The sequence below is a fragment of the Ambystoma mexicanum genome, chromosome 6p (genome assembly GCF_040938575.1).
Source record: "Ambystoma mexicanum isolate Mex_15411 chromosome 6p, UKY_AmexF1_1, whole genome shotgun sequence".
NCBI classification, from domain to species: Eukaryota; Metazoa; Chordata; class Amphibia; order Caudata; family Ambystomatidae; genus Ambystoma; species Ambystoma mexicanum.
Genome location: NC_090935.1, coordinates 452,952,203 through 453,024,291, shown reverse-complemented (window position 1 = coordinate 453,024,291; position 72,089 = coordinate 452,952,203).

The window sequence follows — 72,089 nt, the reverse complement described above, 5'->3', positions numbered from 1 at the left end:
GGCCTAAGGTGCTTGGAAGGAGCAATCAGCAAATCTCCCAAATACACGTTTCCAAAGTTTTATTTCTCTCATTTGTTATTGATGAAAACGAGTTCCTATGGTTAAGAATGGCCGAATATTTTGAAATGAATGAGGATAAGCTGAATAAACTCTTAGGACTGGATTCACGAAGATGTTTCCAATGGTAGTGCACCATTATAAAATTATTTTGTGAATCAGGCCCATATTCTCTCAATGGTTACTCCAGTCTTAATCCATGATGCTGCCTGCTTGACCCTGTTAAATAAGTCGTTGTGAAAAAAACATGTGAAGAGTACTGGCTTTGGTGAATTGGGATATGGCTTTAGCCTGTTGCAAGTCAAGGGCATCTGAACACTGCTGTTTTTGGCTGCATCTTCCCAGCCGTTGAGCTACCTGAGACCAAATTGCCACTGTTGCCTTAAGGACATAGACACCGCCCAAGAAGCAGGAGCAAGAGCTAAATAGAACGCCGTCCGCCCCCGCGGCGTTAAGCCCCTTGTAAGCCAAGAGCATCTGAACACTGCTGTTTTTGGCTGTTTGGGCTGGACGCAGGCCGCGAGAAGTGCCTCCACGATTCCAGCTCGTTTAAGGCGGATAAAGAGACCTGGAATTTCACCTAACACTCCTTCTCTACCCAAAACTCCTGACAGTATTCTTTGACCTTTCTTCAATCCTGATTGTGACGACACAACTCAAGTAGTCACACACCACCTATCAGCATTGCAGATAATCTATATAACCTTTATAAAGTTTATTGTGATAATAACACGCTATCACCAGCCACTATACCACGAAATTGAACATTACTTACTCAGCCGCCTGGCGCTCCTAGACGGGCTACTCCTGCACCTTACTGTCCTCGCCTAGACTGGACGTGGCGGTTCTAGATCTGCCTCTTACCCCTTGAACAACATCGCAGCTGATAAAATGCACTCCTGCATTTCTTACCTGAATGCAATCGAAGAAAGCAAGCTCTTTGGATCTCATGGAGTGGTTCTTAAACCTGACAGCAACTTTCATAATCGGGGACTGCGGGCAACCTGCCTTTGATCCATATGCTGTCAAGATCATTAACCTATACCTTGGGATTCCGACAAAACACAAGAATATTTGCGACTATACAGATCCAAAAGTGGAGAAACTGTGAACTACCTGAGATACTACCTTTGAAATGCGCAATCATGGTCGCTTCAACTGGCCCACTCACAGGGTACCGGGCTAGACTCCACCCTACTGTTGAAACTGAAAAACGTTCTCCCGGTCATACTGATATCAATACATCTGTGTCTCCACACAAAACGAGACAGTTTGCATTGAAACCACTCTCTAATCAGTGTATGAATGCCAGTGACCATAAACCAGCCTCACCCACTCACAATCCAGCAAAAGTCGCAAGCCTAGTCCAAAGTCACCACACAGTGAACCCGCTCACAAGCAAGCATCAAACACCGAAAACTGATCCTCATATCTCTGCTATCAAAAATGAAAGCACAGAACATCGTGCTAATCTATCCGACCGACATGAATCTTTACCCAAGCCTGAAAAAACACCAGACAAGAGCCAGACCGCTGAATTAAATACAAGAATCAACTCCTTAGCAAATGACGCACTACATACAGCACCAGAGCAGAAATTCATTTGCGAGCCCACTTCAAACTTTCACGGCAATTTATCCAAAACAGAGAGAGCACACAAACATTTCTCACCTATGGCCGCTGATGCACTATTTTTAAACTGCCCTGACCAAAAAATCAAAGACAAAGAGAACCTAGTCCTCACTCGACAGAAAATTAAAGCTATCCATGCAAAAAGAACATGGCAACAGACCTATGCCCTTTCTCGCCTTGAATCTTTGAACCACAAGAACGCCGTGAACACCCCGGATAAGCGAAAACTGGAGAGACTCCCTCGATATCACTGAAATGAAATCAATCATGTTAAACCAAGAGAAACGTAATACGATCTTTGGGAACTTGCTACCATCTAGGTTGGACCTGAGAGACCTGGATGGAATGTGAACACCAACACAAGAAAAATGCTCTCCCCCATTTGCCGCAACAACTGCCTTCTCAACATGGCGACTACCCTGAAAAACCGCACCAGATGAAAAACACCAACTCCAGCTCTCTGAACACAAACAGGGCCAAGCCAAAGCCTCTCAATTCACAAGATGATCAAAAAAGCAAACGTGAACCAGCAAGACAAGGCAGCGACACACCAATACTCACAACAATGGCTGAACTCCAGAGTTCCTTTATTGCAGCCACCAGCCAAGCGCTGATTCCTTTCATAAAACTGTATGAAACCCTAAAAGAAACTATGCGTGACCAGGCCACCTTGATCACCTTAATCCACGCAAAACAAATACACATTGAAACATTTACTAAGAAAATCCAATCCCGTCTTGAGCAAGAAGCCGAAATCTCTGCCCAATGGCAATCCAGGTTGTTTGATGTTGCGAGATCAGATAGTGCAGAGAAATTACAAATGACCACAACTCTCCTCAAACTATTTGCTGCTAAGCAACAAGAGAAATTGAACAAACAAGAGACGGGGCAAGTGACAACTAAACAGCCACAGCAGAAGACTCTCCAACTCAACACAGGAAATAATCTGTGTAACAAAGAGCCCACAGATTATACACAATTTCGAAATGAAGGAAAACTGAAAAAGCACTCTTCCCCTGAACAACCTGCAAGAAACACTCTTCCAGACAAAAATAAAAAATAAACCAAAAAAAGATCATCATACCTAAAACTCCACTACCTCTGAAAAATGGTCCTACCATGAAAACATCAAAGATTAATGATCAAACCCACCTGCCATCAAAACTGCCCCCAACCAATGAAGTGAATCCTTCTCCATATTTCATACCTCTAGAAAAAGAAGATAACCAAAAAAAGAAACCTGTAGCAGCAACATAAAAAAGGAATCCCAAAAGAAACCCCAGAGGATCCTGAGATTTCCTGAGGGACCTGATTTTTCCTCCTAACACGGTTCTGCACTTGAAACAGAAAGAATACTATCAGGCTACAAAAAAAATTGATCCAGTGCTGAACCACAGGAACAAGACAGCAACACCTAAAACAAATGAAGAACAAGCCGCAGAGGACAAGTGTATCATGGACAACATGATGGACCTTACAACCCGTGATGATGAAATCTCTGACATGTCTGACAAAAGAAACATCAACTCACCGAAAGAAAGTTCATCTCTTTATATAATAGATGAGTACAAGGAAGGCCAGAATATTTGAAGTGAAAGCGACATTCTTTCTTGTGAGGAAATATATGAAAATGAACACAACTGGCCGGATGACTCTCCCACTCCTAATAACACTGAGGCCATATGAAATAGAAAAAGCAACTCACAAGACCTAGAGCCACCTGCACGAGAACCAACTGAGCACCTAAAACTCCTGACATTCCTAGGTCCAAGAAGCCATCTGCAAGACCCTTCAAATATCCTACAAAGACTAAAAGAATCAGAAGATATTTTAATACTGAACAGGTCAAATTTGTTGTGCCTCCTCCATGTAATTCCTACTCTTCAGTCCATCAGCTCTGAAGACATAAAAGTCATCATATTTGACTTCATCAAGATATGCTTTTATAAACAGTCAAATGTAGACAGAATAATGTTTTGCAAAGCTTCATTCAGACAACTAGGGTTTTCTTGCTCACCCGAAATCAAAACGAACCTGAAATCCTTCGTCAGTAATGAAGAGAGAACCACTGCATAAGAACGGGACAAAAAGTCAAGACCAATAAAGTATCACTACAAAATTCCAAAATCAATAAAAGACATGCAATACAATAATAGAGAATCACCTGGCCTTTCACCAAAGAATACGTGGTCTCATAGCTTTATACATCCTCTAAAACATGACAGAGCAATCTTTCATTCCTTTACATCAACCCACCAGCCAGTATGGAAAGCAGATGACCAAGCTCAAACAAAAACACAATTATAACTGACACATGAAGAAACCAAACTTGAGATCAACCTGTGCTCCTGGAGCACTAGAGGATTTTCGCATCTATACAAAACAGGAAATCAAGACCTACAGAATTATGAAATCATCTGTTTACAGGAAACCCGGTTAGTCAACAAACCGACTTGTGACAGCTATTTGAATTGCATTAACCCTGCATTTTTGGGGAAGAAAGGATGACCATACACTGGGCTCATGACCCTCTGCACAATGGATGCCAATTTACATCTGATAGAAACCTATAACCCCAACCACTGGTCCCAAATTACTATACTTGAACATGTCCACACCAACAAGTCGTGCAAACCATGTCCCACAGACACAAATCGAATTGCAATGGTGAATATCTATTGGAGCTCCAGAACAATGACTCACTCTACATTCATAGACAAGTTTACAACAAGCATAGATGATCTCCTATTTTTTTTTGTATTTTTTTTATTGACTTTAGTTTTGTAAAAGAAAACAAACTTTTTGTCATTCCCATTCCAAATTCCCCATGTATTTCATCATACTACAAGAGAAGCGGGAGGAAGAAGGTAAAAGCAGAAGAGAAGACGAGGAATGAGAGAGAAGAAAGAAAAAAAAAGTTTTTCACTTCTCTCTTCGGCCTCGTGCAGCATGCTAACAACGACAATTTAGTTTAGGAGAGCATGAGTCGTCTGTTCTTGTCAACAATTTGTCTGCATGCAAGGCTGTCCAGCGACTCTGATGATCGTGGTAGTAACATGTCCATAAAATTAATGACATTGCAGGTTAGCTGGACATTTGTCATATTTCCATTTTTTGGAGCATAGCCTTCTAGATGTAAGGAGCGCTGGACAGCAATCTTCGGGCACTCATTTATTAAATGTTTAATTGATTCTACCTCTATCTGACAGAAGCGGCAAGTATCATTCTTAGTTGTTAGATCTTTTATTTTCATCAGCCTCTCTTGCGTGTAGTATAGATTGTGGCGTAATCTTAAAAACTGATTCTGATGATAGTTCGAGGGAAATTTAGCAAGATACTTTGGCAATTCTCCTACTTCTTGCGATGTCAGACCTAAGTCTATCATTGTTGCCAGTGAGGCTCGTTTTTTCTGTGTTGACAATCCAATTCCATTGTCTGAATTTTTCTTTTTCCAGTTGTGGAATATTTAGGACCAAGGACATTTTTACATCAGCGGCGTCCAGGATAGCCATTCATTTCTCTTCCCAACTATTTAGTAGGGAGGCAGATGCATCGTGACTTTTGTTGTTTAAAATGAGATATGCTTTTGTAACAGGTGATAGTCTCATTTTTCGGAGAAGTGTTATCGATTTCCATAAAACAAGGGAATGTAAAGATTCAAGTCCCAGCTCGTACCTAATTGCCACCATTGAGACACACTGCGGGAGTTTGAGAGTTTTACGCCAAAAGATCCCTTCCAATTGTGACCAAAAATTTGCATCGATATTCCACCCTGTTTCGCAGCTAAAGCATATCACCAGGGTCACTTTTTGCTGGTAAAAAGTTACCAACGGTTGTAGTGTGAATTTTCCATATTTGGCGTGCAGTTTAAGACCTTGCAATGCAAACATTCTCATGCGAGATGAGAGCTTGTTTGACCAGCTCCATTCTCTAATCGAGGTGTTAAAGGAGACTCCCAAGTATCGAATTGCATCTGTTCTGGTCAATGATTCATGATATACTTTCCACCTAAAGATCTCTTTCTTCGTTTTAGTTTTATGGGCCAAAGCAACGACTAGTGAGTTTTTCACATTTATAGGCAGCTGATTTGCCGTTAGGTAGTCTTGCAGAGCTGACAGCAGTCTTTGTAAACCTATTTCAGTGCTGTCGAGCAGCACCAAATCATCTGCATAGATTACATGGCTTAAGTGATTTCCATTTGCTTTTGAGGGGAAAGACCGTGTTTGTGCAAGTGCTGCTGGAAGATCTGATATAAAAAGTTTGAACAGTAGGGCTGCCAAGGGGCAGCCCTGTTTTACACCTTTTGTGGGTTGTACTTCTTCTGATAGTTCACCTTCTGCATTTAGCCGCACGCAAATGCTGGTGTTTGCGTGTAATGCCATCAGTGGAGATATTAGCTGATTTGGACAGCCCCAGGACTTCAATTTCTTCCACAGGAGCTGACGATTGATACTATCGAAAGCTTGTTTTAGGATGATGAATGCTAAAAATAGTCTTTTCTTGTGTTTTATTGCATCTAGTTTAACCAGATTTAATAGCAGCAGATTAAGTTCCACTGCGACTCCTTTGGTGAACCCAGTTTGTCTTACATCATAAATCATGGCGTTCTCGGCCCATATGGAGATTATTCTTTGGAGGAAGGAGGTAAATATTTTCCCCATAGTGTCTAACAGAGCTATGGGACGATAATTTGCCGGATCATCTCGATTTCCTCTTTTAAACACTGGGACTACTACCACACAAGGAGTCAGGGATCGTTGCCGTTTGGGCTATGTGATCAAATAACACTTTGATGAATTGCGCCCAATTTTCTTTGTTTGCTTTTAGCATAACGTTTGAGATCCCGTCTGGTCCAGCGGCTCGCGAGGACTTCAGTTTTTTAATTGCATTTCCGATGTCTTCGACAGATTCGATAGCATCCCAAATACACACTTCTAGTGTTGGATTGGTAAGGTTGTCTGTGTCATCATTGTTGAAGACTGCTTCACCCAGCTAGCGGCGTTCACTCCATTCGCTAGAGTGCTTGTCAGGTTTAGATGGCCAGACTTTATGATTTTCCATATGTTGCAGCTATCTTTTTGGATCAGTAAGCGCAACATCAGTTCAGCTTTTTCTTGTCCCCGTATGATGTTAAAAGACTTTAGCCAATTTCGATAGCGTTGACGTCTCTTAGCCATCAGCAAAATTAGATTTTTTCCGCCGGTCTTTTTTTAGCATTTTCAGATCTTTTTGTAATGTTTTCTTAGCTTTGCGTAGTTCAGGGCTAAATGGATGTTTATAGATTCTTGGCATCGACTTGTGCATACAGGTGAACTGTTTCAGTAAGGACACATATTCTACATGTGAACTCTGGGTACAGGTGTGGATGTAATCCGTTGTCAAATTATCAATCTGCCTGCTGTTTATTCGCAGTCGATTTCAAGCACTGTTAATGTCTGGTGGTGTTGTATAGCTCAGTTGCCGTCTTTTGTATGAGTTCTCCCAGGATAGCACGAGTGCATCATGATCTCTTGATGCAGATTTCTTTATTGATAAATTTGAAATGTGAGAATGCAGATTTTCGGAGACCCAGATATAATCCAGAGTTTTCTTTGATTCTCCTCGATGCCAAGTGGGGGCTGCAGGGATGTCGCCTCTGGTGCATCCATTTAACATTACACAATTACGTGTCATGAGCTTGTAATCCCATTTAGTGCCACGATCTGAAAGTTCAGTTGGAATTCTTAGCATGTCACTGGAGTTGCGCACTTTAGTTCCGTCAAACCATGTGTAGTTTAGATCGCCACACACTAAGATGAATGGATCTATAAACGATGCATAGCAACTGTCTATTTGCAGTGTTACTGAGGCTAAATAGTCAGACACTGCAATCATTACAGGATTCCAGTAGGTGTTTATTAGCAATAGGTGTTGTTTTTGTACATTTCCTGACTGGTCGGGTAAAGACATTTGAAGGGTGAGCGCTTGAACAAATAAATTAGGGTTTTTAATTCCTATCACTTCCCAACCTGAGGAATTCTTTATCATAGACAATAGACCAGAGAAAGGACGTCCAAATTGATTTTTACCAGTCTCATTTAAAAATATCTTGTAGCCATCATATGAGGGGATTTCTCAGAGCCACGTTTCTTGCAAACAGATGAAAACACTTATTATATCTTGTGGATTTCCTTCTTTAAACAAGTGGGCAAATCCTCTCGTATTCCATGATGTTAATAGTTGGGTCATGCCTCTTGACCCTGCGTGGTCCTATACATTTCTCCTTTGTTTGTTTATTTCGGCTGGATGTGCGGACTGTTGTTTAAGTTGTTTCCACAACATTTCTCTTTTGGCATTGTTGGAAGAAGAATGCTGGCTTTTCTCATTTGTGGGGTTGTGGAGAGCCTGCTGCTCTTCAGATACTGATAGATCCAATCCGAAGAACAATACGTCATTTTTGGCATCCAATAGAGGTCTTGCTACGGTCTTTGACTTCATGTGTAGGATTACCCAGTCAGATCTTGACTCTGTTTTGTATTATACTATTGCAATGTCATCTGATCTTATGTTTCGTAATGTGGGTATATAATGAAGCAACCTCATCACATTTGCTCTGCTTAAATTTACTTCGTTTTTATCCTCCAGGATGTTTTCCAGTTCCAATTTGCACCAACCATCATTTGCTGGCGTTTGCTGTGCCGATCTGTCTCTACTGCTTTGGTGCTTCTGATTTTGTGATTGCGCATTTGTGTATTTCGGATTAAGCTTCAATACTGATTTTACTGGAGCCCCAAAAGATTTGCTTCGTGCCCCAAGACAATCATTGGGAATGACGAGCTGTTTCGTATCGCGCCCAGGTGGCCGTAATCCAGACGGCCCCAGTGGGTAACGTTCATTATGAACGATCTTGCCATCGATGGCTTTTTTCGGTCTCTCAGCGTACTTCATTTCAGGGCTCTCGCTTCCAATCGTAGTACTTTCTGTTTCCTCTTCTTCGTCTACTGTGTTTGTTGATAGATCACACAGATTTATAGAGTCATTTGCAGTAAGATCAACTGATGGACTAATGTCTTCTCACCCATGTTTAGTTGCCTTACCTAGGGTGGATGCATGTGCTTTTAGTTGAATTGTATTATTATTTTGCTTTTCTGGCTGGATGGACACCGAGATGGTGTTTACAGCTTCATGTCGTGGGGTTGTAGTCAGATTTCTTACACATTTTTTTGCATCATTTGTGCGTGGACGTTTTGAGGCTGGGCCCTTCTTCGTGGTTCTCTCAGTTTTTAATTGCTTAGACTTCAGCAACGCTGGAGCATCTGTAGGTTTTATTGATTTGGCCGAGCCAGAGAAGATTCCAAAAGAGGCTTTTTGGTCCAATACTGTTTTATTGAGCTTCTGAGGATATGGACTTTTCATCATTAAGTGACTTACTAAGTTGTACAGACGTTGCCACTTTACTAGTCAGATCATTAGTTTGTGAGTCAATGAGAATGTTCGAGCTCGTTGCCATTGTCACTGCATTAACCATCAATATGGTAGAGTTTGGGGCTACCACATTCTCTTTATTTTAGTTTTTCGTGTCAAGATTTTTCATGTCACCAAGAGACTTTTCTGCAGAGTTTAGCTCTGTTGCCTTGAACGGCATCACCGGTTGGTCTAGTTGGACACTGTGTGATTTATTTGTGTCTTGGTCATTATTGAGGTGCTTGCAAGTGCAAAACTCTCTTGTTGTGCTCCCTCGAGGCTGCACTGCGACATTATGCCTAATCCACTTTGTGCATTCGACTAAGGCCTCTGCAAGGTCAACTTTTTCATGTGCCTCTCGTTTGGTTATTTTGTTCAGGCGAGAAAACCACTGCCGTGAAGTTGCAGCTTCTAGGTCCAAACGACTGCTTAGGTGCTCATTGAATTTTCCCAGAGATGTCAATTTGTTGTTCACAGTAGCTAGTATAAGAGTTCTGTTCATGTACTGTGTCGTTTAACGACTCATACAGTTTCATAAAAGGCATTAAGGCAATGGAAGTTGCTGCTAAGACGTCATTGTGAATCTGGATACCAGCTGCAATGGAAATATTCCCTTTTGTGTTTATAGAGTCATCAGCTTGATTACTTGAGCACGTTTGAGATGATCTGCTAACTAACAGGTTGTTTGCAACTTGCCCTGTTTGAGCTTCATCAATGTGGACGTTATCAGTTTGTGGATTACGTGAGCCAGTTGGCTGGCAATCATCTGATAGGTCTAGATTGATCGAGCCCACTGTAATTGCTGGATCATGCATGGATGCAACTTTATTAGCAGAGTGATTAGGTTCTTTCAACATAATGCTCACTTTTCGGGGTATTACACATCCCTTATCATGCTTATTTATGAAGCTGTCATTTAGATGCTCACGCATGAGGATGAAGTCAGCCTTTAATCGTGCCATCAGCCGTGCTTCACGGGCAGCAACGTCATGAGTCGTGGGAGCTCTTGCATTAGGTGTTGGGAAGGGTACATGCTGCGACGCAGCTGTGTCCATTATTTTGGATTCATCAAGCGTCAGTATTCCTTTGTCACTGGCGCCCGAATTGAAATGCTTGCTGCCTTTGTTTCCTGGATGTTTAACTGTAAAATGTCATCATGTTCGCCTTGTCTCTTTTTGGCTGACTCAACGACTTTTGAGCTCTCTAGTCCGTTGATGGATCCTCGTTGCATCTCGTGCACTTGTGCCGATTCTTGCGGTTGTGTAGAGATTGCCTGCAGTACTGGCAAATTCAACGTTACAACTGACGGTGACCACATCGCCAGCAAATCAGCGTCAGTTATATCAAACAAAAATGTTGCATCCAATGCATCTAGATAGACTGTGGGTGGAGGCGGCGGCATACTGTTGCATGGTTTGTCTTCAGAAAGAGAGATGTATTTGTCTCTGTTCGTCGAGTGTTCAAGTTCAACTGTCAATGAACTTGGCGATCTGCCGTTATTCGACGGCTGTTCCAATATGGTAATCCGAGTTACGGGGGTCAAAGTATCCAAGTCTGACTGATGTGTAACATGTGTAACATCGATCGCAGCCGCGGCCGCCACAGCATTTCCTGCAACAATTTTTTCTGCCAGTTTAGCAGGAGTGTTTGCTGCAGTGATGCTAGGTGGCTTAGAGGTATCCGCCATCGGCAAGGTAGCTCTGTCAGGTGTTAAGGTTGCTAGCGACTTAACTTTCAACAAAGGCCCATCTGCTGCTATACATGACTCGCTTACCTTTGATTTTGTTGGTTTGGGAAGCTGCCTCCGCAACTGAAGCAGGCGGTTGCGAGTGTGCGGTCCAACACCCGTCAGAGTTGCTTCAAAGTCACTTGGAGGCACTTCCATCGATAGACACCCACGGAGTCTGAGGGTGGTCTGAGGCGGACTCGGCAGACTGGACTCACTGCCGGACTCCGCACCACGCGCTGCGCGGGAGATTCGTTTTTATAGAGGTGGAAAGAGGACTAGCACACTGTAGCTGTAGCTGCAGCTCCTCAGTGACGTTCGGAAAGAGCAGAGTAACGGGCAGACTGGACTCACTGCCGGACTCCGTGCCGCGTTCTGCACGGGATATTAGTTTTTATAGAGGTAGAAAGAGGACTAGTACACTGTAGCTTAGCTGCAGCTCCTCAGCGACGTTCGCAAAGAGCAGAGTAACAGGCAGACTGGACTCACTGCCGGACTCCTAATTAAGTACATTCATCTGGAGATGATTCTATGTGGAGATATGAACATACATTTCTTTGATGCTGCGGTACAGAAATATCCTTTTCCAAATTAGACCAAAAAGCCAAAACTTGGTCAAAAGAGATAGACATAAGGAATCTAACCCTACTAAATGGGAACATCAATGGAGACATTCCTCTGCATTATACTTGGTCCAGAGGAGAATCTACAGCGTACCTCGACTGTGTATATGCTTGACGTTAGATTGTAGAAGCCACCAAACATTTGGTAATTATTCCGATGAATCAAAGCAATCACTTCAAAATCTCCCTGACTTGGTCTTTGAACTACCAACATCTCTCTAGTGAAAACACCTGCAACATCTAAATAAATCCGGCATTAAATCGACTGTGAATTTCTGGCTCCCAGGTACAAACATTAAAAGTTTAATCATTTCATTAAACCAGGGAAATGCAAAATCAACTATGAGTGGCTGTTGATTCCCTTCCAAATGCACCAAAGAGTCAGCCAGAAAACCAAACCAGAACACACCCACTCATATTGCGAACTGATTGCCACCAAGAAAAACCTGCTGCGCAAACACCTTCTTACAGCTTACAAAATGGACCCAACAAGGGATACCAAGACAATTCATACTCTCAAACTATGATATCATATCTGGATGAAATCCATTCTTGCCCAGAATGATGCAGAACACATGCTCAAGAACCAGGGAAATAAGAACACCAGAGACCTCTGGAAACTTCTCAGTAGTAATGCCGTGAACCAAGACCGACTATTAGTTGAAGTCCCCAAAAGAGCGTGGGCGGAACACTTTGCCAAACTCTACCGTGATCCGATAAAAACAAAAGACAACACCGAGGATACACCAGAGCATCACAAGAAATGGCTCAACAAATGGGACCAGGAAGACATTTTACAACATATCAGGCATTTAAATTCTTCGAGAACTCCCAGACACGACGTGCTAAGCAACCATATCATCAAGCAGCAACCAGAAGACTGGACAGAGCTGTCTCTCAAAGTATTTGAACTAATCTCTGAGCACAAATACATCCCACAATCCTTGAAAACTGCTAGGCTAATTCCAGTATTCAAGCAAGGAGAAAGAAACCTGCCCATTAACTACAGACCACTGGCCATGCTCGATCCCCTTAGCAAGATATTGGCATCAATCTTACTAAAATGACTGAACGAATGGACAACCAAAAATAACATGTACGACCCCATCAGACCGGATTTATTAAGAAAACTGGAACTAACATACATCATACAACACACTTAAACAAGAAGCACACAGAACTGGAAATCATGTCTTTGCTGACTTCATCGACCTTCAAAAGGCCTTTGACAGTGTTAATAGATATAAACTCTGGAACAAGCTACATGTCTGGGAATGCCCTTCAGAAATATTAGAGCCTATTAAGGCTCTCTATAGTAACACATCTGTCAAAGTCTGTTTAACTTCAACTGGTACTTTTTCGATGCCCATTCAAACAGCAAGGGGACTCAAACAAGGATGTCCCTTGCAGTCACGCTCTTTAATTTCTACCATTTCAATAATGTCAAGCCAAACAGGAATCATAGCATATCTGCCAAAAATCCATGGAACTCACTTACCTCACATACTCTACACCGATGATCTTGTGCTCCTCGACAAGACCCAAAGGAGGCTTTGAGTACTCGAAAAATATGTTGAGGATAACAACATGTTAATCATTACCTCTAAAACACATATAATGTTGATATCCTTTGAGAAAAACAACAAAGCACAAAAAATCCACTTATTTCGAGATGGGAAGCAACTTGACATATTCAAAACCACAAAATATCTTGGTATCTGGCTGAGTCAGTCAGAAATTGAAGCTCAATGGATGGAGCACTTGAAAAACAAAAGTCACTTGCTTGCACGGCAAGGACAAATTGTTCATAAATAAATATGGTCAATACTCTTTAAGACAGAACCTTACTTTCTACAGGCAAAAAGTGGAGTGGTGCCTACACTTACATATGGAAGTGAGAGTCTACTCAATATCCCACATCAGATATGGAAGATCGTGGAAGGAATCTTTTGGCGCAAAATATTGTCTCTCCTGAAATCGAATCCAGCCATCAGAATCCGCTTCGAATTGGCAACCCGGTCGCTAGAATCCATTAATTCCTGGAAACACATAGATCGCTTTAGAAAGACCATCACATATGAAGACATTCCAGGAATCAGGATTAATAAAAACAGCAGTCCAGAGTTGAAAACCCCTACTATGGACAGATGGAAAGAGTTCTGCCATAAACTCCTCAAAAACTACAATATAACCAGTAAAACACTAACCAATAGGCCGATGGAAGCAAAGAAACGGATTTGCCAACTCTATTGGATACACACCATCAAAGAGTAAATACATTTTACCACACTACACAAGACATGAGACAAGAGCGCTAAACAATCCTCCTAAATATCTAAGTAAAATTCCATGTAGGCGAATAAGAGACATCTTTCTGAGATTCCGTCTCAATATCCTCCCGACCAGAGAATACCTAGCAACTACCAGACAAATTTCCAAGAAGGATATATTTTGCAGATTCTTCAAAGAAGCAGACACAATCGAATCACTCCAACACCTCTTTATAGAGTGTCCTTCTTTATCAGATCTAAGGAAAATCTTTGGACACATGCTTCCCCCAGAATCAATTCAATATGAGCATGCCGAAAGATGGGCTCAGATTATATGTGGAAATCACTATTCACTCATATTCATGACAATGCAATACTCGGAAAAACAAATGGAACTATAGAAACCATCCACAGACTTTCCTGACCGATGCATTGTCTGCATTGTGTAACTTCTTATGCTCTCTTTTTTGTTTTGGTTAGCAATTTTTATTAGGCTTTGTAATGGATAAATACAGGATATAATCATCAACAATTAACCATTATAATACTTGCTAACCAATAGTCCAAGATACAAATTTAAGTTGAGTTAACAATTAAAAGGCACAACATAGTGTATCAAGGTTACAATAAATGTAGAGATGCACTAAAAGTTCCTTGCAAAACTCTAACATCAGAATTTATTGAAATAATGTATCTTATGTTATGTTAAAAGTTCTTATATAGTGCACTGTCACCAACAGAATTCGTCCGCAGGCGCTCTGACGGATCTGTAAATGAGAAGGTGGGATGGGTTAGTAAGGAGAAGAGGGACTAGGATAGAGAGAGGAGTGGTGTACTGTTGGCAGATTCAACTCGGTAGACACCGGGTGCTGAGTGTTGGTGCTACTATTGGATCGTTATCAGTCCACGTGTGCTGTTGGTGTGGCTTATGTGTTGTTGCGGTGTGGCGGAGTGCATAGAGCTTGTTGTGTGAGAGATGTTTGTGTGAGTTTTTTGAGTGAGATAAGTATGCATAGAGGTTGAGCTTATATTGGTTAGTGGATTATATGACGTTTAACATGCTAACTTTCACAGTTCTGTTTGAGTGTAGTACTTGCTGATTTACATAATTCCGTGTGTGGCACTCGCTATCCTTCACAATAATTATCTAGATATGGGGCAGGATGTTCTCAATTCTAGGTGTGGCATATGCTAATATCCAAGTTCCATCCATGTTTGGCAGATGGTAACATTAGCAATCTTGTCTCGATACGGTGCAGGCTGATGTTCTCAATTCTAAGTGTAGCACATGCTAACATTTACAGTTTCATCTAAGAATGGCTCATGCTAACATTCATAATCCCATCTAGATGCGAGCCGGGCCAGGGCTAAGAATTCTAACTATTAACGTTTCTATCATTTCTATCAAGTGTGCTGTATGCTAACCTTCCTATTCCTTATAAGTGTGGCACATGTTCAGAAATATATATCTGAAAGGACTACAAAAACACAAAAGAAGAACAAAACAGACAAGACAATACAAGACACAAGAGGAGCAGGAAGAACAGACAAAACAAAATGAAGCAACAAATTAAAAGGACACTGCTGAGGAGGCATTAAGATATTCGATCAGTGGACTTTTGATTATATTTACATAAGTCAATTAGAGAAGTGGTGCAACCCTTTTCTATTCCGTGAATGTAGCATATATAATTCCACCTGTAGCATAAGATAAGCGATCAAAACATTTCCAGTTAGAAGATATTAGATGAAAACCAATGAAGACAAGTAGGTGAAATAACCTGGGAGAGGAAATATTAGTTAAATCAGAGTAACCATGCAATCCAATAATTAGATTGTCAAGATTGAGTTGTGCTGTAAAATGAAACATTTTTTGTAGAGTTATCCAAATTCTTTCCCAGAACGAAAAAAACAAATTTAAAGTAAAAAATAGTGTTTAAAATCAGCCATACATTCTTTACAAGACCAGCATAAGGTTGTCAAGTTGGAAGTGAATCTAGAAATACGTTTAGGAGTAAGGTAGGCTCTACTCAAAATAAAAAAGGCAGTCTGAGTTAGATTTGTGGCTTTAGATATTTTAAAGATTCGTAGGTGTACCTTTTCCCAAATGGCAGCAGTATATTGGCTAGAAAGATAGTTGATCCATCTGTTTTCGACGTGTTGATTGGTAGTTAACACGTTGAAATCAGAAATAAAGAATGTATAAATCGCTGCAGCTTTAGTGGAGACACATGCAAGAAGATTCTGAAATTGCATGCAAGGGGCCCATTGTGAAAGATTGTTAATGCCAAGGTAATTACTCTAGCAACTTCAGTACATGCAGCAAAGTCTGAATCATTCAGGTTGAAGATACAGGCTGGAGTATGAAAGGGGATTGGAGTACCGTAATAAAATAAAAGATGAATACAAGTGATGCCTTAATAATACCACCTGCAAATGAATTTAAAATCCACTTTGAAAGGTAGGCTCTTGTTAAGCCACAGACAAACTTTGCTATGGTCCAAAATGTCAGATGAAATGGAAAGTACACTTAACCAAGCAATCTTAAGAAAGAGCAAGATATGGAAAGTCTTAAAGCCGGGCCATACAGACCTTTTATGCTCTCTTTATTTATGATAGCGTGTAATGCTTTGAATAGAAAATGTGAAATGTTAAAAGTTTGTGTAGAAACTTATAAAACATAAAATAAAATTAAAGAAAAGTTTTGGCTAACACACGGAATGCCTTACATTTTCAAAAACACTGACCCACTTTACAAAGAACTGTATTTGTGGGTCTCAAATCCAGCAGGCTCCAATTACATCTCGTACGATGTTTTAATCTGGTGACAACTAGTTCTGGAGAATGTATCACCACCCAAATCAGGCACGGACAATTTTTATTTATGATTTATTTTGTTATGTTTAAGAACCTGGGACCTGCAATTGAACAATATTGATTCTCTACAGCTTTATTCCTCTTTTGGGACAAAAAATACAACTGTTTGAACAGAAGGTCTATTCATGATTGAAATCGAAATAATGTAATCAATTTAAATAGAAACACATTATTTGTCTATGAAATTCCAATGTCAATAGTGACTCCCATGAAAAATGATGAAAACTCTAGTCATCGCAATTTCCAATGCTACATTTACAGGAATAGAGACTTTTGTAACACACACATTATCATACGTACATTTGATTTACCCTGAGGGTTTTGGATAAAGTTGTCATTTTATAGAGAAGAAAAAAATAATGAGAACATCCCTGCAAATATAAGTCTCTCTACCTCGTTGGAATACACCTGCCATTTAACCAATAGACATGCGATCATCTCAAACAGCATTCTCGAAACTCAATTTAAAAGGTAGGCTACTTACATCTATTGAATGATATTTTCTTGCAAAAAAAACATGTAAATTAAACAGGTATGTTTGCTAGATTGTCTCCAGAGGTGCTGCTAGTGGTATACAAGTGTTCATCTGCCATTTTCCATGAACAACATAAAGCAGTTAATAACCCTTTCCCCGAATTCAATTCTTGAGTGGTTAATCACCAGTAACAGAACTCTGCTTGTTGATATAAAAAGGGTATTACTGCTATTATTTTATTTTCTAGGCTGTTACGCTTACCAGGTCTCTGCGGAGGTGTTTGGGGCACGTTTGCAGCCCTCCCTGAACTTGAATCAGCCCCTTCAGGCCTCTCCATCAGTAGAAAAGCTATGAGCAGTGGTACGTGGTGATGCTGCTCCTGCGTGGAGATAAGAGTGTGTGAGTGCGCCAATCTGTGATTGTTGGACCTCTCAACCCCTTCACCTCAAAGTATGGTTTCTGTGAGCATACGCCGGCCCATAAAGCTCACCTGTGAATTATGAAAGATAAGCTCTCCATCCTGCTACTTCTGGCTGGGGCGCTTCACTGATCCCTGATAAGGATTAGTTCAGTCCAGCTTTGACTATGCTTCTCCTTATGATTTGTCTTTCTTGAGCTCTGTTGATGCTGTTCGTTCTCTTTAATGTCTGTTTATTTTGCTCCTATTTATGCCCGCAATAATGTCTCTCTTCTGTTTTCGTCCCTTAGATGGAAATGCAGCCTCAATGCAGCTGTGAGACATGAGACGCAGCCGGATGGAAGATGGATGTAACCGCAATGCTCGACAGCAGGTAAATTATGGTTTAAGGGAAAGCGCGAAGTATGGCAAAGCGCAACCTTAAACTGACTGTTTTTTCAATGTCTAACCTTGTTTTCTGTTTTTCCTTGCAGGCGTTGCTGTCGATCATGGAGTGTGTTGTGCTGTGCTGCCAAGATGAAGATTTCGGCATTCCGGAAAGTGTAAAGATGAATACTTGGTTCGCCGAAGAGATGTACAGGTTGAACAGCTTCCCCCAGTTGGTAAGTGTGCTGGCAGGAAGCAGGATCTCCAGGAAGCAGGATCTTCAAAGGTAGGTCTGACTTCTGGTGACGGTGAGCGTTAGGCTGCTTGCAAGTGCAGAATAACGCGAACCATCTTTCTTGAGGATCGGGGCAGCTTATATAGCTGAGATCGTGGCCACACCCATTTGGGCCAGATTACCAGCCACACCCTGCCACTCCTAGAGAGTGAGCACGTGCAAAGGCAATCCATTAGCAGCAACACCCAAGAATACACTTGGGGCTGCTTAATGGATGGAATGTTCAAGGTTAATGCATCCTGCTTAATGGATGGAATGTTCAAGGTTAATGCATCTGAAGTGCTATGTCCATAATAAAAGTCTTTTGGTGTTAAATGGAGGTTCTTGTTTACTTTTGTTCATGAGCCTGGCGCCAAAGGCGCCATGACAGTGTCCATCCAGGTCTCCTGTGCATGCAACACCTGCATGCCTGTGCCCTGACTTCATGACCATGACAGCACTCCCCCTCAAGGCCCCTCTCAAGGGTGGTTCTCCTCACAGTCCTGGTTTGGTGGTATGATTGCAATGGAACTGTCTGATTAAATGCTGAGCATGGACGTGTTCACTGGGTTCCCAAGTTCGGTCTTGAGGTCTGTAACCTTTCCAGTCAATTAGGTAATACAATTTTGATGGAACCACCTTGGAGTCCAGGATGGATTTTACTTCATATTCTGGTTCTCAATCTATTACTTCAGGCTCTGGCAGAGAACTAAGATGTGTAGTGGATTTCATTGGTTTGAGGAGAGAGACATGAAATAAGGGGTTAATTTTCATGTGAGATGGTAACTCCAATTTCATGGCGATAGGATTGATCGTGAACTTTATAGTATAGAGACCCAGGTATCTTGGGCGGAAAGCTCTTGGCCCCTTCAGGGGAATATATTTGGATGCTAACCACACCTTTTCTCTAATCTGGTAGGCAGGAGCTTCCTTCCGATGTCGATCAGCAAACAGTTTTTATCTTTCCTTAGCCTTGGTCAGATGCTCTGTTGCCTCCTTAAGAACCAGAGTGATGGTCTTATGCAAGATTTTATGGCTGGCATTTCAAGGGTATTGGGTGGATCAAATACTGATGCCTAGAATGTCTTCCGTGCACAGTGTAGAATGTAGTTTGCCCTGTGCTTGTGTGAACTGAGTTGTTGTATGCATACTCAGCTATCCAGAGTATATGTTTCCAAGAATCCTCTGACTATTGCAACATACACCTGAGATATTGCTCTAAAGTTTGGTTGGTTCATTCAGTTTGCCCATCAGTTTGAGGGTGATGGCTTGTGGGCAACCGGAGATCGGTTTTGGCAGTCGTACAACACTTTCTCCAAAAGGCAGATACAAATTGAGTTCCGCTATCAGATACAAATATTGATGGAAATCCATGCAATCAAACAATTTGCTCTAGGAACATAGAAGCGAGAGTTGACAGAGTTGGGAGTCTCTTCAGAGTGATGAAATGGGCCATTTTGAGGAATAAATCCACAATGACTAATATGGTGTTGTATCCATTGCAGGGTGAAAGGTCCGTGATATAGTCCATCGACCGGTTATGCCAAGGTGCTGGCAGTACTGATAGGGGATGTAGTAAGCCAGCAGGGTTCTGTTTCTGAGACTTGTGTTGTTCACAGACACCGCAGGTTTCAATAAATTGGGCAATGTATTTTCTCCAAGTTGGTCACCAGTAGTTTTGTTTTATCTTAGCCTGAGTTTTGGCTATTCCTGGGTGTCCTTCACTAATGAATCGTGATCATTTGCGGTGATTTGCTTTTGCACTTCTTGGTCTTGGACATATAATTGTACTTGGAAATGCGGTACACATGTGGTGGCAGCTATTCTGGTTTGAATCCTTTCCTCAGGAATTATGGCCATGGGGTTGGATGCTGTAAAAGCCTCTTTTTTATCACTCATGCGTGAGAGAGTGTCTGCTTTCCCATTACGTACTCCACGTCTGTAAGTGATAATAAAATCGTATTCCACGAAAAAGAGAGCCCAACGAAGTTGACGAGAGGATTGTGCTTTGGCGGTGTTCATGCTTATATAGCTGAGATTGTGGGCACCCCCATTAGGGCCGGCTTACCAGCCACACCCTGCCACTCCTAGAGAGTGAGCATGTGCAAAGGCAATTCATTAGCAGCCACACCCAACTATACACTTGGGGCTGCTTAATGGATGGAATGTTCAAGGTTAATGCATCCTGCTTAATGGATGGAATATTCAAGGTTAATGCATCTGAAATGCTATGTCCATAATAAAAGTCTTTTAGTGTTAAATTGATGTTCTTGTTTAATTTTGTTCATGAGCCTGGCGCCAAAGGTGACAGGACAGTGTCCACCCAGGTCTCATGTGCATGCGACCCCTGCATGCCTGTGCCCCTGACTTCATGACCATGACATAGGCATGTACACAGTGAGATATCCTTTTAGTTCCAAGAATAATTTCTATGTGCTTTTACCTTGCACAAAAAAGGAGACAAGGTATCTCCCAATATGCACATTGTATGATGTACTTCATCAAATCTATAATTCAAGAAGCACATACACTTCTGAAATATGTACTTATTTTCCAGGATGTACAGTCAATGTATATATCCCCCAAGCCTCAGTATGTTCACAAATAAAAGGGCCTGGGATTTAATCTAATCCCCTTTAGAATATCACTTCCCTCAGAATTATTTCTCCTAATATTATACTTTCATAGGAATTCCTTTGTGCCTATATCACAGCCAGTGGTCACCCTATTAAGGACTGGTTCAATTCTCCCCCTCTAGGACCTGGTGGGCATCAGTCAGCAATGTGAACTCCCCTTCCCTAAAAGCAAGGTTTCTATCTTTCTGTGTTAGGCCCATCTGCTGTCTCTTCCACTCTAGAAGGCCTAGGGTATAATTTCCAGGTAGGCTTTACTTACAGAGTTTTTCTTATAATCCAAGAAGGGTCCAAATTAAATCAATCTATTCATTCTCTTTTCTTTTATAGTCAATTCTCCTTTCTCTCCTTATTTCCATCAGTCAGTTGGACAGCGGGTGTGCGAGTCCCAACATCTATGGGTTTGTACAGCAGAAAACACTCCCCTTAGAGGTAAGTATATTTTATCTAATCTTAGTGGTCAGTGTTTGTGAGTGGACAGTGGTCCAAAAGTGGCATCACATTAAACGATCCCTTTAATATTCAAAGGGCTTATAATGGGAGTAACTGCTAAACTGAGTTCCCCTCTCACTTGATGTGATGTCAACTTGGAAATGTCATCAATAAATCATTGTTATTTCCTGAAACATCATAATCCTTACAGGTGATCTTTTTACCAATCCACTCATCAGATCTCTTACACTCAGGTCAAACCAATCATATGATTCTGATCTCAGCACTACATGTAATGTATGTGTTACAGAATTTTATATTTTACACACTGATACTTTTATACAGACATAGGGCCTCATTACAAATCAGGCGGTCCGGAAATAACGGTGGCGGTAAACCCGCCGCCACCATTGTTTCCGGACCGCCTGATCCCGACTCCTGCAGGCGGGAGGTGATGTTCCCGCCAGGTCTGACCTGGCGGGTTTAACACCGCCCGCCTGCAGGCGGACGAGGAAACACCGGCAGCATTAGGAGATGCTGCCGGTGTTTCCATGTTCCCCATTCCCATTGAGTCTGATATGACTCAATGGGAATGGGGATTAACACCATTCCGCCTCCGTGATTCCCAGGAAACCGGGGTTGTAATGCCCCGGTAATTCTGGGAATCACGGAGGCGGAATGGTAATACGAGTCCGGTGGTAACCAGGCAGTTTTACCACCTCGGTTACCGCCGGACTCGTAATGAGGCCCATAATGTTTCCATCTCAGAATAAGAGGCTCGCCGGCACGAACAATACAATAATTGAATTGCTGCTGCCTAATTTTAATAGCTAAACACATCTCAATAAAATATTGTTTGAAATTCAGCCGATAGAGCATTTAATTGTGAACAATATATATTTTTAAATAACCCTTCCAATCAAATGTAATTTTTTTTTTTTTATTGGCTCAAAATGGTTTCCAATCTAGGAAACCTTTAGCCACAACTTTAACCACATATAACAACATATTAAAATCAACGGAAATTTGATGTTTCTTTCATCAGCCTTGTTTAGTATGTCTCTGCCATTTCTGATCAACTATTCTGGTTTTCTACTTAAATCCTCTTTGTCATTTCTCTTGAATATGGCCAACGTGAGTTTGATCAGAGCCAGAATGATATGAGTCTTTTCTCCTTCCATCAGTATCTTCCACCAGTCGTCTAGCCACCTGCTGCTGTACATTTTCATTGCCTCACCTAAGAAGACATTTCTCTCCTTTCTCGCTGCCAGGCAAATAAGCATCAGATGTTTCAAAGATTCAATTGAGTCCGTTCTCTTGCATAGTCTGCATACAATGCTTGCCTCCTCATTTTTTTTCTGACCTAAGACTTGTCTGGTTCGAACAATGTTTAATCGGAAGCGCATGTATTGTGATCTAACAAATCAATTTGTGAAGATACTAAGATAGAATGAGAGTGATTTCCACACTGCTATTTTTTTGAAGGATGTAAGCGCAAGCTCTCTTCTTATTATCTGTAGTAGTAGGCTCGTCAGTAGCCGAAGGACGGTCTTCCAGAAAGTAACTTCTATTAACAACCATGTGTCTTTCGTAGGTCAGAATGCGTTTTACTTTCATTCGATAGAATGTCACAAGCGGTCTTACCATAAATTGGCAGTATCTGTTTAACAGTTTATGTCCAGCCATATTCTTTGTCTTTTTCTTCGGTAAATCAACCCTGGGTGCTTCACATCTGCTGTTGTTTATGCAGACACCTCCAGAATTTTTTCACCGTACAAATACCAAGTTGGCTTCTTCTTAGTGCCTCTGAAGTGCGATATACCAAATTTCATAATCTGAAATTTTGCTGGATTTATTTTTAAGTTAGTTTCTGCGTAGACTTGGAGGGCCTCCCGTTGGTGTTGTAAACCTATGGGAGTCTGATCGATCAATACAATGTCGTCAGCATATAATAATCTCGCAATAGGTGTTCCTGCAAGCTTCGGCGAAAAGATTGAATCTGAAAAAAGGCATTCTCCACGTCTGACATGAATAGGTTAAAGAGCTCTGGTGCCAACGGGCAGCCTTGCTTTAGGCCTACATTCATTGGGATGGTCTCAGACAAAAGGTCTGATTTAGCTAGCCTTATTCTTAAGGATGTGTCTAGTATGTCCAGGATGTGTCCAGGTAAAGGTCTTTGATGTTGTTCAGTACCACGCTCAGACATCTCCAATCTGCCAGTTTTCTCCATAACATCGGTCTTTTAACAGTGTTGAATGCCATAGGCAGGTCAATAAACGCCAAGAATATGTTCTGGTCCTTCTGATGTACAGTCTTTGATTTCAGAACTGTGATTGCATATGTAATGTTTAACCAGTGCAAATTTTATTTCTTTACATGCACAGAATGAATCATAATATGAAATGGCATCTCCAGTTCATTGATGGGCAGCCAAAAGGTGTTGTTCCTCTTTGGAGCACAGAGCTGGTGTCATGATCAAACGCTGAAGTCTTTGGAGACGCCGGCAGAAAGGCTAGTGGTTCCACCACTTATTTGACTGATCCTGCACTAGCGGTCTGGTGTTCTCCAAAGATGGACACCGTCTGTTTTTTCTACGCTGCTGGTGCTCCACTCAGCATGTTGCAACCCTCGCTAATTTCGAGTAAGACGCTGCTGAGTTTTCACTCTGTGTCTCTTTGCAGAGTGCCCCCACTTGAATGCTTTTGTTTTCCTTTTTGCTCTCTCTATGTTTTGTGTCCTCACGACAGCCATACTTCCTTCTGCCAGCCCCAACCTCTCTCTCTACCTTCTAATCATATTTTCCCTCCTTTCTTCTTGCTCTCTCTCTCTAGACTGTCACCGCTGTTCTATCCCCGTTCTGGAGCAGGAGCCTATGAGTTATACCAGCAGGATTTTTGTTCAGAAGACTTGGGTCTGTCTTTAGATCTGTTGGACCTATTGTATCAGAACTTCGCCATGGTTTTTGTATGCCATAAGGCATTTTCCCTGTTTGGGGCTGGCTTCATGGAGTCCCTTCTGCGTGGCATGTTTCCCAACCAGACAAAGTGGCCTCTGGCGGAGCTCACTCTTACCTCTTCATGAAGAAGAAGAAGGACCACAGTCCTACAAGAAGAAGGAAGAAGGGCTGGCCTCAAGAGGAAACTCCCGAAGATAGAGGTGAGGAGTCTGAAGAGGAGCTTTTGCACGATTCTGAGAGATGGTCATTTATGACTGTTGACAATGCTGGTTTTTAAGCTGCAAGTTGTTTGAAGTACATAGGCCAGTTGTTGACCCAGTCCTGTTTCTTTGAGTTATTCAACCACTTTCTGTCACATTAGCCAGGCTCCAAGCGTGAATTGCATCCCCATGGAAGAGCCTCGTTGGAATGAGATGTGATGACATGGAGTGCAGACTAGTTCAGTCTCCTTGCCAGAGCATATCCTTTTTGTTTATAAGACCTTTGTGTTCCTCGGGAAGGCCTTTTTCTTTTAACAAATGCAGAGCCTTTGGGCCTGTTCATTCAAGCAGTGCCACACGATTTAATGGCCAACTTCAAAGGTTTATTTTTTAATGTTTTATTTTATAGAGCATTTGTTAGGTATTTATTCAACTGAATAGTGTGTCAAAGCACCACCGGGCTAGATGGGAAGGGAACAGGGGAAAAATAACAATAACAAAAACAGTAAAATACAGACTTTGTCCTATTAGGTCTTGTGGCATTAGGACATGCAAGTGCAGTGAGGGGAAGTACAGGAGATAAGGAGGGGGGAGAGGAGTGGTAAGTGCTGGTGTAGGGCACAGGAGGAAAGTTATAAGGGGAGCCAAGGGGATCACTGCAGTCTAAGTGCTAGTGCGGGTGACTCCCAGGAGTGGGATGCAGAGTTGTCAAGCAGGAGCCTGCAAGGGCAATGCAATGAGGGGGGGGCTGATATCAACTGGGAAGGTTGGCCCGGATTCTTGTGAGATGCATGAGGATCTGACCGCCAGTCACAGTGGCAGTGTGGTGATTAGCAGGGAAGGGAAAGAGGGAAAGAGGTAGCGAACAGAGTTTTGAGAAGTTTCCAGAACTTGAGGAGCTGCGGCTTAAGTCTCAGAGGGGCAGGGAGGCTGCTCCAAAGGGAGACGCAAGCTGAGGATGGAGACCTGCCCCCCACTCTCTGCTTGGAAAAGAGATTGACAGACAAAGAGTTGGAGTTAGAGGAGCATAGGGCTCTAGTAGGGGAGTATTTAAGCAGGGAAAGTTGGAGATAGCATGGTTACAGGCTCCAGAAGGCCTTGTTGGTGATTCATAGGGTCTTGAATTTGATCCTTGCAGCCACCAGAAGCCATTGGAGAAATGTTAGGGCTGGAGAGATATGGTCCCTGGGCTTGAAGCCAACGATAAGCCTTGCAATGCTATTCTTGGTTAGCTGGAGGGGGGCGTTGGGAGGAAAGAGGGAGATTGAGAAAGAGGCTGTTGCAGTATTCCAACCTGGAGAGGACTAGAGCTCTGGAGACATTGATCTTCTGGGAGAAGGTGAGGAAATGAAGAATGCCTTGGAAGAGGTGGAGCTGGAAGTGGGACTTCTTAGTAAGAACCATGATGTGAGGGATGAAGGAGAGAGCAGAGTCCAAGTAGACCCCAAGGTTTTTGGTCTCACAGGATGGTGGGGGTAGAGGGCCCAAAGAGGGTGCTGTGAGTAGTTTGAAGGAAAGCTGTGTGTCATCGGCATAACCATGGAAATAAGGAGAAAAGGAGGAAATCAGGTAAGCAAGATGGGCAAGATAGATATTGAAGAGCCATGGCAATAGGATAGAGCCTTGGGGGATGGCTCAAGTAGAGAGTGAGGTGGAGGAGGAGAAAGGGGCCAGTTGCAACTGGGAAGGGCGGTTAGAGAGAAAAGAGGTCAGCCAATCCAGTGCCCGGTCAGTGATGCTGAGGGTGTCACAGAGTCGTTTTATGAGGATGGAAGGTTTGACCACATAGAAAACAGTCAAGAGATCAAGAAGAATGAGAACGGCGGGAGAGTTGGAGCCAAGATTTGCAAGCATGGCTTCACGGATGTTCACAGGGGATAAAGAACTGGCAGGTGGATAATTCAAGGGAGTTGAGTTGGATGTTGAAGTCATCAAGGAGGCGAAGTTTGGAAGAGGAGGTTGAGAGGCAGGAGGCAAGGTCGGCCCATTCATAGGGGAAGAGAGAGTTTATTGACAGGGGGCCTGTAGAAAGTGGCAAGGGTGAGATAGAAAGTAGGTGAGATTCCAAGCTTGTAGACAAGGAATTCAAAAGAGGAGTAGGATTGAGAATATATGATGGAGGCAGGGACCCACTCAGGGACGATCACGGCCACTCCACCACCAGGCCTTTAAGGTCTAGGTTTGGAAAGGATTTTGCAGCCCTCAGGGAGGAGAGTGTCAAGAGCATTGACAGAGCTGGCATTGAACCACATCTCGGTAAGAGCGAGGACGTCTAGGTCAAAGACTTTGAGAAGGAGACAGATGTCAGAGGAGTGTTTGACAGCAGAGCGAGCATTCAGAGTAGCTAAGTGAAGCTGTTTATTACCTTTGATGGTTTTCGGAGGGGGGATACAGGAGCATGGTACTCCCATTAGTGGTTGTAGAGAGGCAAGAGGGGGAAGGAGTGGCAGGAGAAGGGAGGAAGTTTATGAGAGAAGGAAGGTGCTAGTCGAGAACCTTGGGCCATGATAGTGCCATTGTGGTAGACATTAATGATGCACCTAGAGACTGAGAGGTATGCCAGGAGTACTTCCCACTGAGTGCCACCATTAATGGCTGAGGAGGAGAAAGTGGGAAGGGTGGAGACCAAATGGGGGGTCTGTAAGTCAGGGGAGGGGACAAAGAAGAGGATGTCTGTAATAGTCAGCCTGAAAGTGGCATTGACGTAGGTGTCATCAATAGGTACGCCTGAATTACAGTCCAGGAGGGCTTTCTTTGTCTTTCTTCTTCCAGAATTCTTGAGAGAGGTAGAATAGATGATCGAATAGCAGTTAAAATAGATCAGAGATATAGAGAGTGCCATGACAGTAGTGGAGGAGAGAGAGATAGATAAACAGGGGAGCTGCACAGTGCACAGAAATTTACCAAGTGGCCTAGTAGCTAGGTGGGCACAGAAGGAGTTGGTGTGAAAAGGACGACAATCAGTGCACAGATTTGAAAGCACACCTAAATTCGAATTTCCCAAAAGGCACTAAATACAGCACAGAACGGTCGAAGCACAGATTTTAAAAGCACACGTAAATGTGAATTTGCCAAAGGGCACTAAATGCACATTATTATCTGTATTAGTAGGCTCGTCAGTAGCCGAAGGACGGTCTTCTAGAAAGTACCTTCTATTAACAACCATGTGTCTTCCGTAGGTTAGAATGCGTGTTACTTTCATTCGATAGAATGTCATAAGTGGTCTTAGCATAGATTGGCAGTATCTGTTTAACAGTTTATGTCCAGCCATATTCTTTGTCTTTTTCTTCGGTAAATCAACCCTGGGTGCTTCACATCTGCTGTTGTTTATGCAGACACCTAAGTAATTAAATGACTTAACCTCCAGAATGTTTTCACTGTACAAATACCAAGTTGGCTTCTTCTTAGTGCCTCTGAAGTTCGATATATACCAAATTTCAAAATCCAAAATTTTTCTGGATTTATTTTTAAGTTAGTTTCTGCGTAGACTTGGAGGGCCTCCCGTTGGTGTTGTAAACCTATGGGAGTCTGATCGATCAATACAATGTCGTCAGCATATAATAATCTCTCAATAGGTGTTCCTGCAAGCTTCGACGGAAAACATTGAATCTGAAAAAAGGCATTCTCCACGTCTGACATGCATGGGTTAAAGAGCTCTGGCGCCAACGGGCAGCCTTGCTTTAGGCCTACATTCATTGGGATGGTCTCAGACAAAAGGTCTGATTTAGCTAGCCTTATTCTTAAGGATGTGTGTAGGATGTCCAGGATGTGTCCAGGTAAAGGTCTTTGATGTTGTTCAGTACCACGCTCAGACATCTCCAATCTGCCAGTTTTCTCCATAACATCGGTCTTTTAACGGTGTTGAATGCCATAGGCAGGTCAATAAACGCTAAGAATATGTTCTGGCCCTTCTGATGTACGGTCCTTGATTTCAGAACTGTGATTGCATATGTAATGTTTAACCAGTGCACTTTTTATTTCTTTACATGCACAGAATGAATCATAATATGAAATGGCATCTCCAGTTCCTTGATGGGCAGCCAAAAGGTGTTGTTCCTCTTTGGAGCACAGAGCTGGTGTCATGATCAAACGCTGAAGTCTTTGGAGATGCCGGCAGAAAGACTAGTGGTTCCACCACTTATTTGACTGATCCTGCACTAGCGGTCTGGTGTTCTCCAAAGATGGACACTGTCTGTTTTTTCTACGCCGCTGGTGCTCCACTCGGCACGTTGCAACCCTCGCTAATTTCGGGTAAGACGCTGCTGAGTTTTCACTCTGTGTCTCTTTGCAGAGTTCCCCGACTTGAATGCTTTTGTTTTCCTTTTTGCTCTCTCTCTGTTTTGTGTCCTCACGGCATCCATCAGGGGCGTTGCTAGGGTGGGGCTAAGGGGGCTATAGCCCCTGATCTTTTGGTTGTAGCCCCGGATAGAATCTCAGGAGCTACAGCCAAAAGACTAGCTAGCCCCCAAACCCATAAGTTCCGACATCAGCGTAGCCCCGGGTCTTTTCCAGACCTAGCAACTCCCCTGGCAGCCATACTTCCTTCTGCCTGCCCCAACCACTCTCTCTACCTCCTAATCATATTTTTGTTCAGAAGACTTGGGTCTGTCTTTCCATCTGTTGGACCTATTGTATCAGAACTTCACCATGATTTTTTATATGCCATAAGGCGTTTTCCCTGTTTGGGGCTGGCTTCGTGGAGTCCCTTCTGCGTGGCATGTTTCCCAACCAGGCAAAGTGGCCTCTGGCGGAGCTCACTCTTGCCTCTTCACGAAGAAGAAGAAGGACCACAGTCCTACAAGAAGAAGAAAGAAGGGCTGGCCTCAAGAGGAAACTCCCGAAGATAGAGGTGAGGAGTCTGAGGAGGAGCTTTTGCACGATTCTGAGAGATGGTCATTTATGGCTGTTGACAATGCTGGTTTTTAAGCTGCAAGTTGTTTGAAGCACATAGGCCAGTTGTTGACCCAGTCCTGTTTCTTTGAGTTATTCAACCACTTTCTGTCACATTAGCCAGGCTCCAAGCGTGAATTGCATCCCCATGGAAGAGCCTTGTTGGAAAGAGATGTGATGACATGGAGTGCAGACTAGTCCAGTCTCCTTGCCAGAGCATATTCTTTTTGTTTATAAGACCTTTGTGTTCCTTGAGAAGGCCTTTTTCTTTGAACAAATGCACAGCCTTTGGGCCTGTTCGTTCAAGCAGTGCCACACGATTTAATGGCCAACTTCAAAGGTTTATTTTTTAATGTTTTATTTTATAGAGCATGTGTTAGGTACTTATTCAACTGAATAGTGTGTCAAAGCACCACAGGGCTAGACGGGAAGGGAACAGGGGAAAAATAACAATAACAAAAACAGTAAAATACAGTCTTTGTCCTATTAGGTCTTGTGGCATTAGGACATGCAAGTGCAGTGAGGGAAAGTACAGGATATAAGGAGGGGGGAGGAGAGGAGTGGTAAGTGCTGGTGTAGGGCCCAGGAGGAAAGTTATAAGGGGAGCCAAAGGGGATCACCGCAGTCTAAGTGCTAGTGCGGGTGACTCCCAGGAGTGGCATGCAGAGTTGTCAAGCAGGAGCCTGCAAGGGCAATGCAATGAGGGGGGGTGCTGATATCAACTGGGAAAGTTGGCCCAGATTCTTGTGAGATGCATGAGGATCTGGCCGCCAGTCACAGTGGCAGTGTGGTGATTAGCAGGGAAGTGAAAGAGGGAAAGAGGTAGCGAACAGAGTTTTGAGAAGTTTCCAGAACTTGAGGAGCTGCGGCTTAAGTCTCAGAGGGGCAGGGAGGCTGCTCCAAAGGGAGACGCAAGCTGAGGATGGAGACCTGCTCCCCACTCTCTGCTTGGAAAAGAGCTTGACAGACAAAGAGTTGGAGTTAGAGGAGCATAGGACTCTAGTAGGGGAGTATTTAGGGAGGGAAAGTTGGATATAGCATGGTTACAGGCTCCAGAAGGCCTTGTTGGTGATTCATAGGGTCTTGAATTTGATCCTTGCAGCCACCAGAAGCCATTGGAGAAATGTTAAGGCTGGAGAGATATGGCCCCTGGGCTTGAAGCCAATGATAAACCTTGCAATGCTATTCTTGGTTAGCTGGAGGGGGGCGTTGGGAGGAAAGAGGGAGATTGAGAAAGAGGCTGTTGCAGTATTCCAACCTGGAGAGGACTAGAGCTCTGGAGACATTGATCTTCTGGGAGAAGGTGAGGAAATGAAGAATGCCTTGGAAGAGGTGGAGCTGGAAGTGGGACTTCTTAGTAAGATCCATGATGTGAGGGATGAAGGAGAGAGCAGAGTCCAAGTAGACCCCAAGGTTTTTGGTCTCACAGGATGGTGGGGGTAGAGGGCCCAAAGAGGGTGCTGTGAGTAGTTTGATGGAAAGCTGTGTGTCATCGGCATAACCATGGAAATAAGGAGGAAAGGAGGAAATCGGGTAAGCAAGATGGGCAAGGTAGATATTAAAGAGCCATGGCAATAGGATAAAGCCTTGGGGGATGGCTCAAGTAGAGAGTGAGGTGGAGGAGGAGAAAGGGCCCAGTTGCAACTGGGAAGAGAGGTTAGAGAGAAAAGAGGTCAGCCAATCCAGTGCCCGGTCAGTGATGCTGAGGGTGTCACAGAGTTGTTTTATGAGGATGGAAGGTTTGACCACATAGAAAACAGTCAAGAGATCAAGAAGAATGAGAACGGCGGGAGAGTTGGAGCCAAGATTTCCAAGCATCGTTTCACGGATGTTCACAGGGGATAAAGAACTGGCAGGTGGATAATCAAAGGGAGTTGAGTTGGATGTTGAAGTCATCAAGGAGGCGAAGTTTGGAAGAGGAGGTTGAGAGGCAGGAGGCAAGGTCGGCCCATTCATAGAGGAAGAGAGAGTTTATTGACAGGGGGCCTGTAGAAAGTGGCAAGGGTGAGATAGAAAGTAGGTGAGATTCCAAGCTTGTAGACAAGGAATTCAAAAGAGGAGTAGGATTGAGAATGTATGATGGAGGCAGGGACCCACTCAGGGACGATCAGGGCCACTCCACCACCAGGCCTTTAAGGTCTAGGTTTGGAAAGGATTTTGTAGCCCTCAGGGAGGAGAGCGTCAAGAGCATTGACAGAGCTGGCATTGAACCACATCTCGGTAAGAGCGAGGACGTCTAGGTCAAAGACTTTGAGAAGGAGACAGATATCAGAGGAGTGTTTGACAGCAGAGCGAGCATTCAGAGTAGCTAAGTGAATCTGTTTATTACCTTTGCTGGTTTTCGGAGGGGGGATACAGGGGCATGGTACTCCCATTAGTGGTTGTAGAGAGGCAAGAGGGGGAAGGAGTGGCAGGAGAAGGGAGGAAGTTTATGAGAGAAGGAAGGTGCTAGTCGAGAACCTTGGGCCATGATAGTGCCATTGTGGTAGACATTAATGATGCACCTAGAGGCTGAGAAGTATGCCAGGAGTACTTCCCACTTAGTGCCACCATTAATGGCTGAGGAGGAGAAAGTGGGAAGGGTGGAGACCAAATGGGGGGTCTGTAAGTCAGGGGAGGGGACAAAGAAGAGGATGTCTGTAATAGTCAGCCTGAAAGTGGCATTGACGTAGGTGTCATCAATAGGTAGGCCTGAATTAGAGTCCACGAGGGCTTTCTTTGTCTTTCTTCTTCCAGAATTCTTGAGAGAGGTAGGATAGATGATCGAATAGCAGTGAAAATAGATCGGAGATATAGAGAGTGCCATGACAGTAGTGGAGGAGATAGAGATTGATAAACATGGGAGCTGCACAGTGCACAGAAATTTACCAAGTGGCCTAGCAGCTGGGTGGGCACAGAAGGAGTTGGTGTGAAATGGACGACAATCAGTGCACAGATTTGAAAGCACACCTAAATTCTAATTTCCCAAAAGGCACTAAATACAGCACAGAACGGTCGAAGCACAGATTTTAAAAGCACACGTAAATGTGAATTTGCCAAAGGGCACTAAATGCAGCATACAATGGTGGATGTGCAGTTTTTAAAAGCACACCTGAATGTGAATTTTCCCAAAATCCACTAAATACTGCACTGAATGGTGAATGCACAGATTTAAAAGCACACTTTAGGAATTTTTGAGTAAGGCATTAACAAGCAGTGTCAAGCGAGCAGTATGTGAGTCTAAGGCAGATACACATATGAAGTGGGCAAGAATTTACATTTTGCATATACGATGTTTCAACAAAGCACTAAAAATGCACATGAAGAGGCCCGCATGGAAAGCAGCATTGAAGGCAGGGAGGCTACAGAATAGCCAGTATTGTGTTCCATGTAGAGGCAAGGGAATGAACATTTTAACATTGGAAACAGATAGGAGTAAGTGGAATATGCACCAAGATGCAGAGTTCTGGTACCCATTACAATTCGGCATAGGACAAAAGGTAGAAAGTCAGTGTTACTGTTCCTGATGCAGTAGGTTGCAATGTGTATTAGCCCAATGAGAATGGATGCAGGGGGGGCAAGTGTTCTCCTGTGGTTACAGAGGTGAGGGGGTTTACCCATGGATTCAAGACAGTCACTGCGAGGAGAGGTGGTCTGTGGCGTGCAGAGATAGTAGTGGGAGGCACTCACAGCCCTACAAGGGCCAGACACTACCAGACAGGCTAGACCCTGTGGCCTTAAGAGAGGTCCTAGAGGAGGGGTATAGTCCAGCCTGCCGGCTTCCAGGATAGATTCCAAGTGAGATGTTGCAGCGAATCAGGGAATGATGGTCAGGTCACTAGGCATCTGCTGCTTCCTGCTGTGTTGGAGTACAGTGTCATCGGCCATGCTGGAATGGCGACAAGGCGCTTCAAAAGCCCCACAGCCCCACTGGGCTTTTAAAATATACAAAATGTAGTGCAACAACATGCTACTACAAGAGGCAATCGGGTGCAAGTACAACCTTAGTGGGATCAGCCCACAATTTTTTCCAAAATTAGATTTTCTTTCAAAAATGCTGGAGTGGCACCAGTGTGCCAGTAAAATGCAAATACCTCAGGTGAGGAAGCCTGATTCTTCACACTTGCAGTCCATAACAAGTAGAGTGCTGCAGCCCTGGCAGCACGGAAGGAGAAGATAAGAAGGCCAGACATGGAGGCCCTGTAGCCTTAAGAGAAGGCCTTGAGGAGGGGACTGGCCCAGCCTGCAGGATCCCAGGATAGGTTCCAGTTGAGATGCTGCAGCAAATTCTTTGGAGCAAGTCTCTGCCTCCTGTATGTGTTGGGAGAGGTCAGAAAAATGAAACTTTGTTTTCCAGGCCTAGGCTGCTTTCATTTACAAATTCGAAACCAAAAAAGTGATGGGTGGAAAGTTTTGAATTAATCTGAACCAGTGGCGTTGCTCTGGGCAACCTTCCACACCACCGTTTTTTAGCCCGTCTGCGCCATTGCAAAAGGGGTCCAGCCATATGCAAATCAGTCAGGTACTGCCGCCAATGGGAGCAGCCCTGCCCGAACTGGTCCCACAAAGGGAACCTCGTAATCTGGGTCCCGCAAAGGGAACCTCGTAATCAGCCCTGACATAATGAAGGGGGCCGGTGCCGTACCGGCCCCCTTCATTCTGTCAGCGCAAGGGTCGTAATGAGGCCCATAGAGACAATTATTGGTAAAAAAAATACATCCTATCATGTAATTATTATTTTCTATCATCTTTTATCCATCCATTGTATACTACTGACATTTCCATAGAGACATTGGGCCTCATTACGAGTTTGGCGGTAACCGCCAGTGCTACTGGTGGGTTGCCACCGAACTCATAACACCATTCTGCCGGTGGCCCGGGATATCAGGCAGCGAAAAGTGTAAGTCCCCATTCCTATGGATTATGTAGGGGAGGAGTGGTCCAAAAAACCCTCCTTGCCTACATCCCCTCCCCAGGTGAGGGCCATGGCTCATTGGGCGTCCCCTCAGACCACCCGGGCCCAGGTGGTGGAGGGTTCACCTGCTGAAGACATTGCCCACACGTATTGAATTTAGCTAGGCCCAGAAACCATTTTGCCTATCAAAGATGGTGTGAGCTCAGCGCACTATAGCGCGGCCCCCACCCTTGGAGAGTTTCAATTATCCCTGTCGCCGCAGCACCCTGGCAGATCCGCTGTGAGCCCGTTCCCACGAACAAAACGGACATGAGCTAGCATAAGATACTAACACTGTAACATTTCACCGTCCACAGTGTATCACTGCTCCCAGCATGACCCGGTCAGCAAGGCCTGGGTGATGGGGAGAACTGTAGAATGATCATCCGATGAAAGCAGAAAAATACCCAAATACGAATGTCAAAAACTACTCGTAATACGTGTATCCTTTCCATAAAACTACTTCTACTGAAGAAACCTGTAAAATTGTGTAATCATTGTATGAAACGCATGTTTACATGGCACCAGCAAAGGAGGACCCACACCCCTGCAGGGGTGTGCAAATGATAAAAAGCATTCCGGGGGATTGTTCTCTATATGTATCATTGAAAACCGTACACCCCGCGTTCCCGCGCTATAACTGAACTAATGCTGCTAGAGTAAAGGGGAGGACGAATGCAACTATACATAAGGCTCGTGTGAAAAGACGCGGGCAAATGCGCCAGTCATGTGTACATATCTACAGCCCTTATATGCCATTACCGCCGCGTACAATGGCTGGTCTCGTCCTCTATGCTCCACCAACTACACTACTACCTCACGTAATGCAAATATATATGTATATTATTAACTGCTGTAGTTGTTAAAATATAATGTACTAGTAAGGTGCTTAGACTGGCTATATTCAAGAGACATGTAGTGAATTGAAATGTATGTTTTCAAGTGATCCAAATGAGTATTATAAGGATGTTCAAATGTTTATGATGTTCTCATCGAAAGTCGGCAACACACGAGAAAAATACCTTTGTGAATATGTGCAAGGCCATTCTCCCCCCCCACCACCCTGCAAAGTCTGCCAAATAAGAGAGCTAAGGCCTGCGCCACGCTGCTCCACCTCCCCCAACTAGGCTGGAGCCGCTTCAAAGATTTGTAGTCCCCGCTACAGCACCCAAGGCCACGGCCTGCCACCTGCATTATTTACAGCCCAGCCGTAAACCTCCGTTTGAATACACCAATCCAAGGCGCCCCCTCGTAAACCCCACAACCCCCCGGAACACCTCAGACTTATGACCCGGTGCAACAAAGACACCCAATACTGTGGTAACACACAACAGCCCATTCATAATAACTTCTAACGAGACAGAAAGACATGTACCGCCCGCCCCAGGCCCGGAGATTTAGCCCCACGACCTATGGTACCGGTCAAACAGGACGCTGGTAACCATGCACGGATAAATCACCATCAAACCCCTCACAAGGTGCATTCCTCCTGTGTTGCATTAACCTGTAGAATAACCTATTGATAGATTTACTAAAGAAGACAACATTGCAATGACTGAATGACTGCGGTGTGCATGGCATAGGGCAAATAAGTCAGGAAAAGACATTCATCTCTGACACTGGCCACAATGGCACAACAACACCCCCCGGATGAACTCAGCTGACCTGCCAGGCCCAGCCCAACCCACGAGGTTGACCAGTGACATCCTCCAGCCAAGGCCAACCACATCGCAGCAGCACCTATAGCTAGTCATCGCCACCCAATCCCATTGAACTTGTGCCCCTTATAGTATATAGGTACTGATGACGTTTTCTGTAAATAAATACGCCTGTCTTTGCTATTGTCAGACTGAGCGCTCTCGGAGTTTGCAGAGTTCTCTGCATGCCCTATTCTGATTGATAAACACCCATTTAAGCTCACCCACACTCTGTCTTGGCTTTATTCCCGACTTGGGAGAGTCCGGCATTGTCTCTCATTGCGGGGAGGATCGTGCTGGCTGGGGACGCTTGCCTTCAGTGGTGACCCCGAAAGCGTGATTATTATTATTATTATTTTTTCCGACCTAACATTACCGTCCCCTTTTGGCACGAGAATCTCCGGTTGAAAAGGGATACGCACGGTGCGCCGGCTCCGGGAGGCTGCCCGCCAACGGCGACCGGTACACTAAGAAGTGCGCACTCAGTAGAGAGAGGGTACGGGATCCCGGTTGAAAAATCCCCTTTGAGTACCGCTCACCGGAGCCGGGGCTGACTGTTGAGAGGACGGCAACACTGCCTGGACGGACCCAGTTTCGGAGACTATCGGTTCAAGACGGGCACGTGAGTATTGAGTGCGAGCGATCGTAAAGGGAGTGGAGGAAGAAATTTAGGACAGAGAACGAAGAGGGGTAGAAAAGGGGGGTACGCAGATCTACTAAGGAACATCCTAAACTTTCTTTGCTTTTTCTTTTCATATGGCCATTAGGATTAAGAGGTGAATAAGAGATAAAAGTGACGGGAACCTAGCTCCGAAAGGGGGTGGAAGGCGGCGCTGCATAGTGCTATCTTGACTAGTACTGGGAATATATGAAGAAGAGGATAATAAGATAAAAGTGTCTGGCAAAGGGGGACACAGAGAATATATTAGTGACTGCTATTTCCTCTTTCTATTCTTTTCTGTAGGGTTGGGGGGGAAGTTAAAAGTGAGATCAGTACAAAACGTTAGGGAGGAAGTAAAAGAGAGAGAGAGAGAGTCCTACTACAAGAGGGAAGAGCAGACCAATATATATATATGCACATCCATATATCTGAATAAGACGGACAGGGACAGCAGGCTAGGGAGGAAAGGGAGGGCAGCTTGAATTGTGAATAGAGTGTTACAGAGAGGTGTGTGCACCTCGTATGCGTCGGAAGACAATTTGGTGCTGTGGGTGTGTAAAATGGTTATAAATGTATGGTAATTGAATGGTCATGGTAAGTGTGGCCGGATAAAGCTTCTTGAAGACAAAAATGACAAGGTGAAGTGAGTGCGTGCCGTTTTGATTTCCGGGTTAAAATTGTCAAAATCATTGATGGTTTGCTCTTGTATGTGCCCCCCCCCCAAGAGAATAACATAGAGACTGTGTACAGCCAGTTTTGCATTGCGCAGGCAGGGGGAAGAGCACAAATGAGCCCATTATTGAATGTGAAGTAGAAGACGAAGCCCATATTGGTAATAGGTTTACATTATAATTGTGGACACACACAGAGATAGACAAGTACTAGGAAAACACAAAGATGGGGGCCGAAACACCCTTATCACATATCTGTAAGAACCTACCAGGGTACGCGGAGCGAATTAAGAAATATCATGACCAGTGGATAACAGAGCTGAAGGGAGAGGGGTTACCCCAGATATGGCCCGAGGGAGGGTCATTTGACAAAAGTGTTGTGGATATGGTGGCCACATGCATTTGTTTGAAATACAAGGGGAAGCAGTTGCACAAATGGAGGGAAATATTAAATCTCTGGAGGTTATTTGAAGAGATACCACCGCCTAAAGCACCAGCATTAAATCCTGACCTACCCTCCACCACTGACAATCCACTGATGATACAGAAAGATGGTAAAGAATCGTCAAATGTAGAGCCACAAGTAGAGGTAATAAGCTTGTACCCGATATTAAACAAGCCTGTGCCCGCAGAAGGGTACAGTGACCCCACTTATGTCCCTCCCCCCCTGACAACTACTACACCCCACCGGCCAACGGCACCCCCGCCATATGAAAGTACAAGGGAGCGAGCCCAGGCATGTACACAAAGGGTGGACATAGAAAAGCTAACAGATGATTTACAATCAAGACTGTCAATAGCGAAAGATGAGCTTGCAAGGATAAAAGACGTATGTGAACAAACAGCACTTAATGCAGCAAGATCAGGGCGCACGTCTAGAGCGCCGAGTGAGAATAGAACACTTGAAGACGGGTGGAAAAAAGGTGAGATACTGTTCAGAATTGAGGAAGAACCGACACGAATAATAGAAGTAGAGACACGAGAGGGAGGTATTGACAATGAAGAAAGGCCCATAGGGGACAGAGAGGAACTACTATGTGATATCAGGGACGATTTAGAAGAAAGCGACAGGTTGAGCATGGCAATGGGAGGGGGAAGTGAAGGGGTGGATGGCACATGTTCAATGAGAACACTGGATGATGAGTGGACGGGGCGATTAAGGAACAGGGTGGGGAAGATGGCATCACTGGGAACATCGGCAGCCAAAACGGGTGTAGATGCGACGACAAAAGGAAGGCTGCAGCTCCCATTGATACATAGGGGAGGAGGGAGGCCGAATTATATCCCATGGGCTCAGATGGATAAAGCCAATTTATTAAAGCTATTGCCCGTGTTATCGGGAGGGGCAAGTAAGTGGATATACGACTTCGAGAAACACAATGCCGGGGTACCCCTAGCAATAGGAGATGTGAAGAGCTTGCTTGTATCAGCAGTGGGGGATAAGGCTGATAGAGTATGGGTCAAGGCCGGTTTCCCGGGAGTAACATTAGACTGCGACCGCCATGACGGGGCCTCCTTTAACACAGTGCGTGCAAGGGTGTGGGATGCCTTGCGAGAAACATTTCCAGATACACCAGACCTACAGTCAGTAATGCAGTGTACAATGAATGACGGGGAGGAGGCTATGGATTACATTTTTCGGGTCCAAGAGATGTGGAGAACAGAAACGGGCACGCCCTGGTATCAATCGACATCTTTATTTTACTTCATTATAAAAAGAGGGCTCCCAAAGGAAGTGCAAAAGGCGCTCGACAAGATAGCAGGTATTGAAGCAAAGGGATGGCCTGAGATCCAGAGCATAATAGTACACCATTGTAAGAGAATAAAGGAAAGGGAGAAGGAGGTGGCGCAGAAGAGATTGGCAGACGAAGCAAAACTAGTGCAGACAAAGTTGGTGAAGGTTGCAGCGGCTGTAGCCGCACTCCCCCACAGCAGGGAGGGAGATGAGGAGGTGGATGGGCTGATAGCAATACAAGGGAGGATGGCAACTAATTGGGCTGGAGCAGGACAGCGGCAGTGGAACGAGCAGGAGCAAGGCGGAGGTCCGCAGTGGCAAGAGTGGACCCCTCGAGGGGGACGAGGTGGGTACAGGGGCCGAAGAGGAGGTGGACCAGGGTACGGGGGAATGGGAGGAAATGGATGGCAGGGCCCTAGAGGTGCACAAGGGAGTTGCTGGAACTGCGGAAGATGGGGGCATTACTCTAGGAAGTGCAGAGCCAGACCCACAGCGGGTTCCAAGAGGTAGAACAGTACGGCCACCCCCACCCGGGGAGCCCATATGGTCTTCCAATGGGACAACAACAACCGAGAAACCCAGGCCAAGGTAATAATGAGCAACAACAGGGGCACCAGTATAGAACACCGAACCACCCACGAAACAATGACAACTTGCAGTACACGCCAGGCAACCCTTTTGCGACAGCAGCAAACGGGGCCCCCGCACCAGCACCTTACAACGGTGTGTCAGTAGTTTCAGGAAGTGTCTTTAATGAAGGGGGGCAATGAGACACCCTGCATAGGACAGCCCACAGAGAACACTTGCGTGTCCAGTTCTATCTACCACCTACGATGCAGCAGAGGAACCATTGGTAGGGGCGCAGATAGGAGACAAGCAGTTCATATTCATGGTGGATTCGGGAGCGGAGAAATCATGTATCAGGGAGGGCCGGTTCCCGTTATCTAACCGGAAGTTAGAGACGCAGGGGTTCTCTGGGGCTGTAATTGAAGTTCCTTACACAGAAGCATTGGACGTAACAGTGGGGGGGAAGACTGTAAAGACACCCTTACTGTATTATGAACACTCACAATACATTTACTAGGAAGGGATCTCCTAAGTAAACTCAACATGACCATATCATTCACTGAGAGAGGTATAGTGTGTTCAACACCTGGAATATGCCCATTGCATGCAATGTTGGTAGTACATGCCCACACAACCACACAAGAAGTACGAGGTTTGCCGGAAAACGAGGAAATGTTTATTGAAGGGCTAAAAACATTGGCCCTCATAGTTCCAGAGCTGAGGAAGATGGATTGGAGGATTCCAGCAGAATTCCTCTTCCGCCCCATAGTGTGCCCCGACACAGCACCAGGGTCAGTGGTATCATTAGACTTGCACGCTGTACAGGTGTCAGCAAAAAGGATTGCGGTGATTGGAATAGATATGGAAGGATGCGAGTGGCGTACAGTACTGTGCACGAATGCCAACATCGCCCTAAGAGACTTAACAGATGAGGATCTCTTTTCAGATGCAGAGGGGGATGGTGAAATTGTAATGGAAATAGCGATGCCCTGTGACAAGTAATTTGTGGACAACAGGCCCCCATGATGTAGGGCTGTTGCATGGAGTACAACCCGTGATAATTAAACTAAAACAGGGAGCAATTCCACCCCGAGTGAAACAGTATCCATTGTCCCGTGAAGCTGAAGAAGGGGATAAAAGAGACAATAAATGCACTACTATCACAAGCGATCATAGTGCCTTCAAATTCACCATGTAACACATGCATTTACCCAATCAAGAAAGCAAAGGGAGGGTCTTGGAGGATGATACAAGATTTACGCCCCTTAAATGATGTAATTCAGAAAGAGTTCCCCTTGGTCCCGAACCCTGCATCAATACTATGTAGTATCCCAAAACAGGCATCACATTTCACAGTGGTTGACTTGAAAAATGCATTTTTCTCCATCCCCCTGGCTGAAGAAAGTAGGTACTTGACAGCATTCACACTAGGGGGAAAGAGATATGAACATTGCAGATTACCACAGGGCTACTGCGAGAGCCCGAGCATATTCAACCGCATATTACATGAAGACCTAGGGAACCTATCAGTTGAGAGCACCATAATTCAGTACGTAGACGATTTACTCGTCTGTGCACAAGACGAAGAGAGATGCAGAAAAGGTTCAATAACACTCCTGACTCTATTGGCCAATAAGGGGTACAAAGTGGACAAGGGAAAGCTACAGTACTGTCTGACAGAGGTTCTATACCTGGGACAGCTAATATCAAAAGATGGGAAAAGAATAATCCCCGACAGGGTAGAAGCAATAAGATCAGTAGGAGAACCCACAACAGTAAAAGACATGCAAAAATTCCTGGGAATGTGCAACTACTGCCGAGCATGGATATTAGATTATGCGGCATACACCAGACCCCTACTACAAGCACTCAAGGAGGCCCAACAGGAGAACAAAAAACTAGAATGGACGGAGGAGATGAGCGCCTCCTTTAAAGCATTAAAAGATTTAATTTCAAGCGCTCCAGTACTCGCAAATCCAACACTAATGACAGCAGTATTAACACAGAAGGCGTCCCTAGGACACAAGCCTTTGGCTTACTATAGTGGTACTTTAGATGCCGTGATGCAAGGCCATTTCGCGTGCGAGCAATCACTCGCTGCAGCCGCGTTCGCGATTGAGAAAAGTGCCACAATAGTAATGGGATACCCTGTGACCTTGTTTGTGGAACATTCACTATTTGCAATACTTGAGAGGTCAAAAAGCACACTGACGACACAGCGGGCAACAGCCTACGAAATCATATTGTCTAGCGCCAATATCCATGTGGTGAGATGCAAGACAGTGAACCCCGCAACATTCATTACAGAAGCATGCACACTAGAGGACATGCAGGACCACGATTGTGCAACTTACACAGGAGAACGAGGGGAGGACACAGTGGTGTGTGAGAACGCCCTGAGCGAGGGGGACGTGTACTTTGTGGATGGGTCTGCATCGATTGATGTGGACACGGGAGAAAAACATGTTGGCATGGCAGTGGTGAGGTTAGAAGACGGTGAATATGAAACACTAGTACAGTACCGCCTCCCATCACATTACTCTGCGCAAGCAGCAGAACTGATTGCGCTCATAGAAGCACTACATGCAGCAAAGGGTTGCGCAGTGACAATATATACAGACTCAGCTTACATGACAACGACAGTACATGGAGGTCTAGCAAGATGGGGGCGGAGGGGATTTCGACGGGCAGACGGAACACCAGTACAGCATGCAGAATTGTTGAAAGAGTTAATTGAGGCCCTACAAAACCCAACTGCCGTAGCAATCGTGAAGTGCCAAGCACATACATCCAATACAGACGTTGTGTCTTTGGGAAACGCGGCAGCGGACGCTGCCGCCAAGGAGGCTTCCTATTTTCAGAAATACGAAGCAGGTGAGTACATGCTGCAGCACAAGACAAACGAAGAGCTCCCAGAAGGGTACAACATGATGCCTATATCACAAATACTACAATTACAGGAAGGAGCTAGTGCAGACGAAAAATTGATGTGGACAAAACGAGGGTGCAGCAAGTCGGCGACAGACTTACTGTGGCGGCAAAATAACTCAGGGAAAGTGGTAATGCCAATCAAGTTATTGGAAATTGCGTTTCAACAACTACACTTCCCTGCACACAATACCAAACAGGACATTGTAGCAGAAATACAGGAAGAATGGTTCGGGCCCTGTCTCCAGGAGCACGTATCTCGATTAGCGATGGAATGCACAACATGTCAGATATACAATTCAGGAATGACATTACGCACGCTACGGGGAACAATTCCAAAACCCATTGGCCCATTCAGAGAGCTACATATTGATTACGCGGACCTTTATGGGGGAAAGGTGTAATGGAGCACGGTACATGATCGTGGTTGTATGCCCATTCTCAAGGTGGGTAGAAGCAGGACCATGTGCATGACCTGATGCCAAAAGCGCTGCAAAGTTCCTAGTGAGGGAAGTGTTCCCGCGCTGGGGAATTTGTGACGTTATTCGCTCAAATAACGGCACTCACTTTGTAAATGAGCTTTTCAAGGAAGTCACTACATTATTGGGAATAAAACATAAATTGTGTTCGATTTATCATCCTCAAAGTAATGGCGTAGTGGAAAAGATGAACAGACTTTTAAAAGGCAGGTTATCAAAACTATGCTTTTCATTGAAAAAGAATTGGATTTATTGTCTGCCCCTTGCGCTATTTGAGCTGAGAAATGAGCCAAGCAAAGACCACCATTTGTCCCCGCACAAGATCGTGACTGGGAGACGAATGAGCACAGCACACTCTCCACTGCGCGAACACTCAGATGCACACAGGAGCGCAGCGATATTGGGAGAAGAGTTCACAGACTATTTGAAGAAATTGACAAGGGCAGCGCGCGCAATATCAAAGCAGCTCTCTCCACCCTTCACGAGAGAGGAGGGAAACATAACAGGGTCTGTCATGGAGCCTGAGCAACAGCTACAGCTGATGGCGGGCGAATTCATTTATGTCAGGAGTTTTGTGCGTCGATGGAATGCACCACGGTTCCATGGCCCATACGAGGTAGTGTTCTGTACGCCCACGACAGTAAAAGTTAAGGGCCTGAAATACTGGGTACACTTGACAGATGTGCGAAAAGCATACAGTAATGTGCAAGAGGAGGTAGATGAGGAGGCACAGACAACAGCAAACGGTGCAGCTAAGCAGAATGTCTGAATATGAACTTGTGTATATGTGACAGTAACAGACCTGAATGAGAAAATGACTGATAAGTATACTGGCATTTTTTTTTTTTTTTTAAGATGTTACTGGAATAAAAAAAAAAATTGTTTTTTATCTGGCGGACTTATATGTAATTAATGAAGTGATCAAATTATGACGTGTTTACACCCTTGTCTGTGAATACCCTTCCCCGCAACCCTACCCGCTTCCATTCCTCGTCAATATATAACTGGCACTGGTAGTGCCCACAAAATGTTTACATTCATGCACTTAATGCACTTTTATATCTCGAACAGGAACTACCATGGCATCTATTGGGCAGCCTGCAACGGATACACTTACTAGAGTTAGAGAGTGGTTAACTGAGAAATTGAGTTATTCGTATGAATGTGGACTATCAGTGTGTATTACATTGTTTTTTACACTAATGTTTGGCCTGGTTACATACTGGTTAATAGCGTTTATCTCTATCGAGATAAACGAGGGGGGAGGGACTAACAGCACTACTGTAAGTAATGCAACCACGAGTGTAAATAATAAGGAAGGTGACTTCTTGGTATGGGACGGGACGAAACTTGTATGGGGTTACTATACAACACCATCCAATGCTGTCATGATAAAAAACGAAGGGCTGGAGGGTGAAATGCAAAATAACACAGTGTCCTCGCCAAAGTTATCTAATTACAATGCTCACAGTTTAAACGACTGAAACCCCTCCGCCATATCCTGGTTGTACAACACCCCTACCAGCCAACCTGCCCCCATAGCTACAGACACATTGTCAACTAATAGGATGGAAGAAAATGGAAGGATGAAAGCAACACATGAAATATTATATGATGATTGGGTGAAGGGGGGCGGGAAGGAGAAAGGGGGGTCTACTGTGTCTGTCACCCTTGAAGCCGGGGAGTACATTAGGAAAATAAATAACAGAAGGAAAAGGGGAGCGGAAAGGAGGAAGTATGATGAGTACTATGGGTTAGGATTAGATAGAATGGAAGACCCACGACACCCCCACCAGACGAATAAATGGTATGCAGATATGAGTGCAACAGCTAAACAAACAACAAACGAGAGCTGTTATGTCTGCTCCCTCATCCCCCATGCTTCAGGCACACCCAAGGTATTGCTACCCAAAGAGTTGCCAATTATAGATGCCCAATGTCTCCTTCATCTTACGTTATGCAGGATTAAGAACACCTTCCAGGCACATGGAGTCACTTTTAGAATGCTGCAGAACGAGAAAACTTGCTATCCAAAAACGGCAGGGGTGGTATGTCTGGAGGAACCATTTTTTGTAATACAAGGGACACTTTTTTCGGACAACAAGTGGAAGGATGAAGAAGTAATGTGTAAAGCTGAAGCACTGAGAGGTGTGGTACCAGAGAAACTGCAATGGATAGAAGAAACATGCACACCAGTATGGAAGGAACACATTTCAAAACTAACTTGGGTGACCGCCATTGAAAAACCCTTCAAACTGCAGAACGAAATAGACTATGAACTATGTTTTAAAGGAGAAGGGAAAACCTCCATGGGGACAAACAAGGACTGTAACAACACCCTCACCATCCCAGATCTGAAAAAAGGGACAGCGGCCCTGATGGACACGTACTGGGTATGCGGCAACCAGGCATACCTGCACCTTCCCCCGTCATGGAGTGGTAGTTGCTCAATGGCCACACTGCACTCAGCCCTAATGGTAATTTCAGAAAGCCACATCGATGGGAGCAAAAAGGCACGGGAACACATACAACAGAGTGCAGCCCAGCCGACTGCGGAGTCACAAATGTATGTCCTGTCTTCCGGGAGCAAGGAAGAGGTGCTGACCCGTAACAAACAAGCATCAAACTACATATCAAAGGCATCATCAGAACTGTTGGCTCAGATTCCAGACAGATACCGATTATTCAGCTCAGCAGAAACATTCTTTGCCTCCCTCATCTCAAGTGTCCAAGCAAGGGCAAACACAAAATGGCTCCAGATAACATGCTGGGAATTTATTCAGCTGGCAAATGACACTGAAGAAGGGTTCAAAGTAATAAAAGTGGAACTAAGGGCTTTACGGCTGATGACAATGCAAAACATGTATGTCTTGGACCTGTTGACGGCGATGGATGGAGGTGTTTGCCGAAAAATTGGAAGTGCCTGCTGCACTTTCGTACCTTCCGAAGACGCAGAAAACGGCTCCCTGTCCCATGTGATCGAAGCAGTACACAACCTGGGAGAAAAAATGAGAATGGAGGGTGGAGCAGAAGACAGTACGTGGTTCGACAACATCTTCTCCTGGGTCCCCTCATGGCTTGGAACGACTGTGAAATTCTTGATGCCAGCTGTGGTGTTCCTCCTTTTAATTTTTTGCATGTGCCAGGTGGGTCTTCGATGTTGTGCTAACGCAGTACCTAATGGTGCAATGATGATGGTGACAATGGGCAACACCCGTGGGGCAATGCAAACTATGCAGGAAGTGCAGGTACAAACCGGAACTGATGATACACCCAGGTATCAGCTAGTGCCCAGGTATCATGACAAGGATATCATAGACAAATTGTGGCACACCACCATCAGAGAGACCCGTATATTAGAATGGTATCAGGAGGTGTGGGTAGACTTGGAAGGGGAGAGCGGATGTATATACCTAACCTGTACCCCAGATGAATATGCTAGGAGGGGTGAGAGTTTAAGGGGGGTGTGCAGAGCCTGGATGCCGATAAAAGGCACACCAGCATGGGATGAGGCAGTTATGGACGAAGAAGAGTGTAGGAGATTGAATGAGTTAAAGAATTCATTACTTAAGTAACGAAAGGGGGGAAATGTAGGGGAGGAGTGGACCAAAAAACCCTCCTTGCCTACATCCCCTCCCCAGGTGAGGGCCATGGCTCATTGGGCGTCCCCTCAGACCACCCGGGCCCAGGTGGTGGAGGGTTCACCTGCTGAAGACATTGCCCACACGTATTGAATTTAGCTAGGCCCAGAAACCATTTTGCCTATCAAAGATGGTGTGAGTTCAGCGCACTGTAGCGCGGCCCCCACCCTCGGAGAGTTTCAATTATCCCTGTCGCCGCAGCACCCTGGCAGATCCGCTGTGAGCCCGTTCCCACGAACAAAACGGACATGAGCTAGCATAAGATACTAACACTGTAACATTTCACCGTCCACAGTGTATCACTGCTCCCAGCATGACCCGGTCAGCAAGGCCTGGGTGATGGGGAGAACTGTAGAATGGTCATCCGATGAAAGCAGAAAAATACCCAAATACGAATGTCAAAAACTACTCGTAATACGTGTATCCTTTCCATAAAACTACTTCTACTGAAGAAACCTGTAAAATTGTGTAATCATTGTATGAAACGCATGTTTACATGGCACCAGCAAAGGAGGACCCACACCCCTGCAGGGGTGTGCAAATGATAAAAAGCATTCCGGGGGATTATTCTCTATATGTATCATTGAAAACCGTACACCCTGCGGTCCCGCGCTATAACTGAACTAATGCTGCTAGAGTACAGGGGAGGACGAATGCAACTATACATAAGGCTTGTGTGAAAAGACGCGGGCAAATACGCAAGTCATGTGTACATATCGACAGCCCTTATATGCCATTACCGCCGCGTACAATGGCGGGTCTCGTCCTCTATGCTCCACCAACTACACTACTACCTCACGTAATGCAAATATATATGTATATTATTAACTGCTGTAGTTGTTAAAATATAATGTACTAGTAAGGTGCTTAGACTGGCTATATTCGAGAGACATGTAGTGAATTGAAATGTATGTTTTCAAGTGATCCAAATGAGTATTATAAGGATGTTCAAATGTTTATGATGTTCTCATCGAAAGTCGGCAACACACAAGAAAAATACATTTGTGAATATGTGCAAGGCCATTCACCCCCCCCACCCTGCAAAGTCTGCCAAATAAGAGAGCTAAGGCCTGCGCCACGCTGCTCCACCTCCCCCAACTAGGCTGGAGCTGCTTCAAAGATTTGTAGTCCCCGCTACAGCACCCAAGGCCACAGCCTGCCACCTGCATTATTTACAGCCCAGCAGTAAACCTCCGCTTGAATACACAAATCCAAGGCGCCCCCTCGTAAACCCCACAACCCCCCGGAACACCTCAGACTTATGACCCGGTGCAACGAAGACACCCAATACTGTGGTCACACACAACAGCCCATTCATAATAACTTCTAACGAGACAGAAAGACATGTACCGCCCGCCCCAGGCCCGGAGACTTAGCTCCACGACCTATGGTACCGGTCAAACAGGACGCTGGTAACCATGCACGGATAAATCACCATCAAACCCCTCACAAGGTGCATTCCTCCTGTGTTGCATTAACCTGTAGAATAACCTATTGATAGATTTACTAAAGAAGATAACATTGCAATGACTGCGGTGTGCATGGCATAGGGCAAATAAGTCAGGAAAAGACATTCATCTCTGACACTGGCCACAATGGCACAACAACACCGCCCGGAGGAACTCAGCTGACCTGCCAGGCCCAGCCCAACCCACGAGGTTGACCAGTGACGTCCTCCAGCCAAGGCCAACCACATCGCAGTAGCACCTATAGCTAGTCATCGCCACCCAATCCCATTGAACTTGTGCCCCTTATAGTATATAGGTACTGATGACGTTTTCTGTAAATAAATACGTCTGTCTTTGCTATTGTCAGACAGAGCGCTCTCGGAGTTTGCAGAGTTCTTTGCATGCCCTATTCTGATTGATAAACTCCCATTTAAGCTCACCCGCACTCTGTCTTGGCTTTATTCCCGACTTGGGAGAGTCCGTCATTGTCTCTCATTGCGGGGAGGATCGTGCTGGCTGGGGACGCTTGCCTTCAAGTACCATAGGACTCCACTGTAATGGGGACATGGAAGCACTGACACCATTGCTAACAGGGCTTGTCCTTCCATGACAACATGTCTGCAGGGAACAGTGCCCCTGACAGGTCAGACCTGCTGGGAGAAATAACCTCTGCCGGCCTACTTGTAATAAAAACCTCTTCTACTTGGCTTAATTTCTTTGAAAACTATAGGGATAAACCATGTCACCTACCTCATACCCGTTTTGTTGTTTTGAGGTCTTAATATTTCATTTTCCCTTCCACAGACTTCTCCAGATTGTGTTTGGCATATTCGAAAATATGCTGTACCTGCTTCCTCAAACTCTCAATATATCCATTAATAGTTGAGGCTTTTATCGATGTCTGCTCCTCACTTCAGTAAGCATTTGTTTAAGTAATACCATCTTTTTGTCTAGTCATTAACTCAAATGGTGCCCTCTTGGTGACATACAAAAAGCTGTAGAACTTTGGGGCAGGGCAGTGTGTACAGTCTGCTTTCCCTTTCCTTGGCACATTGTGGAGGAGCCAGAAGTGAAAAACTCATCCAGACTGTAGAGCGTGACAGAGTTTGGAGCAGAGTTTTGCAGTCTGTGCACTCTGTGCTGCGGTGCTGTTTTAGTGACTGTGGCTATTCTATGCTGCCTTGCTCCATAAAGCCAACCAAGGCTCCTTCCACAAACCAGTTGACGAAGTGGAGCTGCCTGAAATAGGGAGTGAGCTCTCTATTAACTGTGCTCACATTGCTTGCAGCTGGATAAGTGGATACGGGAGTGTTGGTCAGTCGCGCAATGAAAGCTCTGCTTTCCTCAACTAGTATACGAGGAAAAGACTTCCATTCTCTATGTGTGCAAATAAAGGGGTAAAAAGGGGGAAGGACATTCTTATCCAAACCTACTGGTCAGGCTCTGCGCAGTGACTGTGGGATTCGATCCTTTGAACCCCAGCAGCGTTGAGGCTTATCTGTTTGGCGCTCTGGTTTTCTATCTGCCATCATGATGCTTGCTGTACTACACAGAATGCTCCAAGCTCAACAAGAAATCCCTGACTCTTTTCAAGGTCCTTTTGTGACTGTGGTGGCAAGTCCAATGGCCCTAGGTGATAAGGTCCTGAGTTAGGATGCTGAAAAGTTGGCAGTCAAAAGAAGGACCTCTCCCCGGTGTCCATGTCTTGGAAACTTGTTTGCTGGCACATCGGCTGAAGAAAGACTGCACCAACAAGTAACGCCCTTTGAAGAGAATGCTCCAACAAAAGATGGCATAGAGTGCACTCCGGTGGAGCACACGCAGCAGGGTGATGGTACTGTAAATCTCAGCCCCAAAACTGATAACGTTTCTCCCATTCACCAGGATTTAAGGGGGTCTCCCCCAAACTTGCCTGATGCAGGCATAAGGCAGGTTCGTATTTCAAATGAACAGGACGTTGTATCTGATGTTCCCATTCTTGTGCCTGTGACATATCACAAGCTCGTGAAATGAGTGAGACTCTCACTTGAGTTTAACTCAATCCAATGGATTTTACCTGGCCCTATTGACGGGGACGCTGAAATGACAGAGGTCATGCTGCACCAGCCAGGACTGTTCAGTATACAGCACAATAAAAACACTGTGACTTTGCCAGACAGCGGCAGTACTTCTGATTTGTCTCCTGAGGGATGAGGGTCTGTTGATCATGGTGAGACTGTAGCCCCAGGGCAGGAAAATGGAGAGGTGCCCTTGTTGACCATAACGGCTGAGCGTGGGTGATTTGACCACTCCCAGGAACAGAAGGTGGTCGATGAGTTAATCTTCCCGGTCCTGTCCCATCTGTTAGACTCTATTGACAGGGGTATGATGCCCTTAACTTTGAGCTGAGGGAATAACGGTATATCTTGAAAGAAGTGTGTGCTAAGATTAACCTTATGGAAGGTTTCATCACTGTTAGTATCACTAAAAATCAGTGTATCCCGGTGATCTCCAATTAAAAAATACAGCAAATATTATGTAGTCCCTCTCTGAAAGCCCCAACCCCTGATCTAACTTATGGCTTGCAGCCCCCGTACCTGGGATATCACTATAGCTCAGTCTCAGTCCCCTAATAGAATCAACCCCTGACAGGGAGACTTGTCCTATTGTTTCCATTCTGTATCACAACTTCCCGGCCTCATGGGGGCCAGAATGTGGCCCTCACAACAATATTGAGACCGTTGAGACCCCAGAGATTATCCCCCACAGGGCACCTTGTAGGGGTAAAAATAAGGACAATAATCACAATAATCAGCCTAAAACGAAAAATTGCAAAAAAAACAAGTGATATGATATGATATGGCATTTATAAGGCTCCTATACACAAGTGTTTTTAAGGTGCGGCAAGGCGGGGGGAACAGAGGGAAGACAGAGACAACAATCTTACTAGGCCAGGTGACATTGAGATCACACAAGTGCAGGGGAAAGGGGAATGGGAAAACTGCAGGGTGGAAGGGGGAAGGGGCAGTGCAGTATGTGGGATTGACAGTAACAAATAAATAGAATAAATAAAAGAAATAAGTAAAAAGTACCGCCAGCTGATGGCAAGTGCAGGGGTAAGTGCATAAATCAGGTGTCAAGTGCTGGTAGGGACCGTAGGGATACAGAAAAACAGTCCCCAAGTGCAGGGGTTTCCAGGGAGCAGTGCAGGTGTGAAACTGGCAGGGGAGTGGACATAGGCCCAAGATCAGAGGGAGGTCAGGTGACCAGTTCAGTAACAGTTTCAGCTAAGATTTAGCACGGGAGAGGAGGAGAGAAAGCAGAAGCAAAGAGGAAGATTTTGAGGTGCTTCCGGATGGCTCTCTTCAAGTTTCTCAGAGGCAGGGAGGCTGTTCGAGAGGGAGGCCCCAGCCGAAGAAAGAGATCTACCACCAACTCATTGCTTGGAGAATCGACTGACCCTGAGGTAGTGGGAGGCAGATGAGCGAAGAGCTCGAGAAGGAAGATATTTAGGAAGAGAGAGTTGAAGATAGTGAGGCCCCAGAAGGCCTTGTGGACAATGCAGAGGGTTTCAAACTTAATCCTTGCAGCCACTGGAAGCCAGTGCAGAGATTTCAGTCCTGGAGAGAAACAATCCCTGGGATTGAGGCCAAGGACTAGTCTTGAAGTCCTATTCTGGATGATTTGCAGAGGACTCAGAGTAGAAATAGGCAGATGTAGAAAGAGGTGTGTGGAGAGAAGGAGAGTGTGGAGTCGAATATGAACCCAAGGTTTTAGCCTCACAGGTGGGAGCAGGAAGAAGGCCAACAGAGGCCGGCCAGAGAGTGACAAGAAAGGAGGTAGCGGGTGTGCCGATTAGGAGAGAAGTTGAGTCTTACTGGCATTAAGGCAGAGATCATTGGCGGCACACCACTCCTGCATAGCAGAAAGACAGTCAGAGATGAGTGAGGGAGAAGAAGTGGCGGAAGGGTGCCTGAAAATAAGTCGAGTATCATCTGCTTAGCACTGAAAGTTGGGGCAGAGAGCAACAATGCACTGGTAAAGAAGTGCCAGGTATTGGTTGAACAGCCATGGAGAGAGGTTAGACCCCTGGGGACACCTCAGGTAGATATAGAGGAGAGGCAGGACCCAAGTTGGACCTGGGAGGGTCGATCGGTGAGGAAAGAGGTCAGCCAAGTCAGGGCCTGATCGGTGGTACCCAGGTTATCACGGAGACTGTTGAGCAGATGGCATGGTTGGCCGTGTCAAAGGCAGAAGAAAGATCAAGTAAGATCAGGAGAGAAGTTTCCGTGCTTCTGGCAGCTCTGAAACCAGACTGTTGGTCATGGAGACAAGTAACAGATGAAATGTTCAAATAAGGATCAAGGCAATTTCTTCGTAATTGAAGTTTGATGTTGGATGATCTCACTGCAAGTACAGGGAAGGAGTCCAAAGGAACAAATAACGGCAGGGAGAGGGGCATAAAGGAGGTGGAAGGAATATTAAGTGAACCCCATCCAACTAAGGCTGTGTCGATAAATGTCCAGGGTCCCATTGCTCTATACCTGGCCTCGATAGCTACACAGAGTGAGTGCTTCAACTTAAGTGAGATATCTGTCTATATGAAATTTTGCAGCAAGATGGGATCCAAGTACATTCATCCTCTCCTGGGGAAATGTCACACTCTGACAGAATTGACACTGAGGGATGGGAGGGAAGATTTTAACTAAATTGCACTGATATCTTAGGGTATGAACAAAGATTCCCTTCATCTAATGAAGGAGGTGTTCCCAATTTGTAAGACTTTGGAAGAAGAAAGAAAGGAAATAATGACAAGACCTCAACCAAAAGCTTATTACAAACCTCAAAAAGTACCAGGTCCCTAAATTTTGCCCCAAAAATGGGGGCCGATCCTACAATGGTAGAAATCAGAAGGTGAAACAGGAAGTCGAGACACACTATGCTTTTCTGGGGCACCTATTTGAAGAGTACAATAACAATCCTTTAAATCATCAGCACATTTTGTCCGTGTTCTCAGACGTCCCAAGTCCAAGTTTGATTAGTTCTAAAGATATCAAGCAGTTGGTCTTCGTTTATGAAGACAGTTTACATATTGTAAAAAATTTGCCTTAGATCAAACATAGTCAAGAATGTAATTCTTACTGAGGGTGATGCCCTGTTGTCAGTGGGGTAGGACATTTTTGAGAATTTAGCAGACCCATTACGTGTCTCCGACAGGGCTAGCAAGGGTGATGATTGGTCTATACGAGATCACACTGAACGTTTAACAATTAATCTCTGTAATGAGAAACCACAGAGTCACAGAACCTACATTGTAATAAAGGGGACGGTGAGAGAGTAACTAAATACGATTGAGTTAGAATTCTGAATTCATTGCATGGGGAAACAATGGGACCAGATTTTGAGGCATGATTGCCTCTAACAGCTATGGTGACTTGGAACTCCTGGGACATCTCCAACATAGTTAGAAACAAAGCTGAATTGAGTGCTTTTCCTGTGATGTGTCTTCAGGAAACCCTTATGTGCGATTCACCGATAATGGATGGTTATGAGGTCTTTTCAATTAAGGCAGAAAGGGGTGAAAAAGCCCACCCATATACAGGGCTGCTGGCAGCCATCAAACATAACCAAGGTATCAAGTGTACACACATTAATTTGACAAGAATATTGGGAGCCTTGTGCTCATCAAAATCACTGGCCAAGGCCGCCTGTTCAGGCCTACATGCCCATGCCTTTGACAGGGCAGTTATGTCAACGAAAAAGGAGCTGAGGCGGGACATCAGGAGTCTAAATAATAACATTAATTTCTCGCTGATTGTCAAGCCCTGACAACAACATTTAAAAATTGACTGTGAAGTCAAAGGTGTTTGAGATCGATTAATGACACAGATAAAATGCTACGATGCATGTTGGGAGGTAACACAAATCACTTCTGGTGATTGATCAGGTAAAATGGGATTGACCTGTATTTATAGGTTCAACCCTTAGCGAGCTCAATCTGGGTCGATCACTTTGAAATATTATACAGGTTAGCGCGAGAAGTGCCTGGAGTAGATTATACGTCATCCTGGGCAGGTGTCCTTGCCTGGGAAATGGACACTTTGCAAATGCTTATTCGATTTAGCAAGAACTTGAATGCACCCGGCCCTGACAGTCTATCGACCATGAACCTGAAATCAAACCCGTTATTGTGGGCAAAAGTTATCTCAGCATAGGTTTGCAAATGTGCTTTCTGAAAGACAAATCCCACAATCTTGGAAACTCGCAACTGTTGCGGTGATCTTTAAAGGAGGGGATAGAGTCTCGTCCTTAAGCTTCAGGCCAAAATCACTATTAGACACTAGTGTAATATCTTTTCAAAGCTGGTTTTGCAGGAATCGTTAAACTGGGCCAGACAGTCAGGCAAATTGGACCTATTTCAATCTGGGGTTAAAAAGGGAGTTGGGACAGGCCTAAGCAGTTTTTTGGTGAGACTTTTAGATGTTCAGATGCGGGATCAAAAGCAGGCTCGGTTCCTGGCCTTTCTGGATGTAAGCAAGGCCTTCAATTCTGTAAATAGGGATCTATTGCGGTCAAAATGTGCAAAGCATGCCTGCCCAAGTGCTTTAATAGACATCCTTGTATCACTTCAGAGTGGTACAAAGATTAGGGTAAGACTGGATGCTAACAGGACCTGCACTGGCTGGATTCACACTAACAAAGAATGTTGCCAGGGATGTGTCCTGGTGCCTTTTCTGGTTAACTTCTATATAATGGATATGGGCCTTTGTTGGGAAGCCATAAGCACCAACCCCCCTTGTATAGGCCAAACTAATATCCAATACTTAAACTACGGGGATGATGCCATCATAATTGATAAGACACCAATAGGACTACAACGTGCCTTTGATATGTTAAATCTCTACTTAGAAAACCCAAATCTTAAACTAAATATCACTAAATCAAAGGTGTTGGTCCTAAATGAAAAGAAAAACTAAGTAGAGATGATTTAAATGGTCGAATCAGGGCCAGTCATTGTAAGTGGTGAGGGAGTTTAAATATTTGGGGTCTACGGTGGGCTTAAAAAAGTGTAAAATGGATACTTACAGATAATTCAGATCCTCCTTCTTAGCAGTAGCCTCAATGCTTCAAATGTTTGATAACAAGTTTGGTCATTTCTCAACCTTGGCTATATCAAAACTTTATCAGCAAAAAATTCCAAGCACAACTTGTTTTTGGTGCCAAAATCTTGGGAGTTACTATAGATTAGTCATCCTTGGAGGCTCTTCGAAGGAGGAGGGTTCTTCACCTCCCCAACTCACTACCTATGGCAGCTGTAAGGCACTAACTAGGATTGATACTCGAATGGAAAGTGCTGCAAACATATGTCTTGATTCTTGCTCCTCCGCACGCATCATTGTATACAAAATTGGGACAGGAAGTAAATGCAGCTAACTGTAAACCGTTAGTGATATGGAAGAATAACTGTGAGGAAATGTTGGGGAGGAATGAATCCTCGACAGAGGAGCTCATAAGTAACCCAAACAAAGTGATACTCAGGTTACATACTTACGAACGATTAAAGAATAGGGCAGCATTCATGAATTATCGCTGTTTTAATGACCATTTTGAACACAACTTATTTGAAAAAGAATCCATCCAGGCACTGAGGCTGAGAATGAATCTTTATCTAACAAAAGAGGTCTGGGGCACGAGAGGGCCTGGAACTTAGTTGCAGAGTCTGCCATTTTTGTAAGTTGGACCAGGAATCATTGAGACAATTATGTGTGGAGTGTCCTTTGCTCGAAGATCTCCAACATGAGGGGCTGGTCAGAACAGTTGTTGATGCAAATTTTAAATTTAAATGCAACACGTTCATTATTTGCAATTTATGAACTTTCTCCATCCTGAGTTCTTCCAAATGGGAACATGAATTTTAATATGTTTATAGTTTCTAAGCATACTATGTGTGACTCCATGGGAATGGGAAATACCATTTCCACCACCGCCTATGATATCCCGGTGGCACCGGGATGTCAGGTGGTGGAAACAGTGTTATGGGTCGACAGTAGCCTGCCATCTACCGGTGGGTTTTACCGCTGACCCCGTAATGAGGCCCACTGTGAAGTCACACTGTACAACTTTAGTTTTTACCAATTAGTCAGCCAGCCAAATAATGTCCATTTCAATCAGGGCCTTCTGTCTTTCAAAGACCAGGATATTTTTCCAATAGATGCACATTTTACTGGACATTTACATATAATAACAGTCTGGATCAATGTACCATGTTTTAATGATTAATTATTTGACAATGAATGCCTCTGTGTTTTCAATTAATCAGGTGTTCACAAACCAATTTTGCACATAAGCACAATCAGTGATAAACCCTGGTTCAGTGGGTTGGTGGTTTATGGAAATGAGGACATCTTTATGAACTGCCATCAGCTATGCTACCTGACGACTTTGGAGACCTATTTTGTGACCAGTAGAGGATCCAGGAAAGTCATTCACCTATGCATTCCAAAAGATAGCAACACATTGTTCTCCCTGTCTTTATTAATATGGTAGAACACTCATACACATAAACTGTGGGTATCCCCAGACAAGTTTTTTCTTCATATTCCTTGTGTGATGATGCCAGGTATGCCTCCATATTGTTGATGGTTATTAGACTTTCATCCTCAAGATTATGTTCTTCAGAACAATCATGTAAGTCTGCCAATATTAAGCTATTGGGCTGTTCTTATTTTGGCTGTACCTCTACAGGAAAGCACTCTATAAAGAGAATCCAAGTAGTAATTCTTGAATTAGAGAGATTCCCAGCTAATATTGTATCACTTTGAAGATATTGTAATGGTTGGTATAAGGTCTCTACTATGATGTGCTCTTCCTGAATAAATGGTCAGAAGGTATTTAGAATGTCCACAATGCTTGCAGAATTGCTTTCTTGCAATGCATGTATTTTTCTTCAACGGGGAATAATGTTTTGCTTGCGTAGGAGATTATCTTGTTGACTTTGTCATATTTTATATCACATTGCTGTCAAGCAGCTGCAGAGAAAACATTCTCTAAGAAAAACTCCTTATCTTTGATGGGGTAGGCCCAACAAAAAGCTTGTGACAGGCTTCTCTTAGATTGTGTTTCACCCCACTCCCACATTTCCATGTCCTTCAATAAGTGGACCAACGGTTGAGTAATCTCTGTATAATCCTCAATGAATCATCAACTGTAACTAGTCAGTGCGAGGATGCTTTGCAACTCATGCAGAGTTGTGGACTTCCTTAATTTAAGTAGTGCTTCAATTTTCTTTTTCTGGGGATTGACACCCTCAGCTTCATGTCCCTGAATGTTCAATATGGTTTTGCACCATTGTGCTTTCTTGAAAGAAAATTGGTTTGCAACTGGGCAAGAACATATTGCATTTCTGCCAGATCTTATTCCATGCTTGATCTTTTGATCAACAGATCTTCCAGAGGCCAGGCTTCTTCTTTCACTCAGATCAGGCATGGGCTTGTGAAGGAAAATGTTAAACTCATTTCATGAACTGATGTATCCAACTGGCATACGTGTCCGAGTATATTATTGCCCCCTAAAAAAGTAAAGGCAAGGTCATACTCATCTTTCCTATTCACTGGTAACATCCAATAACTGTTCAAGGGCTAAGTACACTTTTGATCCTTAGATCTGTGCCAGTTATTGATCAATATAGGGAAGAGGCCACCTTGATATGTGGACCGAAATTCAAATCCCTCAAGTCAGCACAAAGTCTCATTCATCCATTTGGTTTTAGGATCCCCAGTTTTGGTTCTTAAAGGTACTGTGGATCAGATGAAATATCCTGTGGGCTTCCAGATTTCTGATAATCTATGTGAGTTACTCCATGGATGCTAGAGACAACCAGAAATATCTTATAAACATGGGAGCCATTCCAGGGTCTGTAAATATTGTTGTTGAATGAATAGTTGTATTCCCACAATCAGAGGAGTCAACTGAGAAGATACTCTGGAAATCCAGGAATACATGTGTCATTTGTTCTTCATCATTCTCACAAGCATAAGCCAGACTGATCTGTTCATAGACCATCTGCACCAACCCAGCAATAACTCTAGTTTTGATATTTCAGAAGTATCTTTCAATTGGGTAGAGATATCTCATGTGATGGTGTGCATTTGAGACAACCATTCTTAACTTTCAATATGACCTCTTCTTCCAAGATGTCACAAGTAACACCTTCTACCCCCTAAGGGCATGAAGAATGCACTTAGAAATGTTCCCCGTATATGGTAGTAATCTTTTGTGGTCATATTCTGTCGGTCTTATCATAGCAATCTCCAGGATTTGGATATTCTCTAAATGGATAGAATAGTATTTGGAGTCAACCGACATTTCATTAGAGGTGTCTGTGTTCAGAGTGATGCTTTGAGGATCGCTGTTATGGACTATTATTCAAGTGGTGATATCAGTTAGATCGACTGGTGGTGTTCGATGTAGGGACAATACTTGTTGTTGGACGGTATAAATCAAATTCATGAACGCTTCCTGATTTATCAGTATTTGTCCTCTCTTAATGTTGAATGGTACTGTGAATGGTCAAAACTGTCCTGGGACAGTAACCTTTTTCTTTTTCTTGGATCTCAATAGCATGAGGCAACAGTTGAGCTGTTTCAGGACATTTTTGATATTTACTTTCTCTTTTATCAGACCAGCCTTCATGTTTAGTTGTTTCCTCATAGTTCTCTCTCTCTGTCATGATGCCGTTGAGCTATTCTTGTTTTCTTAAGGTGGTGTTGCACCATTGCTGAAGTGAAAGAGTTATCTCTGTTCTTCTCTTTCCCAGTTGTGCATTTTTTTTCTTGGAATGTCACAACTTTTTTCTGATCTTTTGGTTCTAGTTCCCAGTGAAAAGAGTTATCGCTACTAGTTTCTTACATTTATTCATTACATTTAAGGTTTTTTTATGGGTTAGAAAGGAAGCTTACACTTGGCATATGTTGTCCTTCCTGTGCCCTTTTTCTTCTTCCACTTTGACACTGTTATTGTGATGGTTTGCCACTTTTCTTTGTCCCACTGGGGTACCTGACATACTTATTATATATGTATAGGTGTCAGATGGGTCTGTATTTTGGAACAAGGGTTGAGCATTGCTCGTAGGTACTGGACAGGGGGCCTTGTCTTATGCTCATTATGTTTGGTAGTAGGATTGCCATTGTTTGACCACCCTGACTACAAATCCAAAGGAGCAGCACTCTTGAATTCCGCCACTTTCACAGTAGCAGGTGTTGTAGATGGCTTGGGAGCTTTAGGGTTGTTTGTGATTTCTGTAGACATTTGGACCTCATAAATCCTTGCAGATTAACTAATCAGCTGTTTAAAATTGTGTGAATCATCAAAGTCCCTCAATAATTGGGTGTGCATGTATTTTGTAAGGGTGTGAAAAAATGTTGTCATGTGGTAATGAACTCACGACTGTTGGTATTTACTCAATAGGAAGTATCTGCGAACGCATGCTTCAACTCTTTGGCAAAGCCTCTCGGAAATTGGTCCTCTCCCCACACCAAATTGTATGCTGTTTAACAGGCCTCTTTGGCTGTTCTGCTTTTAGAAATGTTGTTTTAAAATGGCCATTTTATAAGTAGACCAGGTAGGGTGCTATTGGTCTTCTAGCTCTGCAAATAAGCTGGAAAACTCAGGAGAGATTGTCCATTTAGCATATTACATGTTATTGAGGACTTTATTCCAAATAAGTACACCATTGGTTCATAAGACTTTAGATGTTCTCAGCGAGAATAATTTGCATTTTTCGGGATAAGGTGTCATAAAATGTGTAATGGCTTTTATTTGTTTATGGGTCTGTGAGGAAACGCGGCCCTTCTTGCATCTTGTAGATACATTGCATCGAGGAAGGAAGCCTGTGGCTGCATTGCATTGAGAAAGTAAGATTTCATCAAGACCCCCTTCTGGACTTTGGGAGGCTGCGAAATCCCTCTACCTCCACAGGTAAGCCCAAGTTGGGCTTCTTAGGGCCACAACCACTTGCCCTGAGCAAGCAGTGCACGAGGCATAATAGTTATATTTTAATCTGAACAAAAAATAACTCAATTTTGTAGTGTGCCTTAAATGCTGGTGCCACGTTCTTTGCTGCTTTGGGGCCAAATCCCCTGTTGAGGCAGCGCTGGCCTCAATTTCTAAGATGGCTCCTCTTTTTTAAGGCTTAGACCCAATCAGCAACTCAGCAGACAAATGCCAGCCCGCCTTCTAAGGCCCCCATCGTAAGGCTCCTATCTGTGCCTGTCCGAGCTTGTCTGGGCATGCAGCCCCTGCTTTTTTCACTGCTGGCAAAGACATGTTTCATGCTTGGTACTTTCTAGGTGCACCCTTAAACTGTGGCATCCCCCCACCATCAAGTGAGTGCTGACTGTTGTTCTCTTGCCTGCAACATCTCTCTGTGACTCTATCCCTCCGCTTCCTAGGCATTCTCATTGCCCTATCTCTGTTGCCATTTGTTCCCCGGTTCTGCATGACCTGCCCACTAAATTGAATCTTTGCATTTCCTGAGCCCCCTCCACACTGCCATCACTTCTGCACTGCTTTGGTATAACACCTGTGTCTCAATACAGAAATGTAGGTGTGCTTTCATCCTGCATTATGAGTGTCTGTTGTTTAAACATCGAATTTCAGTGTGTTTTCATCCTGCATTGATTATGTCTGTTGTTTAAAAATGTAATTTAGGTGTGCTTCTTCATGCATTGATTGTGTATGTGATTTAAAAATGAAATGTAGGTGTGCTTCATCCTGCATTGATTTTGTCTGTTCTTTAAAAAATCAAACTTAGGTGTGCTTTCATCCTGCGTTATTATGTTCGTCTAGATAGATATGCAATCTACTTCCTTGCTCTTGTATTGTCTCTGCTTCTTGCTCCCTTGAACCCTCCCCCTTTTTAGCTCCCACTGCTTTTCCAATTCCTATTGTGTTCTTTGTGAGTCTGCACCCTCCTGTCAACTCCCTCTAACGTGCCCCAGTTACTCAGCCTGGTTAAATTCATCGCACCCTTTCCCCTTCACAATGGCACTCTCTATCTCTCCTATTTTCTCTAACTGCTTCTCTTTCTTCTATCCCTCAATGCTCACTAAGTCTGGAAGAAAGAAACTTAAGAAGGACCCACTTGGCTCCAACCCAGACCTTCCTATCACTAACACCTACATCAGTGCATCCGCCAGAGACTCTCACAAACATCCTCTTTGTCAAACCCTCCCACGACCTCTGGACTCTACATAAGGTCACTCTGCTCTCCCCCTACTCTTCCTCACACATCAATGGAAGCTTCTGCCAGGAGGTCCTTATTCCCTTCTCCTCGATCTTGAGGGTCATCATAAATATCTATTGCAATGGTACCGTCTTGGTACAAGGAACTCAACGCAACCTCCTTCTTTTTGATAAGCTCCTCCCTCACGTTATTGACTTTCTACCTTCCTCCTCACTGACTCCCTTGCCATCTACTACTGTGCCGTCTCCCTCAATCTTTCTGGCACCTGCGCCGCTTATGGTGGGGACCTCTGTCCCTTGTACCCCACCATAAGTGGTTCCGAAATGGCAATCTGCTCCACGTTGACATGCTTAACTCTCACTCCACAGTCAAGCACTCTTCCGACATCTGCCACCTCTTGGAACAGCTGGACCTTGATGTTCTTGCTCTCATGGAGACATGGTTTAAGGTCTACTCTATCAAAAGTGTTGACACTCTCCTCCCTGAAGGCTACAGGATTCTCTCTGAACAAAGGCCCAACAAACCAAGAGGGGAGCTGCCCTAATGATTCCAGAGTGGATCCCTTTTTCCACCATCCCCACTCAGGCCTATTCCTCTTTTGAATGCCTTGGCTGCAGGCTCTCTCTCCTGTCTCCTCTCTTACTCTGGCACCTTCTATTGGCCACCCGGCCAGTCCACCCTCTTCCTCTTGGAATGGGCTGACCTGGCATCTTCTCTCCTATCCTCCTCCTCCCAACTACTCCTGTTGGGGGATCTCAACATCTATCTTGACTCACCTGACTCTAAAGGAGTTTTCCGCAACCTATGTAACTCGCTCTCTCTCTCCATTTTACCTTCTGGTGTGACACAGACTACCGGCCACACCTTGGATGCTCTTATCTCCACAGACATTCCTATCTATATTCCCCTCACCACCCCATTCTCATGGACTGATCACTCTCTGCTCCCCTCTCACTTGTAGCTTTCCTCTCTTTAGCACTGGCACACCTTGCACTGCCTCTGACCTTCAAGGTCATCCAACCCATGACAAAAGTTTCAGTGGCTGCCTTTTCCTCCACCTACTCTCCTCCTCCTATGCTTGTGGCTGACTCCCACCCTGACACAGCCCTCTCTAACGTTTGCCTTTCCATCTTGCATACCCTCGACAGAATGGAAATGGAGATCTTCAGGTGCACCCTCTGACAAGCTGTCCTGCCATCTTCTGCAAAGGCAATATAGGCTCTGCATCTGCTCCATATTCAAGCCCACATCTCTGCTGCATCCAACAACACGGCCATATTTTCAAAGTCTGTAAGGAACTGGCCAATCCTACTGCAGCCTCTTCCTTATCCACATGGGCCCTTTGCTCGGCCCTGGCTGAACAGTTCACCACCAAAACACAGGACATCCTGCCTTCTCTCTCCCCCACACCCACTCATGCACCATCATCTCCTGGGCTCCCCTTCAACGCCCCCCACCACTCCCCTTCGTCTCTCTACTCTCTCCCCAGTCACACCTGAGGAGGTCTCTAGACAAGTCCAGTCTATGAAAGCTTCTTTCAAACAGGTGGGCCCCTTCCCCTCCAAAACCATCAAGGACAACATTGACTTGCTATCTTCAGCCTTGACAGACCTCTCTAACATCTCCTTCTCCACTTCTCTCAAGCATTCTCTTGTTCACCCTCTTCTCAAAAAACCCTCTGCTGACCCTAACATCCCAGCTAACTATCGCCCGATCTCCATCACTCCTTTTCTGGGAAAAGACCTGGCTTACCCTCCACATTGAATGTGGTGGTTGTCTCCATGAGCATCAGCCTGGCTTCAGAGCACCCAAAGGCTCAGTTACTGTTCTTCTGAACACCCATGAAGACCTGCTCTCAAATCTTGACTCTAACTCTGTCCTCATTCTTCTTGACGTCTCCTCTGCTTTCAATACGGTAAACCACAACACCCTGATCTCCCATCTCCTTGAGACCCTGGGCATCACTGATTAAGCCCTGGCGTGCAAAGCATCTTTTTGCTCTGACAGTCCTTTACAGTTAGAAGTTGGTTCCTTTCTCTCTGCTATCACTCTCTCTACTTGTGGTGTCCCCCAGGGATCCAATCTATCCCATTGTTTTTTCAATGTCTACATGGGCCCTTTGGCCCACATGATCTCTGCCTTCACCTGCAACATGCAGATGACACACAGCTTGCTTACAGGCTACCCTCAGCCTCTTCCTCCTCATTGCTAATCCCAGACTGCCTGCCCACAATTCAGTCCTATTGTTCTGCTAATAATCTCTGCCTTAATCCTAGTAACACAGAGATCATCCTCATAGGGATCCCTGCTCCAATGTTCCCACTTTCACTATGGCCGATCGACCACCCTTGGTCCTGCACTCTCACCCACTAGTGAGGCAAAAATCTGGGGTCATCTTCGACTCTCTCCTTCTCTTCTCACATCTCAGACATGTCCAAAAAGTCACACTACCAGCTGCATCTCCTGAGAGGTATTCTACCTTTTATCACCTTCCTCCAGAGGCTACCTGTCTCCAGAGCTCTGGTTCTCTCTATACTGGACTACTACAACAGTCTCTTTCTCAATCTTCCAACATCTACTCTTTGACTTCTTCAACTTATCCAGAACAGAAATGTAAGACTTATCCTTGGCTCCAAGCCCAGGGACCGCATTTCTCCAGTGATGAAATCCATCTACTGGCTCCCTGTGGCTGCAATGATCAAGTTCAAGTTCCTCTGCATAGTCCACAAAGCTTTTTGGGGCTGGTGCCTCTACTATCTACAACGCTTTCTTCCCAAATGCTCTCCTTCCTGAGCCCTCTGCTCAGCCTCCTCCAACCGTCTGCGGGTGAGCCACTTATCCAAATAGAGATTTGGGGGTAGATCCTTATCCTCTGCAGGTGCCTCTCTCTGTGACAGCCTACCTTCCTCTCTCTCTGTCTTGATGTGGTCCTCCTTAAGATCCAGAAACTCCTCAAGACATTCCTCTTCTCTTCCTCTTTATCTCTCCCTTACTATTCGCCTTTCTCTTCACTCCCGATTCCCTCTGTCGTTCTTATCCCCAACCTGTTCAGTCAGCTGATGGGTCACCTGGTGCACCTCCATAGCCTCACAGGTCTCAAGCTCTCCCGCCAGTCCTGCACTTGCCTCTGGGCTTCCTCACTCTCCTTGCATAACTGCAATCGGAATACGTTCTATGAGAGTGGCACCCACTCTGCACTTAACCCTGGCCCCAGCTGGACCGGGTGCACTTCTCCCCTTCCCCTCCCTTGAACTTCTATTTGTGCACTTACACAACTTTGAATGTACTAGACATAGCATGTTTGTCTGTCCTATCTTCCTCTATCTCCCCTACCTAGCTTGCTGTGCCTGCATGCATAAGTGCATTGATGACCAACCTTTTCTGTCTTGTATGTTCCTCTCCCGCACTTCTCCCCCCACTCTTTGTCACAAACGTATGTCCTGGCCTAGTATGCTAGTTATTGCTGTTAGATCATTCAGAATCTTCAAGGCCGAGGAATGACGACAATATCCCAAGGGATTCCCTTCTCGCCTTCAAGCGCTTTGAAGCACTTAACTTGTGTATAAGAGCTTTACAAATAAACAATTACAATTACAATCTTTGAATCTAGTTTCCTCAGAGTCAGAGCTACTGCTGGAATTCCATTCCGTGTTGTCACCTGGGCCCTCCGTACAGTTCTGATTTCAGGAAGGTCTTTTAGATGCATGTGGCACATGCCCCATCCGTCTGTCTTTTCTCTAGGATTTTTCAACATTGTTTTCACAGGTTCCCTTTTAAGAGGTCCAACAAATAGGGCTCAATGAGAATGGGTAAGCCGGATGCACCGAATGGAGCCAGTCCATCCAACATGCTCTGCTCGCGGGTGCCGGTACACCTTCCAGGCCAGTCCTGGAGTTCGGGAAAGCACCCACAAGCAGAACCTGTAGTTTGCCGGTTGGGTAACTACGATATCAGCAAGCTTCCCGGTACTGTAGTTACCGGACCGGAAAACTTGTAATGAAGCCCACTGTCTCTTATCGTAGATGATTTAGAAGAGTCCTCCCAGCCTCCCTAGTGGTAAGGGACTTTTAACATGCCCCTCCTGGTCTGAAAAGTGTTTTTCTGGCTCATCCAAGCTGTCTAAATGATGTCTAAATGATCTCTCTATAGGATCATGTCATTCTAGATCTGTTAACAGTTCTTGATATTGTTCCACAGGTCTAGATATATTTTTTGTTTTCCACTCCCATCCCCTCTTGACATGCTGAATAGGGCATCCTCAACACTGCTCACTGGCAGAGGTGAGAAGTCATCTATGCCTGATAAGGAATGCTTTACTTCCTGACTAGGAATATTTATGATAGGGGGTGTTAGACACATCAAAGCTCATTGTTCTCTAGTGGGGTCAGGCATATTAAGTCTCTCAGCATGCATATGGGATGTTTTAGGTAGGTGGAATGAGCCCTTTCATGGAAAGGAATAATTGACCTTGTCCATTTTATGGTTTCTTGCTTCCTGGCATCATTTCAAATTGTTCCCATTTCAGTAATCATTACCTGCTTATAATGGACGCACTGTTCTCTCAAATCACACACGCCCTGGCCTAATTAGCTTCCAAATGTTTTGCTATGGGAAGTTAAATACTACCATTCATAAGCCTGATTCAATTTGTCAGTTAGCTGCTGTTTCTCACAAATAATAGCATCACAGTCTTGTGTGAGGTGAGCTCTCTGCTGTAACATGACACCAACATTATGATACATTTTCAACTTCATTGGGAATTTGTTTTTGCTTTAAATACACAATGTGTCCTTTCAGGGTCAGAATGTTTGCTCATGCAGATTATTATATGGTCATTATATTTTCCCTGAAGCTTATTTTGGGCATCCATCCACTATTTTATAAGCGTACTGAAACAAAAAAAAAATGACTTCACTTTACTTTCAAACTCATCAGATCGGTCTTGATTTCACCTTATAATTGATTAATAACATTGCGTTGTTTGACATGCAACATCCAGGTCTGCAGAGAGGCATATCAGTTTTTCTTCTTTGACCGTTGAAGTCATATGTACACTGCTAAAGGCACTGATTTAATGGAATTTTCCTTCATAAATATCTGAACCCACAGACATCATTCTTTCCATCATTTCTGTTTTCCACATTTCAATATCGGTGGATTTCCAATCCCCCTTCACATATAATTTTGAAAGAGCATATAATTCAAACCAGGTATTTCTATGTAAGCCATCGATCTCCCTGTTTAAAATGTACCTCAAAAAGGTTCACTAAGCAGAAAAAAATCAGAACTTTCCTGACTCCTATTTTAAAATTTTCACTCAGTCACTTCCAACTCTTTAATCTATTCTATGCAATGCTGTACTTCTGTGCACAGTTCAGTATCTCATTTTGAGGCTGTGGTATCAATACAATGTAATTCATATGCAACACAAAGCTTCCACAAACCTTCCATACACATTTACGAATTCTGCACCACTTGAGTTAAAAGGTTTCAGTTGCAATGGCACTAGGAATCACAGACATCATGTCTCGGATAGACCCCCAGTTTTGTAGAATGTTTTAATCGGGTGACAACTAGTTTTGGGGGAATTTTCCACCTACCCCAAATCAGGCACAGACAATTTATATTGATTGAATACAGTGATTTTTATGAACCTGGGTCTCCCAGATTCTCATTTGCCGCTTCCCTCTTTTGGGACAGTAAACACACAGGGTTGCACAGAAGGTGTATTCATTAATAAAATAGAAATAATTGAACTCTGCTTGGTGATGTAACCAGAGAAAGACTTCAATAACATTATTTTCTTAGGTATGTGCACAGTGGGACATCCTTTTAGTTCCCAAACTAATACTTATTTTTATTTGTTTATTGTAATTGGGTTAAAACAAACTTTAAACGCTTTAAAAGAACAAGAAAAAAATCACTCTCATCACAATCTTCTTACTAAATGTAAAAAACACATCAGTAAAATCACATCCAACTCAATTAAAGTAATTAGTCTGTGCTTTTACATAAAATGAAGGATTTCCGATTACATACACCATAGGGTCTATTTAATCAAATATGTATTAGAGAAGCACAACACAGGATGTACAGTCAATTTATATTCACTCACCCCTCAGCACTTTCACATATAAAAAGGGGACAGGATTTAATCTATTCCCCTTCAGAGAATCGCCTCCTCAAATATATTTCCCCTTAATATTATGCTTACATAGTAAATTAGTTTGGGCTGAATTGCAGACAGGTGGGCAAATTCTTAAAGATTGGTTACATTCTACCCCTCCACAAACATGTGGGTATAAGTCAGCAAGATGGGGCCATGTCCCTACACAACCTGCTTTCCCTCTTTCTGTATTGGGCTGTATGCTGTCTCTACCACTGAAGAAGGCCTGGGGTATACATTGTATACATTCCAGGTAGGCCTCCGCTGATTATCCAAAATGAGTCCAAAGGAAAGCAATCTATTCCATTCTGCTTTCCGTTTTATTTTCAATTCTCCTTCCTCTCCTTCTTTCCATCTATCAATCAGCCATTCAGTCAGCAAGTCGTAGTGTCTATGGGTTAGGACTTGCCTGGAGAAGTAATCACTCCCTTTAGAGGTGTGTATCATTTAACATAATTGGTCAGTACATGAGATTGAACAGTATTCCAAAATTGATGTCATGTTAAACCAGTCCCTTCACACTCATTGTGAAAATTAATGCAGAGGTTAATATAATGGGAGTAACTTCCAAACCAAGTTTCCCTTCAACTTGCTGTGATATCATTTCAGAGATGTCTACATTAAACAATTGTTTTCTACTGAAACTTCACATTCCCCACATGTTATTATGTTACTAATCAGTCCATCCATTTTTTCTTACTCATGAAAATGTAACCATTTGATTCTCATCTCAGCACGGCAGGTACTGTCTGTGTTACAGATTTTTACATTATATACAATGACACTTTTATAGAAAACATTTTTTAAATCTCAGAAAATTGGGCTCACCGGTACAAACGCTAGGATATATTAATCACTGATGGGTGCTGTTTCAGCCCAAGACTATCCACATTTGCCTACTTTGTTTAATGAAACTTTTTTTTTTACATTTAGCTGACAGAGATTTTAACATTGAACATTTTTTAAAACAATATACAACTTTCTGATTCAAAAGTTATTTTAAGAAATTGTAATTCCATATGCCATTGTTAAATAGTGCATTTGTTTCTTTTAAGCTCACCGGTTAACTCACAATATGAAATGGCAACTCCAGTTCCTGGCTGGTCAGCCACATTTTCTTAGTGCCCTTTGGAACACAGAGCTGGTCATGTATGACTGCTGAGAATGATGCTTGTCATGGGGCAAGTTCTTTGAAGTACAAAGCTGGCAGGTCCATTTTTGACCCAGTCCGAACCCTTAAATGTTTCCAGCCACTTTCTGTTACTGTAACCAGACTCCAAATCTTCGATGATGTGAATCACATACCCCTGAAAGGGCCTGGTTGGTATCAGATGTGATTACATGGAAAGTAGACCTCTGCAGGACACTTGCCAGAGCATATCATATTCTTTGCATGTATACTGCATTTGTCTTTCTTTGCAAGGCCCCTTTCTGAAAACAGAGGCAAAACATTTGGTCCTCTTTATTCAGGCAGTGTGAGTGGAGCAAACATCCCCCACCTGTATCTGTGTGAGTGGAGCAAACATCCCCCACCTGTATCTGTTGGGGGAGGTCAGGAAAATGCCACTTTACTTTCCAGATTTAGGATGATTTCCTTGCACAAACAAAATCTTTAAAAGTAATTTTGTTCTCCACATTTTCCAGTTGTAATTGTTACTTTATGACAGCACAGAATTCCATTTTCTTTGCAATCAATCTTCTGTCAAATCTTAACTTTTATTTTACTCTTTAGATTTTATATTCTAATCCTAATGTCTAGTCCTGTAATGAAATAAACAGAAAAATACAGGCAGAGTTGGATTTTTACTCTCTTATTAAATCCTGTGCTTTTCGTCCTAGATTGGACTCTTTGTCCATTTATCAAAAGGTTGCTTCATACTTTCTGGTAAATGGAAAGATTTCTTTTTGTGCCTTGTTATTTACTTTGGACAAATATTATGGTTGTAGATGGACTGCTAAAATCACACATTTCATTGCACATGGCTTATTCCAAATGCTGTGCACAGGCTGGATCTCACATGTTGATTTAGAAATGTTAAGTTTTGTTTTGGATCCTTTTTTTGCATATATTTCCCTACATTCTGAAGCAGCCCACCAACTGTGCATGGATTCGCGACTCACACATGTAGCATGCACTTTAACTTAACCCATTTTAGATCTATAAATAATGCTATACTGCTGTAATTCCAGGGATGGACAATATTGCATGTGAAGGAGAAAAGTGAAAACTGTGTTTGTAAAATATTTACAGTGTCAGGCATTAGGGAAAGTGTAACATTTAAAGGAGAACATGTTTGAACATTTTCAGCGTTGTACTTGTGGATTTTGCCATCGAGTTTACAACTAGTTGGAACATGGGAAAACACTAGAGTTACACATTTCTGTGAACCATTTTTCACATGTCTTATGAATAGGAGCGTGCCTCAGGTATATGTCCTGAAAATGGATGCTCCTCCAGGTGCAACCATTTTGTGATTCCAAAGTGTGTGTTTGCGTGTGGAGGTAGACCCCATTCAGTCACAGGAACACTTTCATTGAACTCTGTCTGATCACAAAATATCCTTCGCACAGTTTGGAGAATCTGGTGCAATTTGTTCCAGTTGCAATTTGCATATTGGTACTGCTTCAAAAGCATTCTTTATGAATCGGCCCAAAGATGTATGTGATACACTCCACACTCTGTCGTTTTTTAATATTAATGTAGTTGTGGTTTGAAGCTCTATTTTTCTGATGAAGAAACTAATGCAGTGAAAATCAGCATCATGATACAACTTTTTGAATCATGTATTTATAAATAATGCGTTTTTTGAGTACTTCATTTTAAAACCCACTCACACTGTGGTTTTCTGAGTGGCCTTGTGAGGGTGAAGGGTATAATGAGAATGCTAGAATACGTGTTTACTGCGTTTTATGGCCATTTATGCCACCACGGGGAGCACCGAGGAGCTTCAGTGTGATGTCTGGTTGAAACCACATAAAAAGTTTGTCGGTAATGGGAAGTAATGGAGTGCTGTCAACACATTAGTAAGATATTTATTTGTCATTATTATTTTTTTATTGTTTCAAGCGCAGACCTAGCTCAAGAGCAGCAGAGCTCTGTACAGATTGTGCATAGCCAGCATTTAGGCTGGTATCTTTTAAGAGTAGCACAGTACTGTGAGTTCTGTGCTTCGGTTGTTGTGTCCATTGGAATTAGACTTTGGTTAGGTGTTGTGGAAAGAGCTATGTTTTGCGAGATTTACAAAATTGGAGAATTGTGGGGGCATTCCTAGCCGACACAGGGATCAAGTTTGACAGGGTGGGTGCATGACAAGAGTAGGTTTGTTTGTGCGTCCTCTCTTTACTGATGAGTTGTGCTTCAAGCTGGTTGGTCGCTTTGCTGTGTGAGGAGCGTATGCCATCAGATATGTGGAGCTTAGCCAACAGTTACGCTGGTGTGCTAATTGTGACTGCTTTGTAGGTGATACATGCAGTCTTGAACAATATCTGTAGTGGAAGCCAATGTATTTCCTGTAGGATTGGGTAATGCAGTAAAATTTCTGTGCTGCCATAATAATACCAGCTGCAGCATGGTGGAATGCTTTTAGTGGAGCCAAGTGAGCATTTTCCCATCAATGAGCAAGACCACAAGGCCTTGCACTATAATCTGGGAGTCCTGCAGCGGGATGAACGGTTTGATTTCTTTGAAGGAAGGGTAGAGATTCTGAGCCAGGTTATTTGGAGCTTCATGGCTATGTCTTTCTGGAAGGAAAGTTGCTCTTAATGGTGAATTCTTAGGATGTTGCTGAGTCTGAGAGTTGTGGATCAAATCCTTCTAGGTGCATATCATTGAGCCATTGTTGGACAAGTTGTTTTTTAGTGGGTGGATCGATGAGAACTAATTCAGTTTTGGATGCGTTTAGTTTGAGGAAGGCATTTGATATCCAGGACTGGATGATGGTTAGGTAATCGCGTAGACGAATGATGACCTGCACGCTATTTACTCTCATGTACAACTGAGTATCATCTGAGTATTGGTGGATGTCTATATTGGGATCTTTGAGGAGAGTGTGCAGAGGCTCAATGTAAAGGTTAAAAAGGATTGGTGGGAGGATGGAGCCATGGTGGACTACGCAGGAGACCAGGAGTTGGTTAGAATTCAATAAGTTCATCTGGACAGCCTTGTGTCTGTCTGAGAGGTAGTAGGTAAACTAATTCAGGACAGTGCCAGAGAATCACATCTTGCCAGCAAGGAGGGAAAGAATAATGCAGTGGTTGATGGTGTTCAATGCAGCTTAGAGGTCAAGGAGCACGAGGAGGTATGAGTTGCCCATATCCATGAATAGGAGAGCATCATCCACCACCTGGATGTTAGCTTCCTCAATGCTAGACTTTGGCCAGAACCTTCACTGATAGTCATTTAGGGGTGGAGTTGTCAGATTGTGGAGAGTAGTTGTGTTGCAACTACTTTTTCCAAGATATTGCCAATAAACGGGAGGTTCATAATGGGCCTGTAGTTAACCAGGTCATCGGACCCTAGGTTTGGTTCAAGATACAGCAATATGGATGCAAATGAAAGGATATCTTATTACATGCACAGTTACAATGATATGTAGAGATGGCATACAGTTATTTCTAGACTGGAGATACTATTCATGGAAGGAATTATGGAGCCACACAAGGTTGGGGA